Here is a 72089-nt window from a genome sequence, read left to right on the forward strand (position 1 = left end):
ACTTTCACTTTTCACTTTCATGCATTGGAGAAGGAAATGGCAACCCACTCCACTGTTCTTGCATGGATAATCCCAGGGACGGTGAAGCCTGGTGGGCTGCCATCTATGGGGTCGCACAGGGTTGGACACAACTGAAGCGACTTAGCAGTAGCAGCATCTTAAATAGACAAAAGAAGATTTGGTTGGGAGGCAGTTATGCAAGGTTACCAGGAAGACACAATAAACAAGAATAAAGTTGTTATGCAGATTTAAGTCCTTGCTTTCTCCATCGTGAAGAGTTTCTGGAGATTTAGAGTCGTCTTTCGGGTAAAGCATCTGCCTACAATGCCGGAGACCCAGGTTTGATCCCTGGGTTAGGAAGATCCTCTGGAGAAGGAAATGGCAACCCACTCCAGTACTCTTGCCTGGAAAATCTCATGGACGGAGGAGCGTTGTAGGCTACAGTCCATGGGTTCACAAAGAGTTGGACACGACTGAGCGACTTCACTTTCTTTCTTTCTCTTTCTTATACAAAGAGGGAGTGCCAAGTCTGCTAAGTTGCTTCAGTTCAGTTCAGTTCGGTCGCTCAGTCGTGTCTGACTCTTTGCAACCCCATGAATCGCAGCACGCCAGGCCTCCCTGTCCATCACCATCTCCCGGAGTTCACTCAGACTCGTGTCCATCGAGTCAGTGATGCCATCCAGCCATCGCATCCTCATGTCCTCTTTGTGACCCTGTGGACTATTGCCCACCAGTCTTCTTTGTCCATGGGATTCTCCAAGCAAGAATACTGGAGTGGGTTGCATGCCCTCCTCCAGGGGATCTTCCTCACCCAGGGATGGATCCCACCTCACTCTCTTGCATCTGCAGTATTGCAGGTGGATTTTTTTTTTTAACTTCTGAGCCACCAGGGAAACCTACAGAGAGGGAGACATCCTTACAAATGCAGATTTCACTTATAAATATCTATTACAAAAGCTTTCCCTTCATATGCTATTTCATTCATTTAATTATTTACTAAAAGTTCTATTAAAGTATAATTATCTTACTGTATTATTTTAGTTTCAGATGTACAGCATAGTGATTTGATAGTTTTATACATTACAGAATGATTACAATAGTTACTATCTATTATCATAAAATTATTACAGTATTATAGATTATATTCACTGTGCTGACATCACATCCTGAAGACTTATTTATCTATATCTGAAAGTTTGTACCTCTTAATTTCCCTCACCTATTTCACTTATCGCCTCCCCTCTGGCAACTACCTGTTTGTTCTCTATGAGTCTGTTTCTGTTTTGTTTTTTTAGATTCCACATGTAAGTGAAATCATACACTATTTGTTTTTCTCTGTTTGACTTATTTCACTTAGCACAATACTCTGTAGGTCCATCCATTTTATCACACAAAACAAGATTTTTTTTTTAATGGCTGAGTAATATTTCTTTGTGTGTGCACAGAAATATATATATATATATAAATGCTTCAGTGGACATAAGGGTACATATTTCTTTTCTAATTGGTGTTTTTGTTTTTTTAGGGAAAATACCCAAAAGTGTTCCGTTTTTCATTTTTGAGGAAACTCCATATTGTTTTCCATAGTGGCTGCACCAGTTGCAGTCCTACTAACAATGCACAAGTGTTCCCTTTTCTCCATATCCTCCCCAGCACTTGTTATTTGTTGTCTTTTTGATGATAGCCATTATGACAGGTGTGGTGATATCTCATTTTGTTTTGATTTGCATTTCCCTGATGAGTGCTGTTGAGCATCTTTTCATGTGCCTTGTTGGCCATCTGTATGTCTTCTTTGGAAAAATACCTATTCAGGTCCTCTGCCCATTTTTTAGTTGGGTTGTTTGTTTTTCTGATGTTCATTTGTATGTGTTCTTTGTATATTTTCACTATCACCCCTTTATCAGATGTATTGCTTTCAAATATCTTCTCCCATTTAGTCGGCTGCCTTGTTGTTCTGTTAATAGTTTCCTTTACTGTGCAAAAGCTTTTTAGTTTGATGTAGCCTCATCTGCTTGTTTCTGTTTCCCATGCCTGACGTGCCTATATCTGCTGTTTCTTAAAAATAATCAGCCTAGATTAATTCTTGTACCAAAGAGGTGTATTTTGGGGTGGTATATTCCATTCCCCTTCAATTGATCAAGTCATCTCTTATTTTCTTAAACCTACTGACATTCACACTATTTCTAATTCTTCACTGTCTTCCATGGAGTATACTGCCCTACTAGATGAATACTCAGAGCAGTTTTATTATAATGCTTTCTAGGCAAACAGATAAATTGAAAGTAAAGTCAATTCCTAGGTAAAAATATCTTTTATTATGTTTGGTACAGTGCTTGGACCTGAGATACATGATGGTATTCTTGGGACCCCTTTGGTGGTCCAGTGGTTAGGGCTCTGTGCTTCTAATGCAGCGGGCATGGGTTCAATCCCTGGTTGGGGAACTAAGGTCTCACATGCTGCATTGTGTGGCCAAAATAATAAATACAAATAAAAATAAGTAATTTAAAAAAATGATATTCTGTAAGACAAATGTCAGCTGACATTAGCTAAGGTTTGTGAGCTAAGGCCTCCCAGGTGGCGCTAGTGGTAAAGAACCTGTCTACCAATGCAGGAGACTTAAGAGATGTGAGTTTGATCCCTGGGTTGGAAAGATCCCCTGGAGGAGGGCACGGCAATGCACTCCAGTATTCTTGCCTGGATAATCCCATGGACAGAAAAACCTGGAGGGCTACAGTCTATGGGGTCACAAAGAGTTGGACACAACTGAAGCCAATCAGCACGCAAGTTTTGTGAAGTCTCAACATAGTCACGAAAGCCAGGGTTTCTCCACAGAAGTACTATTGATATTTGGGGTTGGCAATTGTTTGTTGTGAGGAGGTTAGGGCTGTAGGATGTTTTGCAGTGTCCCTGGCCTCTACTTGCTACATGCCAGTAGCATATTCCCCACCAACTGTGACAATCAGAAATGTCTCCAGACACTGTCAGATGTCCCCAGGGTGGGGGTGGGGTGAGGACAAAATTGCCCCTGGTTGATACATCCTGGATTAGAGTATTTTGGGCCTGGCCTTTCATTAAAAAGATAGTTACTTTTCAATAGAAACCATATATACAATTATCAATTAATGCCCATTATACTATTTGTACCACCATCCTGACTTTCAGTATGCTTCCTGTATTTGAAGAGTTAAAAATAGCTTCATCTCTTTTCTATAACTGTGACATATGATTATGCAAGTAATTTATAATATCCTTACCCAAACCCCATTTTCAAGCATTTTCTCTTACAAAGCAATAATCTATAATATACCACAAACAGTTCATCTCTGTCGTTTTCTGCATTGGTCTCTGATCAGTGTATTATGCTGACTTGCCATTATTTTTAAAGCAGTGATGCTAAACTATTTTGGATAAATACTTTCATTGCTTTGTAACTTTGCTGGAAAGATTAAAGACACTTTCTTTTAATATTTTGGGGGATTTCTTTTCTACCAAAGATTTTTAGCCGGCATTGCTTTTTAAGATATCATGCTCTGATGATTTATTTGTTAAGTTTACCCTTTCAGCATAACTGCTGCTATAAGCTTGAGATGCATCATACATTTTCAAGACCAGTCAGCCCACTAGAATTTCAATTTTTTCCCCATCACATTTGCAGGAACTTTATACAGACAGATTTCCTATTTAAAGATAACTTTGATTTTGTATAAACCTCACCGTGCCATTTAAGTAATAAATATTGGTTCATGAACTGGTTTAACTTTCTGCTGAGAACTGCTAAAAGCCTTTTAATAGAAAACAATAGGGAATGTCAAACATTGAATCACGATCTCACTGAAGCAATTTTTCTTAGACTTTCATCACACAGAAGTTTCCTCTGTGCTCAAATTTTGCTAGAAATTTTGTCGGTTCAAATCTGTTGTGATGCTTTGTGCCACTTGTCTACCCATATTTTATGCATAAAAAGCATAATTTTAATATGCTGCTCACTTTTAATTTATTTAATTTTTATCTATAGATACAGTTACAGACAAAGTGAGATCATGACTTTATTTTAGGTTAAATATTCACTAGGAGATGTGGCAGAATAGCCACACGTATGTTTAATAGTATATGACTTGTTACTTTGAAGCAAATAAGCTAGAATTCCCCCAAATGAGCTACTTATTTTCACTCTGTCTTCTTGCCAGTCTGTGCCCTCTAACCTAGGCCAGCTGTCTCACAACATAGACCAGGTGAAAGGAATGTAGACTTGGCAGAGTTCACTTGTCATATAGAAAATTTGCTAGAATAGTATAAGCTACTAGGTTTATTTATTTCAGTATTTTTCAGCTACAATACACTTTCTGTGGGTTTTGACTAGATCCTAATTTTTACAACTCATGTAGATCTATTGAGAACAGTTGAGAGGGGAAAATATATAAATGAAAACAAAACAATAACTCAGATTATTCATTCTGGCTTCATGTAAACAGAGTCTGCATGTATGCTATGTGAAAAGTCCTTTTTCCAGCTAGCCACCATTTTGGACTTTTCCTTATCTTTCTCCTTCTTTTCCTTTCTTCCATTTCTTATAGAAATGTTTAGCAGTGATGATCCTTATTAAATGTTTTGCAAACATGTGTTCATTGCTGAAATAGTGGTTTGATTAGACTAGAAAATAAGAATGTTGGACCCTAGAGGAGGTGGGTCTTCAGACACCTAAAAGATGTAAGTCATGATTGAAAGTGAAGTTGCTCGGTTGTGTTCGACTCTTTGCAACCCCATGGATTGTAGCCCATGGAATTTTCCAGGGAAAAGTACTGGAGTGGGTTGCATTTCCTTCTCCAGGGGATCTTCCTGACCCAGTGATCAAACCCAGGTCTCCTGCATTGCAGGCAGAGGCTTTACCTCTGAGCCACCAGTGAAGCCACTAAGTCATGGTTAGGTTGTATTTTATATTCCCTCATTGTGGACTTCCATCCAGTTTAATGCCTCGCATATGAAAGGTACTTTTTTCCCCTTTGATCAGCATATCCTTACATTAGAAATGAAAAATGATCCTATTTTCTTTTCCATTTACTTTCCTCAGTGACCACAGTTAACTCCTCTTCCCAGATGAGGCTAGGAAAAAGTTTTATACAGCTTACAATACAATATGTTAAGTATGCTCGATTCCATGGCACTTGAGGTATATTGGAATTTTATCTTTTGTTGCATGGAAGTACATGACCTGTTTAACTTGTGTGTCATATATTCCAGTGTGGTTGGAGCATAAGTTGCATTGGGACAGTTTAAAGGATATGATACTAGAAAGATAGGACCTTAAATGCCAGTTAATGAATTTGGACTTTATTCTGTATGCATAGTCATGGGAAGTGTTTTAAAGGATTCTGGCATAATCTGGTTTCCATTTTGCTGAGAGAATTTTGGTAGTAGTATTAAAGATGAATTAAAGGGAAAGGATGTGGGATGTAAACAGTTCAGTTAAGAGTTCACTACAGTTATTCAGATGAGAGATAACGAGTATATGAAATTAGTTCATGGGCAGTGTAAATGGAAAGGAACAAATATTTTGTAAATATGATAGACAGAAATTAGTGACTAATTACATATAGGGCATCAGGAGCAATAAAGAAGAATGACCCAAAAACTTCAGCTATGACCTAGGGGAATACAGGAGGAGGACAAGGAGGAGCAGGTTTGATTTGGAAAGGTGAGGTTGCATGTGTTTCTTATGAGATTACTGTAGAACACTAGGCATTCAGAACATTCAGAACAATGAAACTAGAGTTCAGGAGAGAATTCAGAGTAAGAGATACAGATCTGACAGCCATCAGCATATATGGAATAGTTTAAACTATGACCTGAGCAACATTGCTCAGCGAGAGCATATAGAATTGAGAAGAGAACAGGGAAGAGGACATAATGCAGGGGAAAGATGGGTTTTAAGAAGCTGGTAAAGAAAAGAAGCAGATAAAGGGACCATGTAGTTGGGCTATGGATGTCCTGATCAGACTAAAGGAAAATTAGGATATAATGCTGCTGAGGAACTGAAAAAAGAGAATGCGAAGAAACAAAAGGAATGAGAAGAGAGAAATTAAGAAAGATTGAGAGAGAAATTGAGAGACTTAAGAGTGACTGAGAAACAGATTGCTAGGGAGATCAAGAGAATGAGCAAGAGAGGAATATATGTATGTGTAAATACAGAGTTAGAGACAGAACTTTGAGAGGAAATAAAACTGAGAGAGCAGATTTTCAGAAGAGACCATGCAGGGGAGATGGAGTTAAAAGCATAGATGAGGGAAGATTCTTAGAAAATTAGGAGGACATTTCTTCCTCTGGTGCAGAAGAGAGTAAGAATAGAGAAAATACTTTTTGAAGGATATATAGGTAAGGGAAGTTGAGAGTTCGGATCCGATGATCTTGATTTCTGTAAGAATAAGGGGAAAAGTCCCCCATGACCGAGAGAGTATGCTGGCCTGAGTGAAGCAGGGCTGAGTAAAAGCATCAATGTTAGATTCTTAAAGACTAAGAGTTGTTTAAAAAAATTATAACTCTACAGTGGAACCAATTAGCAAGAATGTGTGGGTTTTCTGTTGCTTTCAGCTGCCTGTGAGTTTGAAGAGTTAAATAAAAAAATAAGGGATGGTTGTAGGGTTATGAATTGGCAGATCCAATGTGGTAACAGGTCGGAGGCCTTTTAGGCCTGTGATTACTGATGAGGGTCAGGGTAGTCAGGAAGTGGCTAATCAAGTCGGATGTGATTGGAGGTTTCATTGAGGTTGAAAAGCAGATTTAGTGGGAGTGAAAAAGTATATTTTAAAGCCTAATTATAAGGTTAGAGTCTTGCAGATTTAAAGAGAGAGTCTATTATGGCTTAACTAATTTTTATAACTAAAAAGTAATGTTGAGTAAAACATGAAAAGAATCCTTAAATGCCCATGAAGTGTGTGTGCCCATGAAGAGTTGCAAAATCTTGTAAGGACTTTTAAGGAGTAAAATCAGAAAAACTGAAGCTGAAATGAAATGTTCTTTCTCTCTCGTGTATGTATGTATATGCATGTGTGTGCATGTTAGTCTCTCAATCATGTCCAACTCTTTGTGACCCATTGGACTGTAGCCCGCCAGGCTCCTCTGTCCATGGAATTCTCCAGGCAAGAATACTGGAGTAGGTTGCCATTCCCTTCTCCAGTATGTATGTATGTATATGTATATGTGTGTGTGTATATAGTGTTTATATATGTACAAACTTATATACATATTGTTATATATATTAATGGGCTTCCCAGGTGGTGCTAGTGGTAAGGAAGACATAAGGGATGTGGATTTGATCCCTGATTCAAGAAGATCCCCTGGAGGAGGGCATGGCAACCCACTGCAGTATTCTTGCCTGGACAGTCCCATGGACAGAGGAGCTACAGTCTATAGGGTTACAAAGAGTCGGACATGACTGAAATGACTTAGCATACATGCATATATTAATATTTATTATATGTGGTATATATTATATATTTTTCTTTCAGCCTATTTGAAACAAGAAAAGCTTGAAAAAAATGGATGAATCCATGTTTAACTGCAAAGGAAAACCATGTTTAACTGCAAAGCAAAAGATTGAATGAGGAAGGTCTGGCTTGCTAATCTTGAACCCTTTAACTTTTTTATACCTCACTAAATGCTGCATTCAGAGAAGGTGATGGCACCCTACTCCAGTACTCTTGCCTGGAAAATCCCATGGATGGAGGAGCCTGGTAGGCTGCAATCCATGGGGTCGCGAAGAGTTGGATATGACTGATCGACTTCCCTTTCACTTTTCACTTTCATGCATTAGAGAAGGAAATAGCAACCCACTCCAGTGTTCTTGCCTGGAGAATCCCAGGGACAGGGGAGCCTGGTGGGCTGCCGTCTATGGGGTCACACAGATTCGGACACGACTGAAGTGACTTAGCAGCAGTATCAAATGCTGCATTAACTTAAAATGTGAATAAATTTTCCTTATCAATATGAAAAACCTGCCATTAACTCTACCATTTATTCTATTTACTGTTAACTCTCTATCTCTCATCCTCTATCCAGCCCCTAATTTTGACTGGTTCTACATCAGAAATATCTTCTTGAATTGATCTTTATACCTCTCTGTTGACATGTTGACTTCATGTTCACATAAAATTCACATATGTTGCCTTGTGAATTTTGCTGATCTTTTCTGCATATTAAAAGGTATAAAAGCTCTCTGTGAAAAGGGATAGTGTTATAGTTAGTATTGCTATCGTAGTTTCCATAATTCAGAAAGTTAGAAAGCATGTTGTAAAGAGTTAACTTTGTCCTATGCCAGTGAACCCAACTTTGATCAAACTAAACTAGAGTCCTCAGCTCTGAGAGGGCATTTGTTCTCAGTGTTTTCTGCTTGATTTCCCTCAGTTGAAATGAAATGGATGAATAATTTTAATTTGTCTTTTTTGCATTCAAATATAAAAAGTCATTGAGTGTTAGTTGAAAATTTATGAAGTGACAGTCTTGTTAATAAAGATAAATGAGGTGGCTTGTTTTATTAATATTAATGTTGCACAAAATATAGCTTTGCTAAATAAATATAGGGTTACATTTTGCAAATTTTGCAAACAAAAAATAATCTATAGCAATTGTAGAGCTTAAGGCCAAGTTGTAATCTTCAGGTGCATTTTATTTGTGGGTAAATTAAAAAAATTGGAGAATCACTTGAATTTATTTTAAATGTTTCTAAGAAAATCTGGCTACAGATTTAGTGATTTCCAGTATTGGTAGTGATGTCTCAATCATCATACTTAAACAATGAGGACTAATGTAAAACATATAGATGTCTGGTAAATGAAAGGCAGAATCCTCCATGCTCTAATATGTCAGTCCCATCATTATGAACTCCATAGGGGAGTCACATGTTCTGGCTATGGTGAAATGCTTATAACCTCAAAGAAAAAGTCAGGCCCAGATTTTCTGTGAAAGATGGGGATTGAATTAATAGTTAGGGGAAAATGGGAAAGGAAAAAGTCATGGGAATGTTTTCATTTCAATCATTTATTCTTTAAATATTTGTGAGTGCCTATTATGAGATGGTTGGTCCATTACCAACTCAATGGACATGAATTTGAGCAAACTCTGGGACACACTGAAGGACAAGAAAGCCTGGCGTGCTACAGTCCATGGTGTTGCAAAGAGTTGGACACGACTTAACGACTGAGCAGCAACAACAACAAAAATTATGTACCAGGTCTATGATGGGTCCTGTGAATGAGATAATTCTTGCCCTCATGGCTATTCATCCCTTTACTTCTCAGATGGGGTGCTCATGTGCTTCAATGGTATTTTTGCTTGTCTTGGAATTTGGCTGAATCCTTCTGGTCAAAGACATAACTTAGTAAAGATGATTAAGATGTTGAGGTAGAGAGAAGGGAGGCAAGTTATTGCTGAACAAAATTGATGTGAAGAGCTTAGGTATTTTCTCCTTAACCTATTTCCCTTTTGACTGCATGCCTAAGCTTTCACAATGGATTAGCAAATGGAATGTGTGATGTAGGCAACACAGGACTCGATTTCAAGTTTTTTCATGATTATTTTGGAAAGTGATAGAAATTAGAAGCCCAGTTTGCCTACACCAGAGGTAGTTCAGTTCAGTTCAGTTGCTCAGTCATGTCTGACTCTTTCCAACCCCATGAATTGCAGCATGCCAGGCCTCCCTGTCCATCACCAACTCCCAGAGTTCACCCAAACTCATGTCCATAGCGTCAGTGATGCCATCCAACCATCTCATCCTCTGTCGTCCCCTTCTCCTCCTGCCCCCAATCCCTCCCAGCATCAGGGTCTTTTCCAATGAGTCAACTCTTCACATGAGGTGGCCAAAATATTGGAGTTCCAGCTTTAGCATCAGTCCTTCCAATGAACACCTGATCTCCTTTAGGATGGACTGGTTGGATTTCCTTGCAGTCCAAGGGACTCTCAAGAGTCTTCTCCAACCATAGCCTTGACTAGACGGACCTTTGTTGGCAAAGTAATGTCTCTGCTTTTGAATATGCTGTCTAGGTTGGTCATAACTTTCCTCCCAAAGAGTAAGTGTCTTTTAATTTCATGGCTGCCATTACCATCTGCAGTGATTTTGGAGCCCCCCAAAATAAAGTCTGACACTGTTTCCCCATCTATTTCCCATGGAGTGATGGGACCGGATGCCATGATCTTCGTTTTCTGAATGTTGAGCTTTAAGCCAACTTTTTCACTCTCCTCTTTCACTATCATCAAGAGACTTTTTAGTTCCTCTTCACTTTCTGCCATAAGGGTGGTGTCATCTGCATATCTGAGGTTATTGATATTTCTCCCGGCCATCTTGATTCCAGCTTGTGTTTCTTCCAGCCCAGCGTTTCTCGTGATGTACTCTGAATATAAGTTAAATAAGCAGGGTGACAATATACAGCCTTGATGTACTCTTTTTCCTATTTGGAACCAGTCTGTTGTTCCATGTCCAGTTCTAACTGTTGCTTCCTGACCTGCATACAGGTGTCTCAACAGGCAGGTCAGGTGGTCTGGTATTCCCATCTCTTTCAGAATTTTCCACAGTTTATTGTGATCCACACAGTCAAAGGCTTTGGCATAGTCAATAAAGCAGAAATAGATGTTTTTCTGGAACTCTCTTGGTTTTTTCCATGATCCAGCAGATGTTGGCAATTTGATCTCTGGTTCCTCTACCTTTTCTAAAACCAGCTTGACACCCGAGGTAGAGGTGACATTTATTCCAGACTATTTTTTTTTCTCATTTTAGTTTTATGGTGTAAGCTGTGATTATGAATGTAACTGTATTATTCAGTGTTTACACTTTACATATCAAAACAAGTATTAATGTATTGAATATAAGAGGGGGAAATGTAAAAATTGAGCTACATCTTTAGGTTTATTGGAAGGTTAGTTTTCCTAACTTTGATTCAGGATAACTAACAATGCTAATGACTTTGACCAAAAGTTATCATCTGAATGATCCTCAGACATCATGTACATTTGGATTTAGTATCATACTTTTCTGTACTTCAATAGGGATCAAAAATATTTCAAAATCATTCTGTTTTGAGAAATTTAGTTATTTCTTGCTCTTTTAAATGAAAGGATTTGCATTATGACTCAGAATTACTTGGTGTCAATAAGACATCAGAAATGTCTCTGACGAGCTTATGGTTACAAGCAGGGAAGGTTGAGGGGGAAGGATAGATTGGGAGATGGGGCTTGACATATACACGCTGCTGCTGCTGCTGCTGCTAAGTCACTTCAGTCACGTCCGACTTTGTGTGACCCCATAGATGGCAGCCCACCAGGCTCCCCCGTCCCTGGGATTCTCCAGGCAAGAACACTGAAGTGGGTTGCCATTTCCTTCTCCAATGAAAAAAGTGAAAAGTGAGAGTGAAGTTGCTCAGTTGTGTCTGAGTCTTAGTGACCCCATGGACTGCAGCCCACCAGGCTCCTCCGTCCATGGGATTTTCCAGGCAAGAGTACTGGAGTAGGGTGCCATTGAAGGACCTACTGGATAGCGTGGGGAACTCTACTCATTATTCTGTAATAACCTAAATGTTAAAAGAATCTGAAAAAGAATAGATACATATATATGTATAACAAAATCATTTTGCTGGACACCAGGAACTAACATAACATTGTTAATCAGCTATGCTTCAATATAAAATTAAAAAAAAATAAAGATCTCTGAAAAATAAAAATAAATGTTATCCATATGTTTTTTTGAGACATCTAGGTGTTTAATTTCATGGTCTAGGAAAATTATCCTCTAGATTGACTATTTTTCCCAAATCTGCAATTGATATTTTAGATAATGTAAAGGGAGAAGATGTAAATGATATTTTAGTCTCTTTTCCAAGAAGATTTATGCCTTTGTTTCTTGTTGTTTTTCTTCATGGAATTAATCATCACCGTATTAGAAGAATTCTTATTTAACAATGTTACATGCCTTTGCTTTGTGTGGAGAATAGTTAATTTCTCTTTGACAGAATTTCAGATTTCTAATATGCCTATGTTAGCATGTAGGTATTTTGGTGATAGGTACTTTAAAGAAAGTTACAAATGGTTGCACTACATTTACCTAGTAGCTAACATTATTTTCCATGGCAGAAGATATATAAGCTGTTTTCAGTCCTGACAATATAGAAATAAGATCAGCTTTGTTCAAGAAAATTTTCATTTACGTTAATAATATTAGAGTAAAATCCCAGCTGAGTCTATATCAGGAAATCTTTCATGCTCTGATATCATTATACATTCAGAAATAACAACCTTTCCTTTAAATAAAATGAGAGAGAATCTGTTTGAGACTGAATAAAAAAAATATATTGGAATACTGTGTACAGTGGAGATACGTACTCTTGCTCTGTTGGGAATCCATTTATCTCTGACTCTGAAACTAATCATATTATTAATAGTCATACATACTCTGGGAAACTTGAAGAACAATCAGTTTGTTCAGTTCCAGAAGGACCCTCTGAGATAGCTTCTCTTGCCTGAAAAACCCCATTTGACTCTCTTTCTGAGATTATTATTTTCTACATTTTTTGCATGTGTATGTATCCCAGGATGGTGCTTCATACTTGAACTATCTTCAGTATTCATATTCTTTTATCTAATTTTTTTTTTCTCCTTTGGTAGACCTGTCAAGTATTATTGATCCTTAGCAGATATTTCCTTGGTGAGCCAGTTTGGGGACCTACATATTATTTCCAAAGGGCTCTAGCATACCGTTGGTCTGGAGAATCCAAACTGCTACTGCTATTTCCTTTATATAAGTTTGTTCATGACTTGTGTTTGGGCACCATACACTTATACCAGTATACTTAAAAGAGGTTAGATTTTCAGATAGCACTTCTGACCCATGTTAGAGTGACCTGAAGCCTTATGGTTATAGCTATACCAAATGAGGTGGCTGCTGCTGCTGCTGCTGCTAAGTCACTTCAGTCGTGTCTGACTCTGTGTGACCCCATAGACGGCAGCCCACCAGGCTCCCCCGTCCCAGGGATTCTCCAGGCAAGAACACTGGAGTGGGTTGCCATTTCCTTCTCCAATGCGTGAAAGTGAAGTCGCTCAGTCGTGTCCGACTGTTCGCAACCCTGTGGACTGCAGCCTACCAGGCCGTCCATGGGATTTTCCAGGCAAGAAGACTGGAGTGGGCTGCCATTGCCTTCTCCAATGAGGTGGCTAGAAATGTGGACAAGTCTCACTCAAGTAGAACTGCAGACCAGGCTTGACTGTCCATGCCAAGGGAAAGAGGCCATGTTGTATAGGAGTGGGGTTTTACAGTGGTTTTTTTTCTTGAAGAAGTGCAACCATCTTTTTAACTAAAATCCTATGTGGAACTCTAATATCTAAAATAATTAAGAAAATGCACTTGCCCAGATTAGAGTAGTCTTTCATCTACTCTGTCTTCTGCCTGGCTTCCTCCTCATCATCCCATACCTCTCTGGAGTCCTATGTGCTCTGAGGAATGAGACTGAAATCCACTGGAACAATAATAACTTTTAAAAATATTTATTTTTATTTATTTGGTTGTATCAGGCCCTAGTTATGGCATGCAGACCCTTAGTTGTGGCATATGAGATCTAGTTTCTTGACCAGGGACCAAACCTGGGCCCCCTGCATTGGAAGCATGGAGTCTTAACAACTGGACCACCAGGGAAGTCCCAATAAAATTTTTTTGAAATGCATTGATCATTGACTTTTGAATATTTATTATTATTATTATTATTATTATTTTTTTTTTTACATTTTAAAATTAGAGAGTTGACCATTTAGGGATGTCATATTAAGTCACATAAGAATTATAGTCCTACTATACAAATTGGCCCCACAGACCTGAAGAGGAACTAAAAAACCTCTTGATAAAAGTGAAAGAGGAGAGTGAAAAAGTTGGCTTAAAGCTCAACATTCAGAAAACGAAGATCATGGCATCCGGTCCCATCACTCCATGGGAAATAGATGGGGAAACAGCGGAAACAGTGTCAGACTTTATTTTGGAGGGCTCCAAAGTCACTGCAGATGGTGGTTGCAGCCATGAAATTAAGAGATGTTTACTCCTTGGAAGGAAAGTTATGACCAACCTAGATAGCATATTCAAAAGCAGAGACATTACTTTGCCAAAAAAAGTTCCATCTAGTCAAGGCTATGGTTTTTCCAGGGTCATGTATGGATGTGAGAGTTGGACTGTGAAGAAAGCTGAGCACCAGAGAATTGATGCTTTTGAACTGTGGTGTTGGAGAAGACTCTTGAGAGTCCCCTGGACTGCAAGGAGATCCAACCAGTCCATTCTAAAGGAGCTCGGTCCTGGGTGTTCATTGGAAGGACTGATGCTAAAGCTGAAATTCCAGTACTTTGGCCACCTCATGCAAAGAGTTGAGTCATTGGAAAAGACTCTGATGCTGGGAGGGATTGGGGGCAGGAGGAGAAGGGGACGACAGAGGATGAGATGGCTGGATGGCATCAGTGACTCAATGGACATGAGTCTGAGTGAACTCCGGGAGATGGTGATGGACAGGGAGGCCTGGCGTGCTGTGATTCATGGGGTTGCAAAGAGTCGGACATGACTGAGCAACTGAACTGATACAAATTGGAATCAGGAAGAATTGCAAATCTGTCCATCTTTACCATCTTAACAAAAGACTAAGTAAATATATGATATATAATGACATTTCATGTAATTTGAAAGCTGAATTCCATACCTACCTCCATATCCATCCACTGACAGGAGGGAAACTAATTTGTTGAGTATCTCCTGTCTGGCAGGTACCCTGCCATGTGTATGGTATTCTCTAATTTAATTCTCACAACAACTCTAGGAGATAGCAATTATTCCTATTTTACAAATAATGAAAATTTGGCTTGTAGAGATAAAGAAACTATCTAAGGTTGCACAGCTAGGAAGAGAAGAAACTGAATTCTGAACCCTAAACTGGCTGGCTTACACCACGCCCGTACCATTTCCCCAATGTTATCTTACCTTCCCAATTAATACAATAAGTGGAGGCAGTGATATCATGAGAGGTAAATTCAAGAGAGTTAGGAAAATCTGCATAAAGATGCCTCTGACCACAAATGTGGTCTTTTTCATTTACTACTTGTATTTTACTATGTTAGTACCTCTTCCTTTCATTCGCAATATATTTAGTATCTTCTTCCACCTACACCCATCTTGTTCTCCCATGCCTCTCTCCTCCTTTCTCTTTTACCTTCTGTCTGTAGAGAGAGAATTGCACAGTCTTAAGAGGGCCAGGTCCTCCTTTCCTCTAATCAAGGTTCCTTTTGGTTACAAAAAGATGGAAATTCACTTAAGATAGTAAAATTGGGAGGTTATTGAGAAAACATACAGATAGCTCACAGAATGCAACAGCAAGACATGACTACTATTATCAGAAACTTAGGTGTCTATTTCTACCTCTCTGTGAGTGTATAGTTGTTCTTATGCCTGCTTCTTTCTCTTGGATTCCAACTAAATATCTGCTTTTTCCCCCTTCATACCTATACTCCCCTTAATTGGCTACCTCTTCTTAGTTATCTGAAGTGTTGGTCACTCTGGATGTCCAGACTCTAACTTGGACTTTTCATCCACATGTCTAAGTTTAACCTCCTGATGGCTTATGATTAGCTTGGCCCAGCTCAGGAAAAATCTCTTTCTAGCATTAGGCATTCATCAGTGGTCCAATCAGCTATATTGGTGTAGCAGCCCACAGGTTCAGATATAGTCCCTTCAGTAGAGGTTCTAAGAAGGGCCTGAACCCCAAGACTTGTCAAGTATACTTTCCTCTGTATTTTACTTTGCTCCCAGATGTCCTCTCCTCCCTTGTAGCCTCTGGCCTAGCAAAGAGGGACCCTGGTAGTTAGCCAGACTTTTTCCTACAAAGGAGATTAGATTGTTCCACCCAGGACTTGTAGTGGGAGACGTGTTTAGTTCAGCTGGACTTGGGCATCCCAGAGTGTGGCAAAGGGCTCAGAGACCTTTGTAGGAAAATAAATGAAAAAATGTTCTTGGGTATTTATTTTTGCATGGAGCAAATCCTTACAAAATGACTTTTTGAATTAGAATGAACAATGTAAAAAGCCTTTACCATGTGGAAGAGTTGGTATACACATGGGTAAGAAACGTGAATGCAGTCTACCTTGCCTGAGGTTTTCCTACCTGTGTAAATAGTAGAAAACATATTTCTATATATACATTGTACTGGATGCTTTGTTTCTCATAGGTTCACCCATACTTGAAAGAGGAGTATATATGATGTTGCTGCCATTTAAGGCCCAGGACTTCAAAGAGCATCATCAAACTACACTGCAACCCTTTTATACTCGTGTGTGTGTGTGTGTGTATCTGTGTTGAGAATGGAGAATTATAGTGTGAGGTGGGAGTAATGCTTACAATATAGGCTAATAAGGTTATAGGAAAGTTTGGCCTTTAGGAGTTATGATTTGAGTAGATGATAACAGTTGTGATATATAAGGACTTGGTTAAGAGAATTCTAGGGCCATGAGTCTAGTCTTGATGTATCATATTGTGAGGTTGCAACTCTGATTTTCTAAAAAGACTAACAAAGGTTTCCTTGGTACTCCTCAGGCATCTTTCATTATGAATATTTAACTGGGAAGGTAAAAAAGGAGGTCATAATCAACAACTCCTCAAACTTGGCTGCATATCACTTTCAGATTTGAGAGTTTTTCCTGGAAGTGCTTTGCTTCTACCACTTGCCTCTCCCCAGTGTCAGCAGGTTTAGCAGCAGCTTAGGGAGGGCTCCCCTGGTGGCTCAGACAGTAAAGCATCTGTCTACAATGCAGGAGACCTGGGTTTGATCCCTGGGTGGGGAAGACTCCCTAGAAAAGGAAATGGCAACCCACTCCAGTACTCTTGCCTGGAAAATCCCATGGACAGAGGAGCTGGGTGCAGGCCACTATCCATGGGGTCGCAAAGAGTCAGGCACAACTGAGCAACTTCACTTTCAGGGAGGGCTCACCACTCTGTGGTTGCTCAAGCTTTTCTTCCTCAGGGCCTTTGCATATGATGAGTCTCCTAAACTTCATGGATAATGATGACCTGTCACTTCAGGGAGGCCCTCCCCAACTATCCTGTCTAAAACATCCCTCCTATTATCTCACTTAACACTCTTATTTTCTGCATTTTACTAATCACAACCTACACTTATTTTGTTTAATCATTTTATGCTTTACTGAATGTTTCCCATCAGACTGTATCTATGTCAGTCACCATTGGTATCCCCAGTGCTTTACACAGCATTTTGCACATAAAAGGTGTTCAGTAAGTATTTGATGGATGAATAAATGAAGAAAGCAGTGGAACATTATCACCCATGATTACAAAGGAGCCACATAAGCCATTGTTTCACTTTAGAAAACATGTAAGAAATGTATTGCCACACTGGCTGTGTCTCTAATATTCACTTGGTTAGCATTAGTATCATCAATGCAGAAAGGGATGAGGGATTTGAGCAAATCATATATATGGAAAGTCCTCACATCTGCCTTTTAAAAATGGTATTTATCAAAGTTTATTATAAATATAGAAAAGCTCTCTTACTATAACTGTGCAGGCCAATGATTTTTCATACATCGAACATACCCATGTAGTCAATGCACAGATCAAGAAACTGAATACCCCTAATAGCCTGGAAGCTCCCTTCATGCCTTCTTCCAGTTACCATCCCTTCAAGGTTAACCACCATCTTGTCTTCTAACATACATTAGTTTTATCATAGTTTGTACTCTTTCAATATTGTGTTTGTGAGATTCATCCATCAGCCATATTCTTGCATGTCCACAGTTAACCTTTTTAAATGAGTAGAGATGAATCCCAAGACACAATGAGAAGCCAAGGTAATGAGAGAAGGAGGTTACTCATATAGAGTGAAGATTGGAGATTCATGTGCTAACGTGAGCCATGTTCCAGTCAATTCATTTTGCCTTCTTTGCTTCCTCTAGCCTTGCTTCCCAAATCTTAAACATGTAGCTTACAGATATTTTCCCTTGGGAAAAACACTTACTGATCCACTGAAATCCATCTCTGCTACTGCAAAATAAAGAAATAAAAAATCTTTTGAGCCCATGCTTTCTCCCTGAGGTGTGTCCATAGTGCCATTTTTTATATCAGGGGCAGCATTTAATTATTGATTCTTAATGCATATGTCTTGAAGGTGTTTATTAAATTGAGTTTAGGAGCATTGTTCTTTCCATCTCAATGCATGAGATTATGAGAAGATCTACTGGAGGGGGGGCAATGAAAAAAACTGATTGAGTTTCTGGACTTTAACACAGAGACAGATAAAAATAGGATACTATGTGTGATTTAAAATTGGCAAGGACAGGCTTTCAGCGTGAAGAAGTCTCTTTGAGCTATTAATCATGAGTTATATGTTTTTGTGACAGTGAAAGGTAGAAGAAGCTTTAATTAAACACACCTTAATAACCTTCTCTTAGAAAATGTCTTTAAAAAAATAAATGTGGCATCAAATAATCTATGGAAGGTGGGGAGTAACTCTTCTAGAGTCCAATATAATGAGGAAGCACTCCCTGACAGAGAAGGTTGCCAAACACTTGCACAAATTACTAAAGAAAGCTGGGGAATCAGTGGCCATCTGTTCAGCGTGATTCTCAGGCAAATGTGCCTAGAGGCAGGGGGCTGGTTGACATGATCTTAGAAGGGAAAGGCCTTTTGCTTTACATTTGATGATTATCGAAGATTTTTCAAGCCTTAAAAATGCCTTAAAACTTAAGGAATGAAATAAGATGTGCCTTTGGCTCATGTGGTATATGTGTCTCCCTCTCGAACATTTTTAGACTTTATGCCAGAGACTACTTGGAGGCAAAAGACACCATTTATTTTCCTTTTTCTACTCTTAGTACCACACATTAAAAAAAGTTATTGTGCTGTTGCTTGGGTAAAGAGCTATTATTTACTGGGCCTCATTTTGAAATGTTTTTATTGCTTTTTAAAGTGGTCAAAATGACACTTTTAAAACCCACAATTTTGTGTGACCTGCGTGTTGAACCAGCCCAGACACCACTTGAAAGGTCTTTGCAGGCCACTATGGCTCCATACACAACAATAATCAATACCACTTAGACTACTTATTGGGTGTATACTAGGTGCCAGGAACTGGTAGGCACTTTACATATGTTATCTCATTTAATTCTCTCAATGATCTGGCAAGGCAGGTATCATTATTACTTCACTTATAATGAGGGAAATATGTCTTGGCCAAGTCAGATAACTAGCCCTCAGTCACATAGCTAGTTGTTCTAAACACTGAATTATGAACTCAGGTCTCTTTGACTCCAAAGCCCACAGTTCTTTTCTGTATTACACTTTCCTAATACTTTGAGAACCCTGGTGTATTTAAAATAAGTCTCTGAAACAAATACAACTTCTGATTTGGACATATTTCTAGGTTCAACTGATTTGTTTCCTAGTCGTTTTTGACATATTGGTAAGATTGAGTTTCAGAATTGGAGAGTCCTAGGTTTGATGTTTGAAGTCTTCCTCTTCTACCCATCACCTATGTGACCTGTAGCAAGTTAATTAACCTCTCTGAACTTCAGGTACCTCTTCTGTGAAGTAAATCAAATTAAAGAACCAACCTCACAGAGCTATTTTAAGGATTAAATGAAGTGGTATAAGTTAAAGTACATATCAAAATAATAAAGAGCAGGTAGTGAATTTTCTAGAAATATTAATAACAATGACGCAAGAATGGATTTTGAACTTATGGGACCTTGACAGTCTCTCTTCCCCTGCTCAGTAGTTAACTTGATTACCTCCCTCAGAAGGTTTTCCAGTTCTAACAGGGCAAGAAAATGTTGCCTACCATTGAGAATTTAGGTTTATCAATTGAACGGAGGCTGTCATAACAAAAGAATCTTGTTTCTCAAACTTAGTTCGCAGCAGCCTATCTTCCCATTCTTAAGGTCTGAAGAATAACTACAAAAATATAAACTAACCTCAATCAAATTAAATCATAGTTTTCTAGCACCATAAACCTTTAAAATGTTTTATGAGTAGAATTCATGCCTATTTACCTGACCTTTTCCCTGGTGGCTCAGTGGTAAAGAATCTGCCTGCCAATGCAGGAGACGCAGGTTTGACCCCTGGGTCAGGAAGATGCCCTGGAGAAGGAAGTGGTAACCTACTCTAGTATTCTTACAAGGGAAATCCCATGGACATAGGAGCCTGGTGGGCTATAGTCCATGGGGTCACAAAAAAGAGTTGGACATGACTGAGCGACTAAACAACAACAACATGAGTCTCATATATTGCAAAATAAAGATTGGGACACATGGCCTAAGCAAGAATTTTTTTTTTCTGATTTGTAGTCTTATTTATAGGCTAAGATTTATGGAGACATACAAATTAAACTGCATTTTTGCATTTTATGCATCACTTTTATGGGGAAAAGTATAGGAATTCCAGAGAGTTGAACTCTCCCCAAAATCAGGTGCTGCTCCACCTCCCTCTTTGGGGTGAAAGCTCATCAATGATCTTTTGAATCTCCTTGAAAAGTAGAAGGTGATTAACATCTATTACAATATTAATAACTTCATTCTAGAGTTTCCTTGGGTTTCTCATATATACCTTCACTTGTAGAACTCTTATTAATGCAATGCTCAGTTTACAGAAACAAATGTTTTCCCTAATTTTGAGTGTTGGTAAAAGTAATGCATATTCAGGGAAGGAAAAAAGATAATTAGCCCAGGGTTAGATAGACATTATTTAGTAGTTATCCAGGTAATCTAAAATCCTGCATATAATCAATTAATTAGCAGTATAATGAGAACTTTAATTTTTAAACTTCCTATCCAGTGTCTTTCGATCCTTGCTGCGAAACATTTGAGAGCCAACAACGCAGAAGTTGCTTTATAGGCCTGTGTTAGAAATGGTCAGAGCTCCAGTAACCTAAAACAAATCACACACGTAGAATGATCTTTTTACTCTGAGCAGTATATAATTTAGGCTTTGAAAAAATTGTATTAAGGAGTAAATCTAGCAAATTTCAGTGATTGAAAAAAAAAAAACAATTATTACAAAAACAATTTGCAATCCTGTTCATAGAATACTCACCCAATGCCATGTTTTCTCCTGAGTTTTCCAAGGAAATTGTACTAACAAGTGAATCTAGATAAAGGATGTTGAAGGCCGTGGGGGTTAGTAAGAGTCTTGTTTGTTTTCTGTAGGTCTCTATGTGGCTTTTGCTATTTAGGGTCTTCTCTGCTTCTCCTCCCTCATCCTCTTTCCTCTTCTACCTTGTTCTTAAAGAGATTGCCCTATTAGCTGAGGGTGATTCATTTCTACTAGTGGTGAAAAGGCATTTTCTTCCACCACTCTGAAGCAGTATTAATCTGTTAGGCCTTCATAAATTTCATTGTGAAGGGACTTAATTTGTTTCCATTATGAGAACTTTTGAGCACATTCAGTTATCATAATCAAAAAGCACTTAACTGCATGTGTGCTACGCCAAGGGAATTACAGAGACACATTTTCTGCCCTCTGAGTGTTCAAGTTTAAAAGTAAGTGCCAGGTTTTGTGGATCACTGTACAGAAGGACAAGATGATGCCTGATCTTGTTGAGCAAACTTCAGGTCAGAGTGTCTGTCCAGACCAGAGGACCTGTCTCACAACTGGGAATTTCAGGGTAGCTGGGAGGCGATATAAGAAGTCCAGCCATGATAAGGACACAAATGGAAGCATAGTTAGTTTGTGTAGATGGGAGAAAGAACTGTATCCAGCAAATCAAGCACAGCCAAAGGGTATAGGCAGGAGTGGAATCCAAGCATATTCATGTCAGACAAGAAAAAACAGGTGATAGAGCTTTGGCCCAGACTCAAAACAGATAGGCCTGTCTACTTAATAACACAGCCATAGTGGGAATCTATTTTCCTTCCTTTGCCTTAATTTTAAACAACTTTTCTGATATATTTGGTTTAAGAATACTGGTTTGGGCTACTTCCTCAGGTGAAGCAGTTAACTATTGATGCTAGAATTGCAACACAGACTGGAATCCTGGAGTGAGCTCTTATTATTTTCCCTTTGAGGGCATATAAATATGAATAATCATTCATTTGAAGATCAGATGATATCTAGTGTCTCTGAGCTTCAGTGTATCTGGACCTTTTCTTAGAATTCCTTCTTTCTTAGCAATGAAATACAGAATATAGACTGACTTCCATCAAAACAGCTTTTAACATTTAAAACAGAGGAAAACAACTGGTGTCTGAATAGAACTTTTTCTCCATTTCTTAGTCCCTAAGGACAGTAGATTTCCCAGAAAGGGATCTTAGATTATGGTAAATTCCAGTGAATCTGGTAAATACAATGTTAAGTACCAAATTAGTCCCTGTTTGCAACTTTTTTTAAAAAAAAATTTTATTTATTTTAAAATATTTACCTTGTACCTCTAGTCGTCATTTAGTCTGATGCACATTGACTACTACGTTGGTTTCAGCTCAGGCAGTGGTATTCTTTCTTTATAGTGTCGACTGTGATTTGGTAAACAGATACTAGTGCCCTTTCTGGAATAAAGGCAAACATAAGCCCTTGGGCGGGTGAGAGAGGAAGGAGTCAAGGTCCTAAAGGGATTCTTGACAAGCTGCTAATTACTTTCGTTAGCATTATGCCATTGTACTGAACGACTGAGCAACAAATGCCACTGTACATGCATTAAGGATTATCTTGATGTGGATCAGTGAACCAGAGAGTATCACTTGGAACCCTGACGGCAGGAGTAAGGGGTTGAAAAAACTGTCCTAAAGAATTCTGGAGCAGTAAGTCCAAGAAAGAAGAGGGCTCTGTTTAAGTCTGACAAAAAGAAGTTCTCATAATTCTTGGCTCTATAATGAAAGCTCCATGGGGGCAAGGACTTTGTTTTTTCCACTATTGCATCCCCACCACCCAGAATAGTGACTGGTACATATGGATGCTCAACATATGTTTACTGAATGAATGGATCAATGACCATAAACAAATGAATATAGTCACTCTTAAAACTTGAATTTGAATGACCTTTTTAGAGAAATATTTCAATTAAGTATGATCAAGGTAAATATTTTATAGTATACATGTTCTATTTTAATTTTCCAGAATAATAAAAATACATAATACTATCTCACCTAAGGAGAATGATCTTCATGTTGACACTTGATGGTATCTAAAGTAATTAATTTTAAAGTAGTTATGCCAAATTTGTTAGCTTATTCCTGTATCATTAATGAAGATAATGAACCTTGTCATTGATGACACTACAGTTTACTAGCATTTTGTTATTTGATTTCAGTTTTTCTGTTTTGAGCAGTTGTGTAATATTTTCTGGTGTCTCTGCTTATAATGACATCAGTTGTATTGAATCAGGACCCAGCCTTATGACCTTATTTAACCTTAATTATTTCCTTATCTCTAAATATAGCTAAATGTAACTAGGATTAGGGCTTCAACATAAGAATCTAGGGGGACACAAACATTGAGTCTAACACACTCCAAGAGCATCACCACAATAATGCTTAGAATAACTAACATTTTTTAAAATTTATTTTAATTGAAGGATAATTGCTTTTCAGTATTGTGTTGGTTTCTACCAGATATAAACATGAGTCAGCCATAGGTTTACCCATGTCCCCTTCTACTTGTACATCTCTCCCACTCCCTCCCCATCCCATCCCTCTAGGTTGTTACCGAGCCCTGGTTTGAGCTCCCTAAGTCATGGAGTCATGCAGCAAATTCCCATTGGCTATCTGTTTTACATATGGTAATGTATGTTTCCATGTTACTCTCTCCATACATCCCACCCTCTCCTTCCTCCCCACTAGCCGTGTCCATAAATCTGTTCTCTATGACTGTGTTTCCATTGGTATTCTGCAAATAGGTTCATCAGTAGCAACTAAGATTTATTAAGCACTCTTTTAGATATACCAGGCACTGTAATAGACACTTTAAATGAATTATCTCATTTTAGTCATCAAATATTTTGGTGTCTTCTCACAATATTTATTTGGCATTCACGTCATAATTCCATGAGGGTCAGTGAAAGGAACTCTTTTTCCATGTAATTATTCAAAATACAGACTCTCTCCATCTTGTGGCTCTCATTTCCTCTGAGTCCTAGGAGTCTAGCCAGTAGATGATTAAAAAGAGTGAAGGTTGCAAAAGGGAGCTTTTTAGGGCCTATGCATGAAAGTGGTACTTCACCACATTTCAGTATCATGAACCTAATCACATGGCTATACCTAACAGTTGAGAAATAGAGTCTACCTGTGTTTTGAGGAAGAGGACAACAAAGAAATATAGATCTTGGTGAGCTTCAGCAGTCTCTAGCACACTCATTTGATTTTCCTGGTAACCCACTGAGGTCAGTATCATCATTGTCCTTATTTTACCAATAAAGAAAGGAGAAGTAATTTGCTCAGAGTAACACAACTAGTAATTTGGAGTTGAACTCAGTCCAACTTCAGTGGTTTGCTTTTAAACACTATGCTGTTCTTTCTGAACTAGAAATAAAAGTATTATTTCATTTCTATAGTGAATGTTTAAAATGTTTAAACCATCTATCAAAAATGTTTTAGCAAATCGCTATGTTTGCATAATAGATCAGTTTATTTAGTGTTAATTTGTTTTGCTAAGGAAGGAAAGATGGAAAAAAAAGGAATGAAGGCAGGAAATAAAGGAAGGAGAGAGAGAAAGAACAAATAAGAATAACAAGCGTTTGGTGAAGATCTTGGATGCTGTTTGTTGTATTCAGTGTGTATTTATTAACAGGAGTTTATTCACTATCAGGGTCTCTTCTTCATTGGCATAAATTTTAGAGTTACTTTGAATGTGTTTAGGGTGTGATTGTGATAACAAAGTGTATGGAGTCTTTTGTCTGCTCTCCCCTCGTAACTACCTCTTCAACAAAGGAGGTTGTACTGTCCAGAAAGACAATGCAAACTCATCTCAGAATTTAAATCCATTTGTCTACATTGACCGTGAATTGAAAGGTCAAGGACTAGGATCCTGCTTCCCATTGAACTAAGTGGTTCCTGAAGTGATCCAAGACAGGCAGGATAGAGATTCCCCCTTCCCTTTTATCTAAGTGAATACAGTACTGAATATAAATGACAATAGGCTGTCACTTATCTTCTGTATCTGGAGTGACTAGTAGCCACTTGGATTGGACTTCCTTTCCTTTGTACCACATTAAATGGTGCATTGGTTAATTTGTGCTGTGCTGTGTGCTGTGCTCAGTCAGGTCCGATTCTTTGTGACCCCACCAGGCTCCTCTGTCCATGGAATTTTCCATGTAAGAATACTGAAGTGGGTTGCCATTTCCTACTCCAGGGGATCTTCCCGACCCAGGGTCAAACCCACATCTCCTGTGTCTCTTTCACTGGCAGGCAGATTCTTTACCACTGTGACACAATTTGTAATATTCAACAAACATCCATTTTTTTTTCTATTCTTATATTATAGTTGAGAGTTTTAAAATGTTTTATTGAAATATAGTTGATTTGCAGCATTATGTTAGTTTCACTTGTCTATTTTAATTTCAGTTGTACAACATAGTGATTCAAAACTTTTATAAAGTATTCTCCATTTAAAGTTATTATAAAATATTATCTGTATTCCCTGTGCTATACAATATATTCTTGTGGCTTATTTACTTCATACATAGTAATTTATACCTGTTAATCCCCTACTCTATCTTGTCTCTCCCCACTTCCCTCTTCTCACTTGTAACAATTAATTTGTTCTCTATATCTGTGAGTCTATTTCTGTTTTTAAAATTCATTCATTTCCTTTTTTAGATTTCAAACATAAGTGAAAACACAGTATTTGTCTTTCTCTATCTTATTTCACTAAGCATAATACCCTCCAAGTCCATCCATGTTGTTGCAAATGGCAAAATTTCATTCTTTTTGAATAATGAATAGTTTTCCACTTTATATTTATCTGCTAATGTACTTTATCAATTCATCTGTTCATGGACACTTGGATTGCTTCCATATGTTGGCTATTGTAAATAATACTGCTGTGAACATTTGGGTGCATCTATCTTTTTGAATAAGTGTTTTCCTTTTTACCAGATATATACCCAGGAGTGGAATTGCTGGATTGTATAGTAGTTCTATTTTTAGTTTTTTGAGGGACTTCCATACTGTTTTCCGTAGTGGCTAGACAAATTTACATTTCTGTCTACAGTGTATGAGGGCTCCCTTTTTTCCACATCTTTGCCAGTATTTGTTATTTGTAGTCTTCTTAATGATAACCATTCTGACAGGTATGAGGTGCTATCTTATTGTGGTTTTGATATACATTTCCCTGATAACTATCAATTTTGAGCATCTTTTCATGAGCCTGTTGGTCATCTGTATGTCTTCTTTGGAAAAATACCTATTCAGATATTCTGCCTATTTTTTAATCACATTGTTTATTTTTTATATCGAGTTGCATACAGTGTTAATAAATTTTGAATATCAATCCCTATCAGTCATATTATTTGCAAATGTTTTCTCCCATTCAATTGGTTGTCTTTTCATTTTGTTGATGGTTTCCTTTTCTGTGCAAAAGCTTCTAAGTTTAATTAGATCTCATTTATTCTTGCTTTTATTTCTTTTGCCGTAGGAAACAGATTCAAAAATATATTGCTGTAATTCATGTCAAAGAATGTTCTGACTATGTTCTCTTCTGGAAGTTTTATGGTTTCATTTAGGTCTGTAATCCATTTTGAGTTTATTTTTGTACATGGTGTAAGAAAACGCTCTAATTTCATTCTTTTACATGTAGCTGTCCAATTTTCCCAACACCGCTTATTAAAGAGAGTGTCTTTTCCTCCATTGTATATTCTTATCTCCTTTATTATAGATTAAGTCACCATAACCCACCCATAAAGTATGTGGGTTTATTCTTGGCTCTCTATTCTATTCCACTGACATATGTGTCTGTTTTTGTGCCAGTACTAAAGTGATTTGATTACTGTAGTTTTGCAATATAGTCTGAGGTCAGGAAGCATGATACCTACAGCTCTTTTCTTCTTTCTCAAGATTGCTGTTTTCATAAAAGTTTTAGAATTATTGGTTCTAGTTCTGTGAAAAAATGCCATTGGTGTTTTGATAGGGATTGAACTGGATCCAAATAGGAAAAGGAGTACGTCAAGGTTTATATTGTCACCCTGCTTATTTAACTTATATGCAGAGTACATCACGAGAAAAGCTGGGCTGGAAGAAGCACAAGCTGGAATCAAGATTGCTGGGAGAAAAATAACCTCAGATATGGAGATGAAACCACCCTTATGGCAGAAAGTGAAGAGGAACTAAAAAGCCTCTTGATAAAAGTGAAAGAGGAGAGTGAAAAAGTTGGCTTAAAGATCAACACTCAGAAAACGAAGATCATGGCATCTGGTCCCATCACTTCATGGGAAATAGATGGGGAAACAGCAGAAACAGTGTCAGACTTTATTTTGGGGGGGCTCCAAAATTACTGCAGATGGTGATTGCAGCCATGAAATTAAAAGACGCTTACTCCTTGGAAGGAAAGTTATGACCAACCTAGATAGCATATTCAAAAGCTGAGACATTACTTTGCCAACAAAGGTCCATCTAGTCAAGGCTATGGTTTTTCCAGTGGTCATGTATGGATGTGAGATTTGGACTGTGAAGAAGGCTGAGCGCCGAAGAATTGATGCTTTTCAATTGTGGTGTTGGAGAAGACCCTTGAGAGTCCCTTGGACTGCAAGGAGATCCAACCAGTCCATCCTAAAGGAGATCAGTCCTGGGTGTTCATTGGGAAGACTGATGCTAAAGCTGAAACTCCAATATTTTGGCCACCTCATGCGAAGAGTTGACTCATTGGAAAAGACTCTGATGCTGGGAGGGATTGGGGATAGGAGGAGAAGGGGATGACAGAGGATGAGATGGCTGGATGGCATCACTGACTTGATGTGCATGAGTTTGGGTGAACTCTGGGAGTTGGTGATGAACAGGGAGGCCTGGCATTCTGCGATTCACAGGGTCACAAAGAGTCAGACACGACTGAGTGACTGAACTGAACTGAACTGAATTGGTTATGTAGATTGCCTTGGGTAGTATGGTCATTTTCACAATATTAATTCTTTCATTCTACATTGAGGGTTCATTTTCTTTTGATAGATGGTACAATACTGTCCTAATTCTAGCTAAGTTGCACTAACAAAGTACAGAATATGAAATTCTAAGCTTCTAAAAGTTATTTTCCTACCATTCAGATGGTATGTTTCTTAAAATGCCAACATATCTCAAACATCTTATTTCAGCCTTCTTGAAGCACAAGAAGGAAGTATTTCTCTAGCAAAGCTGTTCTCCTACCATATTAAGTGAAATTTATCCAATACTATAATAGTTCTGGTAGCTTTTGAAGGTGGAGGAAGATAAACTGTTTAGACAGTGTGTGAAAGAGCTTAAATGTTTCCTTCCTATATTAAGGAGAGTAGCTCACTGGGATAGTTTCATCTTAAAATAAATTTATGTTCTCTGGTTGTTGGTAAAGAGATAAGGAAGTACACTGGACTGACCTGTTCTGTTATTAAAAGCTACGTCCAGATTGTTGCCTGTGCATATATATGTGGTCAAATGAGGGTTCATAGACAATGACATTACAACATTAGGCTTTCATCTGGTGCTGTTGATAGTGACAATAATATGGATTAGGCCTGTCTTACCAATTCTGAAGCACTCTATACTCTGAGAAGACATTGAAGTCAGACTTGTAGAACTGAATTAGAGATGTGTGGGTATTAAAATACTCCATCCACCCCATTTCCACATGTACCATCTGTTGTTTCCAGATGTACTGCTTCCTAGAGGTGGTATTCATGGGCATGGTATTATAACAACAACAAATCGGCATTCCTAGTTCTGAGAACTAATTCCCAGAAATACAAGTTTTCATTGGCTGCACTTCAGGGAATTAGACTCCTCTGTGGCTAGGGACATGCCATTACAACCATGGTAATGGAAATAGACCAATTCAGAGCTTATAAGGCATTAGGGAGCCTTCAAGTTGGGAGCAGTACAAAGTTTCTCTTATGTGTCTGTAACTCAAGGTAAGTTGAGCAACACTTATTAATGCTCCCCCCCACCCTTGGTGATTAGATATGCCTAGCTCATTGTAGATAATGTGTCAGAAGTATCTCTTCTATGTTAATTTTGATAAGGAAAGTTATAAAACACTCCAAAGGTTCTAGAGTTTATGCTTAAAGCCTCGTATATTGTCCAGCACCTTAATCTGGTGCTGTCTGTAAAGCAATGGGCTGTCACCTCCCTCAAGACCACTGCTTGCCTCATTAACACCACTGGAACAAATTATCACTTCACAGCCCAGAAATCTTCTATAGCAGTTGTGGTGATTGATGTAACAAGGCTAAAAAATAATGATGAAATGCATGTTCCAGAAGACAGATTCAAATGGCAGGAGCTTCAAAGGCAATTAAATGTGACACAGAAGGAGTCTTCCTGGAATAAAGTATTTTCAAATAAATGGTAAGATAAGTGTGATAATCTCCTAGACTCACATTACACATAAATTAGTTTTCAATGAATAATTATTTCTGAAGGCTTAGTATGCAATAAAATAGAAGTTTAGAAACAACCAGTTTGAACTATTTAAAAAATGTATTTGGGGGTTTAAAATGGGAAAAAAGCAATGCTTTGGGACTGGCATATAGGCTCATAGTCTCATAAAGGGATTCATTTATTTGTAGCCATAATATTTGAATGACACCTTTTGATATGCTTTAAAGATTGCTGTTGGTTGGAAAGTAATCGTGACTACAGATGTCAGGTTTAACTGCCTTCCTCCAAAGTGAGTCAAACGATCCTTATGATGTATTGATTCTATACCACTAAGTTACTAACTATGCTGTGAGAGGAACCTGCCTACTCAAGAGAGTGTACCTGTGCATTAGACAGGCACATCAAGGTCACCATGAAGGGGAAATTTAAGACATGTGGAAGTAATTGAAACAGCTGGGCAATGTTAAAGCACTCTGGCATCTAAAGTCTTGGATAAGGTAAACCTCAAACTGCCTTTTTGGCCCTGTAAGTGCCCTTGTTTTCTTGAAATTTGGGCATAGGACAGATAAGATGAGCACTGGCTCAGATGTAGCAAGAGAGGTTATTTTTATAGGAATTCTCCACTAAAAAGTTAATCAGAGGACTGTACTTCCAAAGAGACTTTTTAAATAACTTCTAAATAGTAATTTTAAAAAATCATGTTTTTGAGTTTGGTGTAAAATTATCAGGGGTTGTATTGGATACTTGTTTAAAGTTATTTCTTCACTAGTCTATTATTAGCCAAACCTGATGAGGTCATTTTGTTGATTTCTTGGCATAATCAAAGGAACATATTTATTTAAGGTAGATTATGTGTCTCTCTTACTCAGAATTATTGAGATATAAGTCAATGCAAGTAAAAAATCATTCATTGCACTTCAATAATCAGTTTGACATTTTTTTTTACAATATCTCAACCATCCTTTTTAATAACATGATTGAATTATTCTGAAATGTTTTATAATTGTACAGGTCATCATTAACAGTGTTATTTGCCCTGAGTGGGAGTTTGAAGTGTCCTTTTGAAAGAAAAATTAAAGATTATTTTGACCTAGTTCTTTAAAATAAGTAATATTTTATGTCAAGACACTGGTTAATATGTAGAACACAGACAGAAATATTCACCAACTGTCAAAAGAGGCTGAGGAATTATTTCCACTTTAAGATGTCTACAATTCACTAGGTTAGACTAAGAGACATAAATATGAATCAAGTGACTTTTTATTACTTAAATGAACTTTAAAAAATTGCATTAGCCTCTTAAAAACTTTGAGTTTGGACTTAGAAAATTCTGCCTTTTTCTTTCCTGGCCTGTTAATTGGTTGGAAATACTGAAAATACACAGTTATGTATCATGGATGGCAGAAAACACATATGACTAAAATGACAGCTGCTTAAAATAGAAAAAGCAATAAAATGACTGTACTTTTATGACACATTTATAGGCTGGTAATAAAGCTCCTTCCTAATCTCATTCTCTCATCACAGCACCCAAGTGATTTGTGTAATAATTGTTTATCTATCTTTTTAAACCATGGAAAAGCCAGAAGATGGACCTAATGACCCAGCATTCCTTTTTTTATTGTTACCATCCTTCAACTGCCTGCACATTCATAGTCATTTTGAAGAAAACCTGGGGTGTTTTAGTCCAATCCCCAAAGCATGTCACTAAATTCTTGTGACAATTGACAAAGAATAGCTAACATGTGTTTTTTTCACTAACTGCTTTTAAACAATGTTGAGAACTGGTTGCTTATATAGCATAGTTAAATTAAAACACAGATGGTACGAGGAGGGAGGAGGGAGGGGGGTTCAGGATGGGGAACACCTGTATACCTGTGGCGGATACATGTTGATGTATGGCAAAACCAATACAATATTGTAAAGTAATTAACCTCCAATTAAAATAAATAAATTTTTTAAAAAAGAAATAAGCCATTTTAAATGAATACTTGGAACCACCCCACTCCTAATTAGTCATGTAATATTTTGAGAAAGAAAGTATACTTATATCCACTGAGTGCCTGCTCTGGGCCAAACACTGTCGTGTATGTAAACCTATTTAACAGCAATTTCACAACAACATTGTGCGGTAGTTATTTTTATCCCTATTTTTATAGAGGAAGAAACTCAACCTTAGAGATGTTAAGGAGCTTCTCCAGTGACATAACAGCTACTCCATGGCAGAGCCAATATTCAAATGTCCATCTGCCTTGTTCTAACTGTTACATTGCATAGCTTTGAAATAAATGTGGAGAATATGTTTGATAATAATGGTTATATTGTAATACATTGGAGTAGATCTGTGTAACACTATTCATCAAGATAAAGTATGTGTTTAGTTTGTTAAATTGCTTGATTTAACATGCTGGAATAAATTAAATGCATGAGCAATATCAGAATGTACAGAATTGTGTTGATTATATTAATGCTATTTTATAAATTATAGTAATGATTTTCATATAGGGACAATCTATACAAGTATTTAATGGAAAAAAATAAAGTTATTTGCACCCACACATTCATAAAATTATGGGTTTTAAAGCTACAATTTCTGTTTTCCATAACCTCATATATAAAATAATTCAACTACCAAAATTGAAAAATGATATTGCTTCACATTTGAACTATCTGTTGCTAGGTGTAGGGACTGGTAAAGATATTCAGGTGCAAATTACGCTTTAAAAAGAGGACTTAAATATATTTAATTGTATAATACACTTTTAGCTTTAGGTTGTAATACAATCAGTTACTTCACTGTGATTTAATATTGACATATTTCTGCTGAAAAAAAAAGGCCAGTGACTATGGAAAGCAATTGTATCATTCTACATGTGTAGAAATCTTGCAATATAATTATATCCCTGTTATGTTCCTACTAATCGTTTATGAATGTTTAAGGCTTTTTATTTTTTTTCACTTTCAATTTAAATGATACTTTTTTTTGCAGTATTACAGAAAGAATAGGCTAAACCTAGAAATGGATTTATAAGATATAGTGACTATATGAGAAAGTACATCAAAATAAGTTCCTTTTTTTTTACAAGGTGAATCAGCACTATGTACCTATGATAGCCCTTTAATTCCATATAACCTTGTAGTTCAGGGCTTCCCAGGTGGTGCTGTGCACTGTGCTTAATCTCTCAGTTGTGTCCGACTCTTTCTGACCCCATGGACTGTAGCCCACCAGTCTGCTGTCTGGTCTGTCCACGGGGAGTCTCCAGGCAAGAACACTGGAGTGGGTTGCCATGCCCTCCTCCAGGGGATCTTTCCAACCAATGGGTCGAACCAAGTCTTCCACATTGCAGGCAGATTGTTTACCATCTGAGCCACCAGGGAAGCCCACCCCCCACCCCCTCAGGTGGCATTAGTGGTAAAGAACCTGTTTGCCAATACAGGAGACATAAGAGATGGGATTCTATCCCTGGGTCAGGAAGATCCTCTGGAGGAGGGCATGGCAATCCATTTGAGTATTCTTGCCTGGAGAATCCCATGGACAGAGTAGCCTGGCAGTCCATAGTGTCACAAAGAGTCAGGCACAACTAAAGTGACTTAGCATGCATGCATGACCTTGTAATTCTGTAACCTCTCTGAGCCCATAGTTTTCCTTTATTAACTGTGAAATGGGATAGTAACTACTACTCTGGGCTCCTATGATAATTGCATGATGTAATATACATAAAGAGTAATGAACAGTGTCTAGCAATGAGTAGTTATCAGTTTGTTATAAAATCAATTAATATTTTTGCATATAATTCAATATTTTGAAATAAGATTTATGAATGTTTTAAAATCTGATGCCAAATTTGATTTTTAAAATGAATGAAATCTCAATTACATTGCAGCTGCTTATCATATCCTTTTGCTAGCTTCACCAACATTGATCAAAATGACATAGACCTCTCAAGAACATGCCTCCTTTACCATGTCTTACCCAGACTTTCCCTCTTGTGTTTCACTAGTTTCCATCTCAAAGCAGAATGTTTTGATATGACTGCCTGACATGACTATTTTGATGGAAGCATATTGACATAACCATATCCAAATAATCCCTTCAAATATAAAATCACTGTTTTTTCCTTCCATGGGTTGTATATCAGATTTTTTTTAAACTATGGCTCTTTATTTTCATATGGACAGTTCAAAGGAAATATCAATAGCTTTTTTTAATGTAAAAGAAAAAGAAAGAAAAAAAGCACCACCCCTACACAAACACCTTCCTTGAGAACTTAACATCTGTTATTAGAAGCCTGGGTAAAGGATTCCGTAGTTTAGAAGGGAAATACAGTGCAGATTTCTCTAGAGAGTAGTTATTAAAGAAGTTTGGGGGTAAGAAGTTTAAAGCTAGCTTTGTGGGCTAGCTTGGAGGGTGGGCTTATTTCCCAGGCTCAATGTGATTTGGGAGAGGTGTCATAGGGCTGGGTATAGGGTATTGGGACAGTGGTCACTGCCCAGAGCCTTGGAACAGATTTTGCTGTCACACAATTCAGGCAACAGAGACTGAGATAACTAAAAATAATCAAGGCACCAACCAACGTTTTAGGATCGTGCATTCATCAGAGGTCCAAAAGGTGTAGGCGTAGGCCATGTCGGGGTAGAGGTGCCGGAAACTGTCATTGAGTGGCACAGCCTGCAGCAGTTTCCCGAAGCCTTGCTGCTTGTGGAGTGAAGCCAGCATTCTTTCTATTTCCCTTTGGGTTGTGAAGGGCAATTTCTTCATGAGCCATGTTGAGGTCCCCACAGAGTACAAGGGGCTTGCGGGATGCCAAACCCTTCAGGAATTTGCAAAAGGCTTCATCCCAGTGCTGACGGTACTTCAGGTGTACCAGACCTCCTCCTGCATTAGGCACATAGGCTGTCATGAGCACAAATGCATCATATTCAGCCACAATCACTCGGCCTTCCTGATCATGTTCTTTCTCACCAATGCCATAGGAGATTTTGAGTGGGCACTGACAGGAGAGGAGGCCTGCACCACTGTACCCTTCCTTGTCTGAAGGAGCTGACCAGTACTGATGGGATAACCCAGACAGCTCTTGAAGTTCAACTGGTAGTTTGTTCTCTGAACATTTGGTCTCTTGGAGGCACAGGATATCTGGGGCTTCTTCCTTTACCCAATCTAAACATTTCTTCTTAATCCAGGTTTGAAGCCCATCCACATTCCACGAGCAGAACTTGAGTGTGGCTGATTTGCCACTGGGTGAGGTTTTCTGATCTGGGGGGTCTTCATACAGAACTGCGCCCTCTCCTGCCGCCTCTTTTTCGCTCCTGCCTTACCCTTCTTGGCCTCTGGCTCGGTCTTGGGCTCTTCCCTGTTTTCGACCACCACTCCCTTTGTTCTATGTTTCAGGCATCACTGTAACGAACGCCCTTCTGTACCAGTTCCACGTCGCCCGCTGAAGCAGTATTTTGATTGCACTGGTTGCTTCAGTCCCTGTCTGGCTCCTCCTTAACCCAGCACAAAGAATCCATATCAGATATTCTTGAACCTAGTTGTCTCTCTACCACCCAGACTGCATGGTTCTTTCTCTCCCAGTTTTACTCATATTTAAATTGTTTGATTTTTTTTTTCATTGAAATGCATTACTTTTATAGTCATAAAAAAGAGAACTATTTTTAAAATGCATACAATTGAGTTAGCCTCCGAGGGGACGGGTGATTTTTGTCTTCCAAAATCATCATTATAAGAGTGCATAATGTATGTATATCACTGTGGAAACTGTTAGAAGAATTATTCTCATCCATCATCCCCAGTATCTTATGGGGTTAGCAAAATCAAGAAACCTACCAAAAACAAATAGCCATTTAAAAACCATTTTCTACTGGAAAACAGGACAAATTCTATGATAACAAGGCTAAGTCTGTATATCACTAGAGATTAAGTATGACCATTGTAACTGTAAGAGATCATATAATTTGAAATGGTGGCCAGCAAACAAAATGAATTATGACTGATACTCCTTTGTGAGAAAAGCATGTGTGATAACCATGTGGCTCCTAGTTTTATGTCATGTGGATGCCAGATGGTGCCTAAGGCCAACCTCATCTTTTACTCCATTTCCAAGCTTCTTGTCATCTCATACACCTGGGATATAGATCAGGGGTGGGGTGAGGCTCAAAGATAGGCTGAGGATGACTGCTTTACATAACCCGAATATTTAATAATTTTGTTGCTTAGTCCTTGTCACATTATTAAAGTATAATGTACCCTCTTCCTTTCTTTTTAGTATACTTGTCTCCTCTCTCTACCAAAATATCAAGTGTTAGATAGTTGTGCTATAGATTGGGATTTTGTCTGTATGTGTGTATGTTCGTGAGTAGGGATAGAGTAGAGAATGATGTATGCAGTTAGTATAAGATGCTGAGAATCATTTTCCTTGATTTTTTAGAAATTTTGATTTCCTGTTTCTGTGAAATAATAAAGAATATTAAAATGTGCTTTCAAACTAAAAATTAATCTCTATTCAAAGAGAATTTCTTAGAAAATGCAGTGGAAAGGCCAGAACATTGGGAAGAGATACAGCGATTCGGAGAGATATTTGTGTTTAAAAAAGAAAAAAAACAGGCCCTTTTTTTGCAAGCAGCCTGCCTGGCTTTAGTTATATAGTAATAGACAAAGATTTGAGTGAATAGAATGACAATAGGAAATATTAATATGTATATATATATATATTATATATAACTGAATCACTCTGCTGTACACCTGATACTAACACAACATTGTAAATCAGTACTTAAATACTTTAATAAAAAGAAAAGAAAATACCAATATGGAACAGGCTCTACTTTATAAGGCCACATTGGTCTGGCCTATCCCATACAACAGGCAGATGTTCAGATAGTGTCAGTAATTAAGCACTTGATGAGGATCTATGAGCAGTGTGTTTTTATAATATAATCGATGCAGGCATTTTGATTCCTGTCTTTGATGGCTTTCAATCTAGAGGGAACCATAAGACATGCTGACATACAACTTATTGTAAAGAAGAAAAAAATTCTAATATTGCTTAGACTGATATTTAAATAGTGTTAGTGCATAGAACTCATATTATCTGGATCAGTCCAAAAAAGTTCTCTGAACCAAATGAACCTTAAGATGAAATTTCTAGGAAAGAGTTTTGTTACTCTTACTTTTGAACCAGACTGATTAAGACTGCTCAAGGAACTCTGCAATCTGTATTATCTTCTAAGCCCAGAGAGGAAGATTGCTGTCATAAGAAAAAGTTCATGAAGAGAGACTGTTGGAGGCTTTGGTTGGGTTTAGTACATGCTGATTTTATGGCAGCAGTATTTCATCAACTGGTACTATAAAGACTATTACACACTACTCACACGATTAGAAGATAACAACCATTCATTTCCATTTTGATCATCTTCATTATTTCTAGGATATTTGTAACTTATAGGATAATGTGATTAAATTTAGTCCCTTGAATCAAAAGGAATTCTAGATTATTTCCTTTTTAATTCTGGGAGAATTTAAGCCATCTGTTGCCTTGAAGCAGAGAGATTTAGCAATCAGGCACAGCAGTAAGAAGATATTTGTCTAGGGATGCTATTAATTAACAAACTTGGAAAGCATTCTGCATTTCTTACCTTAAAGTCAAAGCACCCTAACAAGTACATTGGACACTTAGATGATTAAACTTGTCTTGGATCAGATGCTCTTTATGTTCTGCTTTGGATATACAGAATAAAATGTGAATAGAATGTATTAGATCCATTACCATAAAAAGAAAAAGGTACTAAATGATAAAATTGTTGATTCTGAGATACCAAATAAGTGTGCATTTATAAAACCTGAATATTTCTAAATAAATATGATGATATTTTCACATAATCCTTTTTCTCTTAAAAGTAACTCTCCTGGCATTTCTTCTAATGAACTACTAAATTTAAATTTGAAAATTTGTGCAACAAATTTTGAGGGAACTGAAAGACATTTTTTTGTTTCTTCTTAAATCAACTTTATTTAGGTATAATTACATACAATAAAATTCACCCATTTTAAGTACATGCATTAGTGACTTTTCACAAATACATAACCCGTAAAAATCACCACCACTATTCAAGACTGAGGATGTTTCCATAACCCCTTAAGATAGATTTTTTTTTTTTTTTTTTGCCCATTCCTGGTCAATTCTGTCCTATCCCCAATCTCATTGATCTGGAAATCATTGATCTGCTTTCTGTCACCATAGATTAAATTTACCTTTTGTAGAATTTCATGTTAGTGAAATTGTATAGTATTTCAGTTCAGTTCAGTAGCCCAGTCGTGTCTGACTCTTGGTGACCCCATGGACTGCAGCATACCAGGCTTCCTTGTCCATCACCAACTCCTGGAGCTTGCTCAAACTCATGTCCATCGAGTCGGTGATGTCATCCAACCATCTCATCCTCTGTCATCCCTTTCTCTTCCTGCCTTCAATCTTTCCCAGCATCAGGGTCTTTTCCAGTGAGTCAGTTCTTCGCATCAGGTGGCCAAAGGATTGGAGTTTCAGCTTCAGCATCAGTCCTTTCAATGCATACTCAGTACTGATTTCCTTTAGGATTGTCTGGTTGGATCACCTTTCAGTCCAAGGGACTCTCAAGAGTCTTCTCCAATACCACAGTTCAAAAGCATCATTTACTCTTCTGTATATGACTTCTTTCACTTAGAATGAGGTTTTTGGAGAGTTTGCTTTGAGGGATAATTGACAAATTAAAAATTCTATATATTTAAGGTGTACACGTTGATGTTTTGATATATGCCTGCACTGTGAAATACCACAGTCAAGTTATTTAACATACTTACCACCTCACAAAGCTGCCATTTTCCCTGTCATTCCTTCCTTTGTTCCTTCCTCCCTCCCTCTCACTTTCCCTCCCTCCCTCCCTTTCCTTCATTCCTTTCTGTGAGAATACTTAAGATCTTCCCTTTAAGCAAATTTCAAATATTCAATAGAATAGCTATGCACTTCCCAGGTGGCTCAGATGGTAAAGAATCTGCCTGTAATGCGGGAGACCCAGGTTCGATCCCTGGGTTGGGAAGATCCCCTGGAGAACGGAATGGCAACCCACTTCACTATTCTTGCCTGGAGTATCCCCATGGACAGAGGTGCCTACAGTCCATGGGGTCGCAGAGTCAGACACCTCTGAGTGATTTAAGCACAGCACAGAACAGGAGTGTAGACATCTCTTTGAGATCTGGATTTCTCTTCTTTGGATTTATACCCAGAAGTAGGATTGCCAGATCATAAAGTAGTTCTATTTTAATATTTTGAGGAACCTTCATACTATCTTCAAAAATGGTTGTGCCAATTTACATTCCTAGCAACAGAGTACCAGGGTTCTGTTAGTTCTCTCTGTATCCTCATCAGTACTTATCCCTTGCCGGTTTTGCTAATAGTCTTCCTAAGAAGTATGAGGTGGTATCTTAATGTGATTTAGCTTCAGATTTCCCTGATGTTTAGTGACACTGAGAACTTTTTCATGTAACTGTCAGCCATTTGTATGTCTTCTTTGAAGAAGTGTTTATACTCAGATTTTTTTTTCAGTCAGACACTTTTTGCTATTCAATTGCATGAGTTATATATATATATATATATATATATATATATAATTTTATGTTAGATATAAATTTTATATATTTACATATATAGGTCTTCCCTGGTGGCCAAGTCAGTAAAGAGTCTGCCTGCAATGTGGGAGACCTGGGTTCAATCCCTGGATTAGGAAGACCCCCTGGAGAAGGGAATGGCAACCAACTCCAATATTCTTGCCTGGAGAATTCTGTGGACACAGGAGCCTGGTGGGCTACAGTCCATGGGATCGCAAAGAGTTGGACAAGACTTAGTGACTAATGCTTTCACTTTTCATATATATATATAATTTGTATGTTAAATATAAATTTTATATATTTACATATAAATATATGTAGGATACTAACCCCTTATCAAATAGATGGTTTGAAAATACCTTCTCCCATTCAATAGGTTGTCTTTTAATTTTGTTGAATTTCTGTCCTCAAGTGATTCCAGGGTACATAAATAAGTTAAGAATATCCAGTCTAGACTTTAACATCAAGCAGACTAGAATTGGAGTCCCAGCTCTTCTATTTACCACCTTTTTACTTTTGCAAGTTCTTTTACCACCCTAAACCATTACTTCCTCAATTTAGAATTAGTGATAGTACTTTATGGTGGATTTATTATTATTGCTAGGATTGAATAAGATTTTATATATATGTGTATATATATACATATATATATGAAGTGCTTTTACAATAATGACTGCCACATAGATATTTCCCTCAAATGTTGGTCCCTTTCTTCTCTTCTGTCCCTCTAAGAATTGACTTTATTCTTTAATACACTTCTGTACATCCCATCCATGAAAGTGAAAGTGAAGTCGCTCAGTCATGTCCGACTCTTTGCAACCCCGTGGACTGTAGCCTACCAGGCTTCTCTGTCCATGAGATTTTCCAGGCAAGAATACTGGAGGGGGTTGCCATTTCCTTCTCCAGGAAATCTTCCCAACTCAGGGATTGAACCCAGGTCTCCCACATTGTAGGCAGATGCTTTACCATTTAAGCAACCAGGGAAGTCCAGGGAAGATCCCATCCATGGGAATCTCCTAAAAATACCTTTTGGACCATGGTATACCCTGCCACACAGCATCCAATGGTGCCTTATTATCTACTGGGTGAAGTCCAAACTTCAAATTCAAAATTCAAGGTCCTCTACAATCTGAACCCAGCTGTTTCCTTCCTACCACTACATGAATATTTCACTCAAGTTCAGTTAGTGGACACCAGGGTTTCTTCAGTCTGTCAGAGGGCTTGTTGTTTAAGAGTAGAGAGGTTTGGTCTTGTAGGGGTGGATGGTAGTGTGATGATGGAAGTTCTGATAGCATTTCAGAGAGGAGATGACAGGATTGAGAAAAAAATTGTCTTTTTCATTCTGCTCCCTTTTCTCATTAAAATATCCTTCAGTGAAGTGTGCCCAGGTTATCTCAGCTAGGAAATATTTCTTTAAAAGACCAGTTACTGCACATCAACTCTGTGTAAGATATTACCTTAGCAATGAGGACCAAAGTGACCTGAGAGTTCATCACAAATAGGAAACAGACTTGAAAACAGATAATTTAAAAAAATTGTAATATGATATAGTACTGATCATGGCATCCAGTCCCATCACTTCATGGCAAATAGATGGGGAAACAGTGGAAACAGTGGCTGACTATTTTTGGGGGGCACCAAAATCACTGCAGATGGTGATTGCAGCCATGAAATTAAAAGACACTTACTCCTTGGAAGGAAAGTTATGACCAACATAGATAGCATATTAAAAAGCAGAGACATTACTTTGCCAACAAAGGTCCATCTAGTCAAGGCTATGGTTTTTCCAGTGGTCATGTATGGATGTGAGAGTTGGACTGTGAAGAAAGCTGAGCACCAAAGAATTGATGCATTTGAACTGTGGTGTTGGAGAAGACTCTTGAGAGTCCCTTGGACTGCGAGGAGATCCAACCAGTCCTTCCTAAAGGAGACCAGTCCTGGGTGTTCATTGGAAGGACTGGTGTTGAATAAAGGTAAGACACGGAGAACATTTGAGACAGAGGGAACAGAAAATACAGTGGGATAGAGGATGTGAAAGGATTCCATGGGTTCAGGGAATCATACAACGTCTGATGAGGCTTCAGTATAGAACTGGGGCAAAGATGGAGTGGAAAATGAGAAATGAGGCTCTGAAGGTAGATCACAGTCAGTCTGTGGTTCTTATATTACAATAATAATTGCAATAATAATTTATTGAACACCTACTATGTATTAGGTGCTCTGTAAAGTGCTATATATACATTGCTTTTTCCAAAAATTTCTATCAGCCGTGTGACATATAAGGAATATTATTATTCCCATTTTTTCATTGAGGAAACTGAGGCAGAAAGTAAGTAGTTGCCCAAGGTCACCAACTGAAAAGGCAAAGCTAAGACTGAAATCCAGGTGTGAATAAGCACCGAATTCATGAACATGAATGTACGAGGCAGCGATGGTAGCAACATAGATGTAGAGCAGAGGGATTGCATCCTCTGAGGCATCCTATGAGGTAGAAAGATAGTGTTGTTATGGCCTGATGTTGAGGGATAAACCAGAGTGAGGCATAGAGGGTGATTCTAAGGTTTCTGGCTGGGGAGATGTGGTTTTGGGAACATGGTTAACCCATTTGTGGACATGGAGAATTTAGGAAGGAGAAGAGTGAGAGGCGTTAATGAATTTGAATTTGGATGTTTCATAAACTTCAGGATCTTCCAGTAGATTGAAGCTGTTCACTAGAGATTTACAAATACAGATGGCGAGATCTGGACTGGATAGACAGATCTGGAATCAATCACCATGTTGACAATAATAGAAGTTGAGTCATGAATATAATTACCCAGGGAGAATGTATAAAAGGAAAAGAGCAGAGCATCAAGAATAGATTGTCCCTTCCTTGGAAAATTTTTAATATATTCCTTGCTAACTAGCATAAACTTCCTAGTGTTATATAGAGACTTTTTTTTTTAATCTCTCTGATGCCTGTTGGATTATCAACTACTTGAAGACAGAGACTGTCCTGAGTAATTTCTACAACCATTTAGCAGAAAGCCTTGTGCAGAGTGTGAATTCATTACATTGGATTGTCCTGGTACACTGGATGGTTTTAGAGACAGGACTGTGAGAAACCATAATAAGGGGCTTTCGGTGAGAGCTGTGTATTGGGAGCAGTGGAACTGAGGAGAAGGTGTCAATATCTCCATCCATACCAAGAGTTGGGCTATTTCCCTCATTTAAAGTTGGAAATATAGTCATTTCCCAAAGTACAAATTTTGTGCTTTGTTAAGCAAAGATTCTCAGGCTTGGTGTATGATAGAACTAATTAGGGCAGAGAGAAATTTTCCAATTTGAGCTTTCACATTCTGAAGAAAACTTCTGATTGTAATAAATGACAAACAGTTCTTTTTTTAATTGAAGGAGAGTTGATTTATAATATTGTGTTAGTTTCTGATGTATAGCAAATTGATTCAGCTATATACATACAGATATATATTCTTTTAAAATTATTTTTCATTATAGGTTATTACAAGATATTGACAAAACTGAGTTTTTGTTTTAAAATTTAGGAATAATATTTCAACTATGCCTCACACTGCAACTGCTTAAATGAACTATTCACTGATTATTCTGGGATTTGAGAAGACTCAGGGCACTGAATAAAAGCTGACTATTGTTATTTAATTGTTGGTAAAAGACACAATCAATACTTGATTACTCTGAATTGGTACATCCAGCCATGCAAATCTTTAACCTCAGATTAATTAAATGTAGGACCATGACCCAGCCTACAACAGTAATCTTTAGTAATAGAGAATTAACTGATGTAAAGTCCATTTGTAAAGCATGTAGTTGTGCTGATGCCCAAGCTAGTTTTCTACCTATCATTCTGTCTGAACTATCAGCAGAGTTATGGCAAGCAGAGTGTTAACATTGGCATTTCAGAGCTCCTTCCCCTTCTCCCTATTCCTACTACCCGTTTTTACCACAGTTCATAAACGAGATATTTCTACACCCAGTGGTATTTTGCATCTTAGTGAAGATTGTTTCCTTCCTTAAAATCCCAAATATTTTTACAAATTGCCATTTCTCATGTCCGGAAATATTCATTAAATCATTCAAAATGTAACACTTGTGTATTGGGTACCTGCTATGTGTCAGGTACTATACTACTACACTCGGCATTAGGGATGTCGTGGGGAACAAAACTGACAAGTAACCTGACTATACCTCCTGTAATGAGACAAATACATAATAGACAAACAAAGCATAGGTAAATGAGATAATTTTAGATTAGTGTCATGTAGACAATAGAAGTGAAAAGCAAAGGAGAAAAGGAAAGATATATCCATTTGAATGCAGAGTTCCAAAGAATAGCAAGGAGAGATAAGAAAGCCTTCCTCAGTGATAAATGCAAAGAAATAGAGGAAAACAATAGGATGGGAAGGATTGAAGAGATCTTCAAGAAAATTAGAGATACCAAGGGATCTTCATGCAAAGATTGGCTCAATAAAGGACAGAAAAGGTAGGGACCTAAAAGAAGCAGAAGATATTAAGAAGAGGTGGCAAGAATACACAGAAGAACTGTACAAAAAAGATCTTCACGACCCAGATAATCATGATGGTGTGATCACTCACCTAGAACCAGATATCCTGGAATGTGAAGTCAAGTGGCCCTTAGGAAGCATCACTACGAACAAAGCTAGTGGAGGTGATGAAACTCCAGTTGAGCTGTTTCAAATCCTGAAAGATGATGCTGTGAGAGTGCTGCACTCAATATGCCAGCAAATTTGGAAAATTCAGCAATGGCCACAGGACTGGAAGAGGTCAGTTTTCATTCCAATCCCAAAGAAAGGCAATGCCAAAGAATGCTCAGACTACTGCACAATTGCACTCATCTCACATGCTAGTAAAGTAATGCTCAAAATTCTGCAAGCCAGACTTCAGCAATATGTGAACCGTGGACTTCCAGATGTTCCAGCTGGTTTCAGAGAAGGCAGAGGAACCAGAGATCAAATTGCCAACATCTACTGGATCATGGAAAAAGCAAGAGAGTTCCAGAAAAACATCTATTTCTGCTTTATTGACTATGCCAAAGCCTTTGACTGTGTGGATCACCACAAACTGTGGAAAATTCTGAAAGAGATGGGAATACCAGACCACCTGACCTGCCTCTTGAGAAATCTGTATGCAGGTCAGGAAGCAACAGTTAGAACTGGACATGGAACAGCAGACTGGTTCCAAATAGGAAAAGGAGTACGTCAAAGCTGTATATTGTCACCCTCCTTATTTAACTTTTATGCAGAGTACATCATGAGAAATGCCAGGCTGCATGAAGCACAAGCTGGAATCAAGATTGCCAGGAGAAATATCAATAACCTCAGATATGCAGATGACACCACCTTTATGGCAGAAAGTGAAGAAGAATAAAGAGCCTCTTGATGATAGTGAAAGAGGAGAGTGAAAAAGTTGGCTTAAAACTCGACATTCAGAAAACTAAGATCATGGCATCTGGTCCCATCACTTCATGGCAAATAGATGGGGAAGCAATGGAAACAGTGACAGACTTTATTTTGGGGGGCTCCAAAATCACTTCAGATGGTGACTGCAGCCATGAAATTCAAAGACGCTTGTTCCTTGGAAGGGAAAGTTATGACCAATCTAAACAGCATATTAAAAAGCAGAAACATTACTTTGCCAACGAAGTGTTGTGTAGTCAAAGCTATGGATTTTCCAGTAGTCATGTATGGATGTGAGAGTTGGACTATAAAGAAAGCTGAGCACCAAAGAATTAATGCTTTTGAACTGTGGTGTTGGAGAAGACTCTTGAGAGTCCCTTGGACTGCCAGAAGATCCAACCAGTCTATCCTAAAGGAAATCAGTCCTGAATATTCATTGGAAGGGCTGATGCTGAAGCTGAAGCTCCAATCATTTGGCTACCTCTTGCGAAGAACTGACTCATTTGAAAAGACCCTGATGTTGGGAAAGATTGAAGGCAGGAGGAGAAGGGGACAACAGAGGATGAGATGGTTGGGTGGCATCACTGACTCAATGGACCTGAGTTTGGGTAAACTCTGGAAGTTTTTGATAGACAGGGAGGCTTGGCGTGCTGCGTCCATGGGGTTGCAAAGACTCCGACATGACTGAGTGACTGAACTGAACTGAACGTAGACAATAGAAGATGACAGGATAGAGTGATTTCGTGGTGGTAGTATTGGAGAGTTGTGAAACATCAACTAAGATTGTCACCTCCCTGAGGTGACATTTGGGCTGAAACCTGAGTGGTAGCCAGGCAAAGATACAGGAGAAGAGGGTCCCAGATGGGAGGAAGAGCAAGTGCACAGACTCCAGGCTGGGAACAAGTTAGCAAATCTAAAAAACGTAAAGAAGGTCACTGTGGGCCGAGCTAGTGATGGGGTGGGGGTGGTGAGTGTATGAGGTGACCCTGGAGAAGCAGGTGGACTGGGTCACTCAGGGCCTCATGGGCCAGGATTTGCAGCTTGTATTGTGTTCCAAGAACAGTGGCAAGTCCCTGCTGGCTTTACCAGTTGGCTTCTGCCGTTTGCCTTTGGGGCCCCTGTGTCCCTCATCCTGCTTCTTTCTAGAGTAAATGACGGCCAGTTTTCCCTGTCCCAGGGGAATGCTTGGATCTCGGGTGGTCTAGAACCATCCATTCTGTGCTGTCACTGCCCCTCCCCAGTTTCACCTCCCTCTGCCCCGTCTCTGAGTGAGAAATCCTCATCACTCTTAACAGAGGGGCACAGCTGGAACTGGGGGGGGGGGGTCAGATCAGAAAAAGACACCCCTTCCAAGATGGAAAACAACAAGAGTCTTCCTGGAGTGGATCATTGCCATCTCTTGTAGCAGCATCTCAAGACAGAGACAGACCTTCGTACAACCATGGGTGCGGGTGTGTCCAGTGCCAGGTAGCGCAGTGTCCCCAGGACGGTGTCCACCTCGGAGGGAATTCACAGCACAGACTCTGCAGACAGCATCCATCATTTCAGCCTGTGCTTCACGAGGAGACAGCAGGATGATGGAAGCTTTGGGTGTCTAAGAAGGAGTTTTGTAAAAGGTGCTAGAGACTGAGACTTCTCCATGTGTCCAAGGCACAGAGACTACGTGTGGGGCTCTGAGCCCTTAGAAAAGCTGTCTGGTGCAGTAAGGATTTGTCTTCCTTTCCACCAGAGTGGGGATCATATTGCCTACAGAACTCTCCAATTCTCCTTTCCTAGACACTATGGGCACCAAACTGCCTTCTTCTTGTTAAAAGTAACTCCTTCTATTTGTACTGTGCTCACAAATGTTGCCATCTATGCAATCTAGTTTAGTCATCAAACCAACCCTACAAGGTAGGGCTTATTCTATGTCAAAGATTATCAAATTAAAGCTCATAGAAAGTGCCCCCAGGAAAATATAACTCTGTATATAAACTGTAGGGAAATGAACATCAAATGTGGTAAATATCTTGGAAATAGAGCCAAGAGGATTTTCTTTTTAAGGATTCGATGTGGAAGATGAATAATATAGTTTCTTTGTCATTGTTACAGACAGATGAATTCATTAAGGTTAGTCTGTAGTTCTTGCTAGAAAACAGCTATTAATTCTTCCAACACAGTGTTGTGTTTAGGTTTCTGACAACTAAAATAAAAACTTATAGGAAGACTTTTCTCTTTTATTTTTTCTAGTTGTTTCATCCTTGGGATAGTTCTAGATTAGTCACCCAATTAAGTCATCCAATTGTGAGTATACTGTTTGCTTTCCTATTTACCAATGCAAAACCTCTTTTAATATGAAGAAATTGGCTGTTTCCTTTAGTGGGTTGCTGTGGTTGAGATGGAGGAAATTGGACCTTTGAGGTGGGTAAAGAAGTTCTTATTGATGAAGAGCAGACTTCAGCTATCCAGTGACAAATGGGGCAAAAGGAGGTCTGGGATTTTGTGAAGGACATTTGACAACATTTTAAATGAAGGATGGAGTTAGAGATAGATCTTAGTTTCCCTAGACTTCTGTAATCAGTGATGTGCTACATGTAAATCACTCCCCTTTCAGAGTTGTTGGTCATAAGGAAAAGTTTAGGAAGTAACTGGGAAAGAGCAATTGAACTCAGATTTATAGACCTCCTACAACGTGCCAGGAATTGCTGCAAGATTTTTCCAAATATCATCCCATTTCCTTTGCACAAAAACACTGGGAGGAGGAAATATAAAGCCCTCTTTACAGATGAAAGGATGTCACTGACCCTTAAATAGTTTAAGTAACTTAGTCAAGGGACAAAGCTGCTAAGTGGCAGATTCATGATTCGAACCTAGGTGACTCCACCGCTTACCTTCTCTTTACACTTCAGCCCTTGTAAATGAACATGAATGAACTGGCTTAATTAAAATTGCTGGTTTATTTGTATTTTTTAATGTACATCTTAGGCTTCTGGCTGTAAGTCTTAATTTTACAGTAAGCAAGCAAGATTGAGCTCCCTAACTCTGGAAATTCGATGGTTGAATTATGGAAAGATACTTTATGGAACCACTCTATATGATATTTCATTTTGCTCTCAAGTTTAGAAGAGCTATTTCTCTTAAAATCACAGTTTTTTGGCAATTTGATTAGCTTTTTCTTGGGATTGTCAAAAATATCTAGAGGGTTATAATAAAAATGGAGTCCGAAAAATGTGAACAATCAGGTCAGGGGCCAAAGAGAATGTCAAACACTAGTCAGCATGGGAACCAAGATACTTGATTATATACTGAGATATCATTAAGACCTGAGATGTTAGCTCCAAATGAGAACAAAATGGGACTCGTAATGTTCACAGCTTTCATGATGAATTTATAATATTGAAACCAAATTTACTTGGGGTACCATTTTATAAGGTCTGACACTGTTTCTACTGATTCCCCATCTATTTCCCGGGCTCCAAAATCACTGCAGATGGTGACTGCAGCCATGAAATTAAAAGACGCTTAGTCCTTGGAAGAAAAGTTATGACCAATCTAGATAGTATATTCAAAAGCAGAGACATTACTTTGCCGACTAAGGTCTGTCTAGTCAAGGCTATGGTTTTTCCAGTGGTCATGTATGGATGTGACAGTTGGACTGTGAAGAAGGCTGAGCGCTGAAGAATTGATGCTTTTGAACTGTGGTGTTGGAGAAGACTCTTGAGAGTCCCTTGGACTGCAAGGAGATCCAACCAGTCCATTCTGAAGGAGATCAGCCCTGGGATTTCTTTGGAAGGAATGATGCTAAAGCTGAAACTCCAGTACTTTGGCCACCTCATGTGAAGAGTTGACTCATTGGAAAAGACTCTGATACTGGGAGGGATTGGGGGCAGGAGGAGAAGGGGATGACCCAGGATGAGATGGCTGGATGCGTCACGGACTCAATGGACGTGAGTCTGAGTGAACTCTGGGAGATGGTGATGGACAGGGAGGCCTGGCGTGCTGAGATTAATGGGGTCGCAAAGAGTCAGACACGACTGAGCGACTGAACTGAACTGAACTGAACTGACCATTTTATAATATTTCCATCAAAAAGAAAATTACCAGAGCTGGGAGAATCTAAGAAAAGCCCATAAGGACTAAAAAGGAAAATCCTTATAATTGGATTTTTAAAAAATGGGCTTCCCTGGTGGTTCAGCTGGTAAAGAATCTGCCTGCAATGCGGGAGACCTGGGTTCAATCCCTGGGTTGGGAAGATCCCCTGGGGAAGGGAATGCGTACTCACTCCAGTATTCTGGCCTGGAGAATTCCATGAACTGTATAGTGCGTGGGGTCACAAAGAGTTGGACACAACTGAAAGACTTTCACTTTTTTTCAGGTTCAACACACACACAACTTCTGCATTAGAGTTGTAAACAGTTTTGATTACATAGGAAAATATGTGTGCAATGTCAAGTCTGCTGCCTCAACGAGAATAATTTATTGAGAGTCCAAATATGGGATTTAAAAATCACTTCAGATTAGAACTATTTTCACCATGACTATCCTTAATTTGTTTCCTACACTCCAGCAGAAATTTCCTCACTATTTTGGCTTCATTTTCCATCTCCAGGACATAATCTTGCAAGATCACCTCTCACCCTTATCTCTTGGTGACTGGGCACTGAGATGGGACATTATGAACTTGATCTGACAACTTAATAAGGTGTAATAAGACCTGAAATAGGGGCTAAGACCTGAAATAGGGGCAATGCCCTCTCGACTGAGAAGATCTAGACAGGTGTAGAGTCTTTTCAAGGGTATGTCTAACCAAATTCCCTTTAAGACTTCCCTTTAAAACATTAAATGTCTTTTCCTGTTTCAAACTACAATGTGATCAGTTGGAATATTGGCAAAGAACAGGTCATTAGCAAAAACTCCAATGAAGACAATTTGCTTTGGGTTTGATTTTCCTGTTTTTGTGGTTAGCTTAGCACCAGATGGTGCCCTAGTGAGTTCTGTATAAATAATACAATCATAGGGTTGAGTGATTCTCTACCAGTCACAGAATCAAGCAGAAAATAGCACTTGTCTTTCTGCACAAGCCCATGTAGATTATCTTATTGCAGATTTGTTCTCATGCAGCTCAAACTCTCAAATTCTTGTTATGGTTGGTGGTTTTTTTTTCCTATTTCTTTATTGGGCAAGCCAGCAGCCAACTCCTCATTGTGACCCAGAGGGAAGGACTACTGACTTGAGGCTCTTTAGATGATACATCCATCCATTGCAGAGAGGAGAAGAGGTGAAGAAGCAAAAATCTCTGCATTCCCTCTCTTGTTCCTGAAAAGGAAGAGTGGCCCCAACACTCCCTTGACAGTTGGTGCACATTAGGGGGTGAGGGAACTGGCTTTGCCCACAGAAGCCCTGTGGCAACCCCTTACAGGCTTTCAAGGTCCAGCTCAAGTGCCAACTCCAGCCCATGATGCTCAGTGATCTTTCCTCTTTCTCCGGGTTCAGATGACAGTTACAGTTTGTTCCTTAAGATCTAGCTCTTCATTAGGTTCTCTTTGATATTATAGTTTCCCCACACGTCTCCCTTTGGATGTAAGTCTTATCTCACCCATGGGATTCTAAGTTGCTCAAATCTATTTTCTTAACAACCTAAATGACTTAGCACAGAATCGGGCATTCAATAACTGCTGTTGAATTGATAACACATATGTGGGTCACAGCTCCCACACACTGGAGCACAGATTTAATGGTCAGTACCCCATTCAATGAGCAGAGTTTGTCTATGGTGACACAAAGGATTCTCATTTCTTGAGAGTGATGGAGAAAGAATGAAAAACTTCCCCCGCTTTTCTGCTTTCATTTTACTGTCCTGAAGATGACCCATATAGTAGCAAACCACAGAAAAGGTGATGTAGCCCATTGAAGGAAAATAGGTGGAATCACTGAGAACCTTTCTTCTTTTGAAAGCTGCCTGTATTTTTACTCTGGAAGCACAGATGACCATACGCTATGTCCAGCATTCACATAGACCTATAATAAAATTGAGCCACTCAAGTATTTTTCTGAGCTTGGGTCTCTGTTTACAAGTCTTTGCTTTAATAGTTCCTATGTATTAGATGTTTTGGGGTGACCTCAAAAAGGCACTTAGGAATTTAGATCAGACTATTTAAACCAGTAATTTACTAATTATAAAGAACTAATTTCTAAATAATTTATTTCACGTATTTCCCAAAACATCTTATGGTCTGTGACAGAGTTCTCAAAGTGTGTCCTATAGAATATTAGTATTTCATGACATATGAATAGATGCTTCCTGGAAAAATAATTGGTTGCTTGGTTGTTGGGAGAAATGTTACGTATCCTGTTTGCTTCTTGGAGCATCACATAGTATATTAAAGGCTCCAAAGTGTCTTATAGCAAAAAGGTCTGTTTAACTTGTTTATCTTGGCATTTAGCAAACATATTTGATCTCAGGAAGAGAATAATATTTAGTGAGTATTCTGTGCCAGGTATATATTAGCTTATCAAATTTTCACAATAAAATTCTAAAATTCCCTTGTGGCTCAGATGATAAAGAAGCTGCCCGCAATGCAAGAGACCCAGGTTCAATCCCTGGATCAGGAAGATCCCCTGGAGAAGGGAATAGCAACCCACTCCAGTATTCTTGCCTGGAGAATTGCATGGACAGAGGAGCCTAACAGGCTATATATATATAGTCCATGGTGTCAAAAAGAGTCGGACACGTCTGAGCGACTAACACTTTTCACTTTCACCCATATTTAAAGATAGGGAACTGAGCTTCTGCTGTATTAAATGATTTGTTCCATGTCAAACAGTGGCAGAGTCTTATATAGTGAATTTTCATGTGGACTCTGCCACCAAGTAGCTATGTACAACTGGTTTGGACAAATAAGTCAATCTTAATTTCCTTATCTTTAAGTCACATGAAAATAATAATGGTGTAAAGATGAAAGGAGTTGAATTTATATTACCATGTTTTGACAGAAAAGTGCCATACAGGTAGCATTTGTACTTTTCAAAAATAGGAGGAGGAAGGGGGGAGGAAGAGGTCAACAACTAGTTCTAGGAAACATGTTCACTCAAAACATACAAGGTTAAGTGCTAAACTTGTAAGAAAGTGAAAGTGTTAGTCTCTCAGTGTCCAACTCTTTGCAACCCCATGGACTGGAACCCACCAGGCTCCTCTGTCCCTGGGATTTCCCAGGCAAGAATATTGGAGTGGGTTGCCATTTCCTCTTCCAGGGGATCTTCCCAACCTAGGGATCGAACCTGTGTCTCCTGCATTGCAGGCAGATTCTTTACTGCCTGAGCCACCAGGGTAGCACTGCTGCTAAGTCACTTAAGTTGTGTCCGACTCTGTGCGCCCCCATAGACAGCAGCCCACCAGGCTCCCGTCCCTAGGATTCTCCAGGCAAGAACACTGGAGTGGATTGCCATTTCCTTCTCCAATGCATGAAAGTGAAAAGTGAAAGTGAAGTCATTCAGTCGTGTCTGACCCTCAGTGACCCCATGGACTGCAGCCTTCCAGGCTCCTCCATCCATGGGATTTTCCAGGCAAGAGTACTGGAGTGGGGTGTCATTGCCTTCTCCACCAGGGTAGCACATGTAAGAGCAAATGTAAAAAAAAAAAAAAAAAGTTACAGCTACCCTGAATGTTCACCAGAACACATATTTTCATTTCATAACTGCTTTGTATTTTTGGTATAGTTAGATTCTCAGATTCATAGATTGATCAAATTGGGCAGTACAGCATTAAAGCACTCAGTGGTACTGTTTTGAAATGTTAAGACTAGAAATACATTATCACTAGATATTGGAACTTTGACTCTTAACAGCAACTTTCTTTGCTTCTATGGCTTTAAGCCAGAAGCTAAGCTTCTTTCTGTTTATTTTTGTATCATTCATTAAGTAGGCATTGCAAAGAGCTAATGGTCTTAGAGAGTGGCTCTGCCTCACTCTACCAATTCTAAGGTATGGTACTTGATTCTTAGGACTCTATCATCTCTCTCAATTTGTCAAGTTTACCATATGAGCTAACCCATTTTTACTTGGCCCCTTGCAAGCTTGAGTGAGTTGGATGTAGATACATTTTCCCCCTAAATTTTGAGAGTCTTTGTAAATTTGTTCTACCTGTAAATTTAACAGATAAATAACACAGTGTATAATATAACACTCTGGAAATTATTCCACATACTGACCTGAATGTGGTGATGGGTGTATGACAAAGGGGAAGAAGACTGCTAATTAGACATCTACTTTGCCAAACTGGAAACTGATTTCCTTGTTACCTAAGTTGAACTGAATTCCATTTCCAGTCTCGAAGTCATTATGAAGGCAGTGCACAACTGAACTGAGACAGACTACATTTTGCATTCTGTATCCCTGAACTATCGTTAGCTGATATCATAAATATTGATAGATAGTACAATACTCCACCAAGTTTATTAAAAGAATAATTTAGAAGCCCATGGTGGTTTTATCATCTGGGGTTCTACCATTCTCTAAAGTGTGATGACTGTTTCTGTGGTTTTCCTAGATTTGGTATTTATGAGTTGTTTATGGGTCTGACATTATTTTATGCTAGAATTCATTAACCTTTAAAATGTTTCTGATATGGTTACTCACTATTGTCACCTCTGGTTTCTAGACACACAGAATGCATCCTAAAAAGAGGAGATGAAACTGAAAGCATTCAGATTCACCAGAAGTTGCTTTCTTTGGCTACTTGGTTTCTGAGGTGTAGTCCCAGCTGTTCTGGAGAGAGCAGAACTGCCCTTAATGTGATGACATTCCAGTTCCTTTGATAGAGCCTCAAATTACAAACTTCACTGTCTGATAACTGTGATTTCTTAAAAGACGTGCATCTATATCTTTGTTGTAAAGAATAGAAGAGAAATAATGGCACTATTTAAAGGATAGTTTCAATATATAAAAAAGGGTAATTGCTGTGAAATCTGTGCATAGCCTAAACGAGCTTATACTCTGATAAAAGCATTTCTCTAAAGGCAACTGCCTGGGTAGATTAATGTTAATGCTGCCGTCTGGGTTCTGCTCAATAGAGCTTATGGGACTGAATGGGATGGACAGTAAAAACAGACAGACATAAAACCCCAAACTTCTTTCACTCTTTTCTAAACCCTTTGGTCTTTATGTAGCTCAAAAGATGAAGCAAGTATCAGAAGTACTTCTTAACACGCATTAAATACTGAGCCTTCTGCTGCTAAGAAGTGACTTAGCAAGGATTGAAGCTGAAGTAAGATATATTCTAATATTGATTCTGGCCTGAAATAAATGCGTATGTCCTTGAAATAATTTTCTGGTAGCTGTTTATTTATTATTTTTTAATATATATTAAATAAAAAGTCCTTTGTTCTCCTTCAAGTTCTGGATGGGCTAATTAGCCATTTTGTAAACCAACATAGTACAGTATTTCATCTGGATAAATTAATTTATAGTCTTGCATTGAAATGTAATTAAAATGTTGTTGCAACTAGTTTTTAGTCCCTAACCAGCAATTGCTGTTACTCTTTACATGAATTGGATGGTAGATTTCATTAGCTTGTTTTCCTGGGCAAAAGATAGTGTCTAATTGCAGTCTCTGATCCACAGAGCTACAGAACAAACCCCCTTAGCTTCAGCTTGCTAAGCAAAAGTTTTCCATGCCCTGTAAAGATATAGAGATGAAGATGCTCCTTTTGCTTTGATAACATGTTTTTCATTTCCTTGAAGCTGTCTTTCGGGTTGCTAATCCCAATCTATAAACTTGCTAATCCCAATTTATGAACTTGAAGTGAGGCTATTTTTGGCTACAGTTTAAGCCAAAATTTGCTTATTTTGTTCTTCCTACATAAATGTCAAGTATATTTACAATCAATCCATCAGTTTGTCTGCCAATGGTATTTAAAAGTAAATTTCAACACTGAAACATGTACGTTCATTCATTTATTCTGTCACTCAACAAATATTTATGTCTGACTATGTTGTTCAAGGCATTGTGCTAAATATACCCTATGATGCTTTTTGTGAACATAGCAGGACAATTTCTTAAGTTTAAAATTTGAAGTTGAAAAAATTAAAAATTTTGAATATCAGATTTTTAGTAGAACCAGGCCAAATTGGTGGCATTATCTATCAGTAAGCATGGTGTATTTTCACAACTTTAATACTTAGTAACTGTGTAAAGAGAAACATATTTGCTGAATTAGCGACTTTTTTGGAAATTTAAATTGTTTGACTGGTAGTCTTTTAAGAAAACACTGACAGATTTTTCTGTAATGGTCTGTGTAATCATGTGATTTACATTGCTAAGCTTTTTTCCTGGGAAGGCACATTGCTGAAGGATTAAAATAAAAATACTGTACTATGTTTGTGTCACAGACCTCAGTTTTTAACACATTTAGTAAATTAAATTGAGGAAATTAAAAATCAGTGAGGCTTTTGGGTTGTGAGAAGGTTATTTGGAATTTGGGGTAACAGCTCATTGCACCTTAGGTGAGATTTTTAAAAATGCTTAATGTTGCTTTACAGCATCGCTTTAATTTGTAGAAATGGGGCTTTATGGTTGTTTCTACACACACACCCACCCACACACCCACACACCCACCCACACCCACCCACACCCACACACACCCACACCCACACCCACCCACACCCACACCCCCACACACCCACACCCCCCCACACACACACCCACACACACACACACACCCACACACACACACACACACCCTCGTTGAGAACCCAGTTGAGGAAAGAAGATTGGATCTAGTCAAAACTAGTAGATACAACATAGTAAATGAATTTGCTTGTTTAATTCAAGGTATACTTCCTGATTGATTACAGTATAGGCCAGCAAAATATTCTGGTATTTGAGCTAGTTTACATTATCCTTAAAGGGGTAAAGAAAGAACAGGAAATACCTTCTCATCTCAGCTTGTCCTCAGGCATCAGGTCACAACTACCACTCAGTACCAGAAACCCAGTCTTCAGGAGGAGGTCCCGACGGGAAGCCAGCTTTCTAACATGAAGGTTGCGTAGTAATGGTTGGTGAATGTGGAGATTGACACCCTGGAGCACAGAGCAACACTCTGATGGAGGCTGAGCACACCACACAAGGTGCCACTCTTTGACTAGCTTTTCTGTGTCCTACCAGGCTCTTGTTTTCACACTGCTAGCTCATCTTTTCACCAATCTTTCTTTTAATGTTTTACCATTATGATAGTTGAAAAGAGAGCCTTTCTGAAGCAAGTGCTTGTTGAAGAAACTTTTTCCCATCACTCTTCTGCTGTGGTAGTTCTCCAGAGAAGTTTCCTCACTAGATATCTGATCCAGGTATCATAGGGAATTAGTGGTATTTGTCAAGTCTAGTTGGGCTTCCCAGGTGGCTCAATGGTAAAGAATCCACCTGCCACTGCAGGAGATGTAGGAGAGTTGAGTTTGATCCCTGGGTTGGGAAGATCCCCTGGAGGAGAAAATGGCAGCCCACTCCAGTATTCTTGCCTAGGAAATCTCATGGACAGAGGAGACTGTAGTCCATGGGGTCCCAAAGAGTTGGACATAATCGGGGAACTGAGCACTCACACACACACACCTTATGTCTGGTTAATCACGTATCACAGACTTCCAGGGTAGGGGGAAACCTTCTGTTCATTTAGGCCGACATTCAGCTGATGTTTGGGTCTGTTGCTTTTAAAAAGAATCTCACAAGGAACTCATTGCCTCCCGAGACAGCCCTTATTCAGTATTTCCCCAAGGGTATCCTCTTTAATGGCAGTCCCACAAGGTACTTTACAAAAAGAAGTGTTCCACGGTCAAGTAAGTTTGAGAAGTAATAGTCAACATTTAAGCTCTGAGTATTCCTACAGAAAGTAGACTTGTTTAACCTGCAGCTTCCCTTAACTAATTTGTTCATGAAAACTCTTTCTCCCATATAACACATTTTAATATTCATTCTACAGAAAATATTTCAGTATATTTTTTTTCCAGATAATACATGTTTGTTAAAGCAACTTAAAATTGCATTGACTTTTTGGATGCGTATCAAGGTGACCTTTTGACTCCTTGAGTCTCATTCTCTAGTACTACTTGCTGTTTAGTCACATCTTCCTGTTTTGCTGTGGTTGGCTTTTTGGATTCAAGTATTGGTCTTCTTTTTCACGTTTCATCTTATTGGATCTAGTCCACCTCTTCAGCTTGCCTTTTTGGATCCTGACTGTGTCATCCTGAACATTCATTAGCAGTCTGAGATCTGTGCTACTTATTGATGTCATGAGCATGCCATCTAATATCTTTATTCAATTTGTTGATTAGAAGTGATGAATAGGACCGGGCAAGGTTGGTATTGAAGAGGAAAAGTTAAAATTAGGCCTAACCTCCTGCTCATTCTGCCTCTGTAACTCCGCTTGCTTCTTGCAATATCTGGATCACGTAGGTCACGTAGTCTCAGAAAGTGGGGACTTAAAATACTAGGAACTGGAGCTTATCTCATTCACCCTTGTCCTGCTCTTTGCAACTGCCCAGCCTTGCAATCCTGCTTAATCATGCCTGTCCATGTAGAGGTCAGGCATCCCCCTCCCAGTCTTGACCACTATTCCGCCATGCATGAAACCCCTTAGTTTAAACCAGCCTATTAGCAGCTAGTGTTGCCCACTATAGTCTGTCTATAAAAACTCTGTAACCCCTTTGTTCTGGGCTCAGAGCTTGGAGAGTTTACTCCTCTGGGCCCGCTGGGGTAATAAACCTGAGTTCTCTAACTTTCCCAGTGTGGTGCTTGGTTTCTCGATTATTGGTTTCTGCAACAGTATCGTTCCATAAGCCATCGCCCTTTGGTTCCAGTTGCTAATCTCTCTAGTTAGTAACAAATCCTTCAGAAGAGAGTTTCCATTTCCCTGGCCTCTAGCCTCTAGTCTTTGTAGTTTGCAAACCTATTTTTTTTAAGAGGCAAATCATCTTTTCCTATTATTAGCTCTTCCAATTTTTCCAAAGCAAAACGTAATAATTTTGTTTCTAAATATAGTGGCTCATCAACTCTTCATAAATCTAATGCCACATCTTCTCAGAAAGTAATGCTGGTCAAAATCCTGCTATATTTTTGCAGAAAATATTTTGGGGAGATGTCTTAAAACACCAGGGTGTCTTTCTGTGCCTAGATAATTTAGTTGGCGTGGTTTCAGTATATTTGTATTGTAATTTTCTATCTGGAGGGATAGTCTTTTGAAATTGTATACACTAATTAGTGTAGTTTGCAAAATAATAGATATTTTTGTATGTGTGGGAGGTAAGGCTTTCAAATGCAGCATTTAAACATAATTGCTCTTTAAACATCATTTCACTCAAAAGACATGTATTAATTTTTCTTATAACTGCAGGTTTGAGGTGGCCTATTAATTAATCTCCACATCAAGCAAAAAAAAAAAAAAAAATCCAATGATTTCCCAAATGTGTCCCAAATATCCTATTTATCTGAAAGTCTGAAGGTAATCCTGTCCAACATTGTGACACCATGGACTGTAGCCTACCAGGCTCCTCTGTCCGTGGAATTTTCCAGGCAAGAGCACTGGAGTGGGTTGCCATTTCCTTCTCCAGGGTATCTTCCCCACCCAGGGATCGAACCTGGGTCTCTTGCATTTCAGGCAGACGCTTTACCATCTGAGTCACCAGGGAATAGTTTATTTATAATTGTGCCAGTATATTTGCCAAAGTTTAGCCCCAATTATTTATTTACACCAAAATGAATCCTAGAGAAGAATTTTTGCTTTGTTTGCAAATCCCTAGAATAATTTTATTGAGATTTTGAATCTACTTTTCAGTATCAGAGCATCTTTACATTTTTATTTTGAAAGTTGACTTAGAAGTATGTCAGAAGTTATAGAAAGTCAAGTTCTGAGACTGAAACACATGAGTTCATAATAGGCACCATGCCTTTTTTTAGCTGAGGTACCTGGGATAAGGGCTTCCCTCTTAGCTCAGCCAGTAAAGAATCTGCCTGCAATGCAGGAGAACTGGGTTTGATCTCTGGGTTGGGAAAATCCCCTGGAGGAGGGCATGGCAACCCACTGCAGTTTCTTGCCTGGAGAATCCCATGGACAGAGGAGCCTGACAGGCTATAGTCCCTGGGGTCACAAGAGTTGGACACGACTTAGTCACTATATCCCACCCCCACCTGGAATAAGGTTATTCAATGTGTCTGAACCTCAGTTTTTCATCTGTAAGATGTGAGATAAGGATGATGATGGATACTTATCTCTTAGGATTCCTTTAAAGATTACATGAGGAGTATTTAAATAAAGCATGTTCCACATTGCTTTATACACATTGAGAATTGGATAAGCGATAATCAGTCTGTTAAGATTCATCTATAAGCAAAACCCTTAACATGTCCAGAAAAATTTGGCATGTTATATCAAACTTTTATTTCTACAGTGTTCTCCTAATCAAAATGGTTACATTTTTCCAAAGTCTTCAGTTTTCATGACTGTGGATTTATATTATTTGACTCACAGTCATAAAACATGGCAGCATAGTTAAAATTCAGACTGTTCCAGAAAGTCTATTTCACATAGCTACCATCCAGTAGTATCTAAAACGTTTCTCAATCACAGCACTTACCACAGTGCCTGATTCAGTCTGTAGGAAAAACAAAACAAAGCAAAACAATAGGCCCTTTCCATAGGGCATCTGACTATTCTGAATTTTGCAAAGTTTGGGCTTTTTAAGTTGAGTTTAGGACATAATTCTGGATATTTTGTGTCAGACGAGTGTAATCTCTTCGGTTCTGTCTTGTCTCAACAAAAATTTGAAGTGAGGGACATTAGAGGCCTCGGTGTGTCACAGCTCACAGACAGAGCGTGTTATAGCTCTTAGACAGATCAGTGTTACAGCTCTGTGTCACAGCTCAACTTTATTTAGAAAATAGCAGGAAAATACATCCTCAGGTTGTGAGGGTATGCTGACCCAAAGATGTAAAGAGAAGAGAAGAGAGCCCCGGCTCTTTGTCTCCTCTTTTTACGTGTTTTTTCCCTTCCCACTGGGCCTGCCCTATGTAAATTGGGCTAACAAGGAGTGCTGTTTGTCCTACCTGAGGTCCTCACTCCAGTCCTCAGACCTTCCTTTGACCTTCCTTGGTTCCATTTTTGTGGGCTTTTCCCTTTCTTGTCTTTTAGCCACTGTCATTTTGGACTCCTGTTGCTTCTCTAACTACCTAACATTTTGTTTCCCTATCAAAGTCAGATAGTTTGATTAATTTTTATTCTGGGTATTTTTCATTTTTTTGGAACACCACCCTTATGGCAGAAAGTGAAGAGGAACTCAAAAGCCTCTTGATGAAACTGAAAGAGGAGAGTGAAAAAGTTGGCTTAAAGCTCAACATTCAGAAAACGAAGATCATGGCATCTGGTCCCATCACTTCATGGGAAATAGATGGGGAAACAGTGGAAACAGTGTCAGACTTTATTTTTGGGGGCTCCAAAATCACTGCAGATGGTGATTGCAGCCATGAAATTAAAAGATGCTTACTCCTTGGAAGGAAAGTTATGACCAACCTAGATAGCATATTCAAAAGCAGAGACATTACTTTGCCGACTAAGGTCCGTCTAGTCAAGGCTATGGTTTTTCCAGTGGTTATGTATGGATGTGAGAGTTGGACTGTGAAGAAGGCTTAGCGCCGAAGAATTGATGCTTTTGAACTGTGGTGTTGGAGAAGTCTCTTGAGAGTCCCTTGGACTGCAAGGAGATCCAACCAGTCCATTCTGAAGGAGATCAGCCCTGGGATTTCTTTGGAAGGAATGATGCTAAAGCTGAAACTCCAGTACTTTGGCCACCTCATGTGAAGAGTTGACTCATTGGGAAAGACTCTGATGCTGGGAGGGATTGGGGGCAGGAGGAGAAGGGGGTAACAGAGGATGAGATGGCTGGATGGCATCATGGACTCGATGGATGTGAGTCTGAGTGAACTCTGGGAGTTGGTGATGGACAGGGAGGCCTGGCATGCTGCGATTCATGGGGTCGCAAAGAGTCGAATGTGACTGAGTGAACTGAGAACTGAGAAGTTACAAAAAGAAGGTTGTATCATGGGCAAGAGTAAAATGTCTTTGCATAGGGTATACACCTATTTAATATTAAAAGGACAATGAAGTTTCTTGACTGAAAAAAATGCACAACCTAAAAATTGAGAATTATGTTTTATTTGGGGTATTACTGAGGACTGTGAGCCTGGGATATAGCCATGTAGATAGCTCTGAGAAACTGTTCAAAGAGGTAAAAGAGGAACTAGGATTTGTAGTTTTTGCTGAGGGAAAACAAAGCAAAACGTGTATTCAGACATCAAGAGGTTATTCCTAATCACAAAAAAACAGACATCTCAAGTTAATAATTTTAGTGCTTTTTTACAAGGTGAGAAGAGTCAGGAGTCTGGGTTCATTGAAATTATTCCTTTGAAATAACTATCTAGGGCCAGTATCCTGTTGTGTTTTTTTCATCCTGAATTCCCCTTAGGGGGCATGGAGAAGAGTACAGTGGCTGATGGCTTGATGGCTACATCCTTTGTTTACTGAAATGGCTGGCAGTATTCTTTGTCTACATGTTTATTCATGACTAGTCCTGTGAGGACCTAGGTGAAGACATCAGCCAGCAGCCCAAGTCCTCTGGAGTGACAGCTCCAGAGAATAAATCCAATAGATGATTTTAGGCAGTCAGCCAGAGCATACAGATTCTTGTGCAACTTGTTTTCTATACAAGGATGCCTTACAGTGAAAGTGAAAGTGAAGTGAAAGTAAAGTCGCTCAGTCGTGTCCAACTCTTTGCGACCCGTGGACTGTAGCCCACCAAGCTCCTCCATCCATGGGATTCTCCAGGCAAGAATACTGGAGTGGGTTGCCATTTCCTTCTCCAGGAGATCTTCCCGACCCAGGGATTGAACCCAGGTCTCCCATATTGCAGGCAGATGCTTTAACCTCTGCACCACCAGGGAAGCCCTTAAACACAAGAATACAGTCTCTCAGAAAACCTCCTATAGAGACACAGAACTTCAGATCCAAATACTAACATCAAAGATTTCAAGGGAGAAAAGGAAGCCAGGTTGAAAGAAGAAGGGGGAGGAGGTGGGGGGTGGGTAAAAGGAGTGGCCTTACAGACGTCTCCTGCCACCTACAGATACCCAGGCGTTATGGGACTTTTCCCTGGGCCTCCAGAGAAGGAAGGACTGGAATTCGGCCCTACCAGAAATCAGACCAGACCAGAACCAGAATTCAAGTTCTCTGCTAAGAGGAGGTGATCAGTCTCCAATCCTCAGCTCAGGCTGAGGCCCCTTCGACCAGATTCCTGCATCCAGGACTGGGGGACTAGAAAAACAGGGAAGGATAGGAAGAGTTAAGGAGAGGAAAGAGAGAGGGAAGGGGAGAGAGGTCAATACTCTTGTTCCTTACTGGTCGGGGCACTCTGGCCAGTTGTCCGCGTCAGGTGACCAGGGACAAAAGGGTCCCAGTTGTGGCCGCTGGGTCTGGTCCATTGGCAGGCAAGCTGGCCCTTGAGTACCCCGAGTAGTCAAGATGTCAGTCTCGGTGAAGAAGAGTCCCGCCAGAGTCACCATTTGTTGCAGGAAGGCGGACCCCTTCCAGGGGACATGCCTTACAGAGGGGACATGAATTTGGGTTGAAATTTAGTCTGCATTATACTCAATGTAGGCTTCCCTGGTGGCTCAGTAGTAAAGAATACAGGAGATGCAGGTTCAATCCCTGGGTGGGGAAGATACCCTCAAGAAGGAACTGGCAACCCACTCTAGTATTCTTGCTTGGAGAATCCCATGGACAGAGGAGCCTGGCAGTCTACAGTCCACAGGGTTGCAGAGTCTGACACCACTGAGCACACACAGGCAGGGGCTGAGAAGGCATAACCCAGCCCCTCTAGAACCATGCTCTTGGTTTCTGTGATATTGTCATTTATAAGAAAAATATATATTTGGTCATAGTTACTATTCAGTCGAGAGGTGGACTATAAAGAAAACTGGACACTGAAGAATTGATGCTTTTGAACTGTGGTGTTGCAGAAGACTCTTGAGAGTCCCTTGGACTGCAAGGTGATCCAACCAGTCCATCCTAAAGGAAATCAGTTCTGAATAAGCATTGGAAGGACTGGTGCTGAAGCTGAGACTCCAATACTTTGGCCACCTGATGTGAAGAACTGACTCATTAGAAAAGACCCTGATGCTGGGAAAGATTGAAGGCAGGAGGAGAAGGGGACAACAGAGGATGAGATGGTTGGATGGTATCACCGACTCAATGGACATGAGTTTCAGCAAGCTCTGGGAGTTGGTGATGGACAGGGAGGCCTGGTGTGCTGCAGTCCGTGGGGTCACAAAGAGTCAAACAACTGAGCAACTGAACTGAACTAAAGGGAGTCTGGTTCTCAGCTCTCCAAACCCTTGGAATTTCAAATATATAGAGAGATTAAGGTATGTTTTGTTTTGTTAACGAATGTCCTTAGGAAAGAGCCTAAGGGTGGGGCCTGGTTGCTAATAGAGCCTATCTAGCTAGCCCTAGAACTTTGGAACTTTGGGTTGCAACTTTCATTTCCACCCCACCCCCAAACTCCAGGGAGGGGAGGGGACCTTGAGTTTTAAATAATGGACAATAGCCAATGATTTAATTGAACATTACTATGTAATGAAGCCTCCATAAAACCCCCAAAGAAAGAGTGATCGTCTGGTTTGGTGAACTTGTGGAGATTTGGGGAGAATGGCACTCCTGGAGGGCAGGGGAATGTTCTCGCCCTTTCCTCATACCTTCTCTTGCATCTGGCTATTCCTGAGTTATATCCTTTTATAATGAAGCAGTGATCTAGTAAGTAAAATATGTCTCTGAATTCTGTGAATGGTTCTAGCAAATTAAGCAAACCTGAGGAGGTGGTCATGGGAATCTCTTATGGATAACTGACCAATCAGGCAGAAGTATATGATAACCTGAACTAGCAACTGCCTTTTGAGTTGGGGGAGGGAGTGGAAGGGCAGACAGTCTTATGGGACTGAGGCTTTTATTTATATGTGAGGAATCTGATTCTCTCTCCAGGTGGATAGTATCAGAATTGAGTTAAATTATAGGACACCCAGCTGGTGTTCTCCTCTCCCCATTGGAAACTGAGTTTCAGAATACCAAAAGAATTCCATAATGTTTCTAGAAATCATTCAATGATCACATTAGTGATACCATAGAAAGAACTAAAAGGCAGAGGAACCAGAGATCAAATTGCCAACATCCGCTGGATCATGGAAAAAGCAAGAGATTTCCAGAAAAACATCTATTCCTGCTTTATTGACTATGCCAAAGGCTTTGACTGTGTGGATCACAATAAACTGTGGAAAATTCTGAAAGAAATGGGAATACCAGACCACCTAACCTGCCTCTTGAGAAATCTGTATGCAGATCAGGAAGCAACAGTTAGAACTGGACATAGAACAACAGACTGTTTCCAAATAGGAAAAGGAGTACGTGAAGGCTGTATATTGTCACCCTGCTTATTTAACTTATATGCAGAGTACATCATGAGAAACGCTGGACTGGAAAAAAACACAAGGTGGAATCAAGATGGCCGGGAGAAATATCAGTAACCTCAGATATGCAGATGACACCACCCTTATGGTAGAAAGTGAAGAGGAGCTAAAATGCCTCTTGATGAAAGTGAAAGAGGAGAGTGAAAAAGTTGGCTTAAAGCTCAACATTCAGAAAACAAAGATCATGGCATCTGGTCCTATCACTTCATGGGAAATAGATGGGGAAACAGTGTCAGACTTTATTTTTGGGGGCTCCAAAATCACTGCAGATGGTGATGGCAGCCATGAAATTAAAAGCTGCTTACTCCTTGGAAGAAAAGTTATGAGCAACCTAGACAGCATATTCAAGAGCAGAGACATTATTTTGCCAACTAAGGTCCGTCTAGTCAAGGCTATGGTTTTTCCTGTGGTCATGTATGGATGTGAGAGTTGGACTGTGAAGAAGGCTGAGCGCCGAAGAATTGATGCTTTTGAACTGTGGTGTTGGAGAAGACTCTTGAGAGTCCCTTGGACTGCAAGGAGATCCAACCAGTCCATTCTGAAGGAGATCAGCCCTGAGATTTCTTTGGAGGGAATGATGCTAAAGCTGAAACTCCAGTACTTTGGCCACCTCATGTGAAGAGTTGACTCATTGGAAAAGACTCTGATGCTGGGAGGGATTGGGGGCAGGAGGAAAAGGGGACAGAGGATGAGATGGCTGGATGGCATCACGGAATCGATGGATATGAATCTGAGTGAACTCCGGGAGTTGGTGATGGACAGGGAGGCCTGGCATGCTGCGATTCATGGGGTTGCAAAGAGTCGGACACGACTGAGCGACTGAACTGAACTGAACTGAGGGTTTGTAGTCAGAAAGCCCAGGATTTTAATCCTAATTTCAACAGTTACTGCTTCATGACCTTGGTCAAGTTAATGAAAAATTTGGGCTGTTCATCATCTCTTATATACTGTCTGCCTCGGGTTTAGAGGGAGTGACTCCCCATGCTGTTATCTGGCCCACTGAGGTTTGAACATTTTAAATGATCATATATGCTGTGAGTTGTATTACATTTTGGTGAAATTTGGTACAGAACTAGAAAGAAATGACTTGAGACAAAGAAATGACTGTGAAAGTATGAAATTGAAAGACGCTCAGTTGTGTCCAACTCTTTTCGACCCCATGGACTATACATCCCGTGGAATTCTCCAGACCAAAATAGTAGAGTGGGTAGCCTTTCCTTCGCCAGGGGGTCTTTGCAACCCAGGGATCGAACTCAGGTCTTCTGCATTGCAGGCAGATTCTTTACCAGCTGAGCCACGAGGGAAGCCCAAGAAATGACTAAGTTGCTATTTTAAAGCCAACTAGTCATCCTGTCTACAGTATTTACCATAGGTAAAAATCGCTTCTGGTTCACATTGACTGATAGAATATATGTATGGAATTTACAATTGTGTGAATTCTAGAATTCAGAGAACCATCTCTTATATAATATCTGCCTCTAGGATTTAGAGGGAGTGACTCCCTATGCTGTTATCTGGCCCACTGAGGTTTGAACTGCAGAGGGGTGATACCCCATACCACTACATTTTGAATAGCTTGGATTTAAGAGCAGCAAGCCAGGTCACAGAACAGTCACCACAACATCCAGTGTGCCTTTCTTAGAAGTATATTTCAGAAATTGATAGGTGGCCTACAGAAATCCTGTTCTCTTAAGAAAGTTTAAATTCTTTTTTCTTTAATTTCCCAACTAAAAATAGTTCTTTGGGAAGAGCCCATTGCATAGAGAATACACTTAGCAGCAACAAGGGCTTCCCTAGTGGCTCAGTGGTAAAGAATCCTCCTGCCAATGCAGAAGACTGCACATTTGATCCCTGAGTCAGGAAGATCCCCTAGAGAAGGGAATGGCTACCCACTCTAGTATTCTTGCCTGGAGAATCCCGTGGACAGGGGAGCCTGGTGGGCTATAGTCCAAGGCGTCACAAAAGAGTCGGGCACAACTGAGTGACGTTAGTAATCTCCTGGACTGTAGCCCACCAGTCTCCTCTGGCCATGGGATTCTCCAGGCAAGAATACTGGAGTGAGCAGCCATTCCTTTCTCCAGGGAATATTTCCATCCAGGGATTGAACCTGGGTCTCCTGCATTGCAGGCAGATTCTTTACCATCTGAGCCACCAGAGAAGTCCCAGAAAACAACAAGCAACAAGAATATTCCAAGGTTCTTATTTATACAGGGATGGGAAAAACCAATAGAAGGTTCTAGGTAGCTTTCATCATTATAATATGCAGTATATATAGATTCTACATATGTTAGTCAGACACAAGATATTCTGCAGGAATCCCGAGGTGTAACCTAATACACAACTACAAAATCAAACTCCAGTAACATCCCTATAATTCTTACTAGCTCTAGGAAAATGGGAAGAAGCCCTCCAGAAAATTATTTCCTTTCATGTAAATTCTTTTAGTGAACAACACTGAATCATAAAGAATGTTCTGCCTTTTGTTTGCTAGTTGTTTTTATAATTTGATCTGTGATTCACATATTTAATTCTGTTCCATACATGTAGTTCCTTATTATTTTCTCGTGGTGCTTTAGTCAGAACCCATATTAACTTGTGGTTTCCTTGGTTCACAAATTACTACTTCTCTGGGGCACTTTACCCCCATATTACATCATAGAATTACACTTTACCCCAAAATTGGTTTTTGTAGCACCTACATTCTTTGAAATCACACCTACTATTGGGTTTTACTTTCCTGAAGAATATTTCCTTTCTTATGACTAGTTTTGTTGCAGAAACCAGTAATCAAGAAACCATGCACCACACTTGGAGAGTTGGAGAACTCAGGTTTATTACACTGGCAGGCCCAGAGGAGTTAACACTCTGAGTTCTGAGTGCCAAACAAAGGGGTTATAGAGTTTTTATAGACAGACTATGGTGGGCAACTCTAGCTGTTAATAGGCTGGTTTAAACTAAGGGATTTTACATGCACAGGAATAGCAGTCAAGATGGGGAGGGGGGTACCTGACCTTTATAAGGACAGGCATGATTAAGCAGGTTTGCAGGGGCTGGGCAGTTGCAAGAGCAGGACAAGGGTGAGTGAGATAAGCTCCCGTTCCTAGTATCGTAAGTCCCCACTTTCTGAGACCACATGACCTGTGTGATCCAACTTTGCAAGGTGTAAGCTGAGTTATAGAGGCAGAACAAGCAGGAGGTTAGGTAAAATTTTAACTTTTCCTCTTCATTTCCTCTCTTGACGCTTCTATCACTCATTGTGGAAAGCATCATCTCATGTTTTGGTAGGACATTCAGAGCTCCCCATTGTTTAGGAGGCTATATTGAGCTATTACCATTTGTAACTTTATGGATTCAATCTAAGAGGTTATGAACTGGGTAATTGCATTGAGTATACAAGGGCCAAACAAGAGCACTGCAAAGAGCATGAAGAGAGGTCCCGTTAAAGGGAAAAGCCGTGATATTCAGCTCCAGATAATGTTACAGTTACCTCAGGAATTAGCTAGTTTCTCTCTCCTTTTTATGATTTGTTCCCGTAGCTGCTGGGCCATTTCCCTGACTATTTCTGATTGGTTTACATAAAAGCAGCCTTCTTCATTCAAGAAAAGGCATAGTTCTTCAGCTGTCAGTAGGTCTGCTGCTGCTGCTGCTGCTAAGTCGCTTCAGTTGTGTCCGACTCTGTGCAACCCCAGAGAGGGCAGCCCACCAGGCTCCCCCGTCAGTAGGCCTAGCCCTCCCCTATTCTGTAAAACCATCTCAGCCAGCGAGTCTGTTTGGTCCTATAATGAAGAGCACAGCAATATCGATTAGGAATAGAGGCCAGGGTTGACAATAAAAATCTGTCAATATTTTGATAGCTGGTTCTCAAGCTCCTGCTGTGCATTGATCAGCCAGCTGCCAGAGTTTGGCTGGGGCAAGGCTGAAGAATCCTTAGGTTTCTTCTGTGCATTGACTAGTCACCTTCCAGAGTGACCAGAGCAGGACCCAGCATCCTTTGTAGGTGAGGGCCTTGTCTTTGGAACCAGACCTTGAGGATATTTTTGGGTTCCCGAACTGCTTTCCAGGCGTTCTCATCACAGGAAGTCACTGCCTTCTTGACTCTGGTGTGGTGGATCCAAGGGATGACACCTATAATTCTAACAGCAGAAGGGGTTGCCAGGATGACCGTGTGAGGGCCTGTCCAAACTGACTGAAGTGTTTTTTTTTTTTTTCCTAATCTTTAACCCGTACCTCATCTCCTGGTTGATAGGGATGAACCCAATTGCCCAAAGGAATTGGTGTCCTTTCTAAGGCTATATGGCTGAAGACTTTTCCCAGAGCTTGGAGGTGTTGGGACATCTCCAGGTCAACTAGTTGTTGATGGTTTCCCTTGAGCTTTTCTATCACTGGAGGTGGTCTCTGTGTAAGATCTCAAAGGGAGAATAGCCTGAGGACCTCAGAGTGCATTTACAGAGGGAGGTGAGAGTCCTCAGAATGATAAGGCAGCTTATACTAGCATTGTCTTGGTGTTGGCTGGGGGATATTTTTGTTGTACTGCTGCTGCTAAGCCGCTTCAGTCGTGTCCAACTCTGTGACCCCATAGACAGCTGCCCACCAGGCTCCCTCGTCCCTGGGGTTCTCCAGGCAAGAACACTGGAGTGGGTTGCCATTTCCTTCTCCAACGCATGAAAGTGAAAAGTGAAAGTGAAGTTGCTCAGTCGTGTCTGACTCTTCGCAACCCATGGACTGCAGCCTTCCAGGCTCCTCCATCCATGGGATTTTCCAGGCAAGAGTACTGGAATGGGGTGACATTGCCTTCTCTGCTTGTTGTACTACTACTTGGATAAACAAACTTAACAAGAAAGTTAAAGATATATGGCCCAAAGATTAACGGAGGAAAGCTGCTGAGGGGCTAGCCAGGAGAACGAGGTCCAGACATTGATTTGTGACATGAGTGTTTCCTAGGTATGAGAAGATGGAAGAATTTGGACTCATAAAAATATTTACGTGAAAACATCTATCTGAAGGCCTGTTTTTTTGTTTTTGTTTTTCCCAGAGCACAGAGTGCTTTATTTCTTGTCTCCACCCTGAACTCCTTTCAAGGGGGTGTTGAAGGTCAGCATGTTGTAGTGCTCATGATTTAATCTTTGTAGAGGCAGCTGGCAAGGGCCAACTTCCAGTCAGCAGGGCCCCTTCACAGTCACATATTTGACCATGTTTTGGCGGCATTTCATGGTACTTGTGTCCCATAGTGCTGGGAAGGCTCATTCCCAGGTCTAACAAAGATTTCATTGACAGTCCACTCAGTGTGTTTTCACTAGACCAGGCCTTGTAAATAGCAAAAGTCTTTGGACCATACCTGTCTTACTAGCCTCTTGGTCCAGGAAAATATTTCCTCTTGTTGCTTCTTCCCATATCTAGATTTACATTATTACAATTATTGATCTCATATGGGACTTTATATCAGCATTTTATCACAGGCTCAGTTACACATTCGGTAATGTAAGAAATAATCTTCTGAACAAGCTGCATAGAAAATTATATACCTAGCAGTTATTAGTAAGGTCACAAGCAAGAATTTAAGTCAAGAACTTTCATTGGGTATAGCCTGGTATACCCCAGGTCATCTGACTCAGTTAAATGATTATAGCCAATTGTTCATCTCCTGGTTGTACATCATGGAACATCTGAGCTTTATCTAAAGATTGGTTACTGAGATAAGCTTTAGAAACAATCTTAGAGTATCCTTTTTATAACTTAATTAAAGCTTTTAGCAATATAACATAACAAGGAACTATCTCAGAAGTGAGTCTTAGTAAGCACAGACCTTAATTAACAAAACTAGAATTTAATATTTAGTGAAGCATAATTTTTTGGGGGGTGGGGGAATTCATTGTGAGGGCATTGACATAGCCAGGGAAGCCTTTAACCCATCAAATGAAAATGAGGTCTGTCAGGGAGCCAGGAAAAGCCAAGCAGCCGTCTTGGATTTCCCATAGCCTTGGCTCTTTGATTTTTAGCTGCTGTTTATCCATTTTTAATTTCCTGAGTCAGGAGCAGACTATTGCCATGTTTTAAGGACATCAGGATAGCAAAAGTCTTACCGTGAGGGGTTATTTTGTGTAGAAGCAGAATGAGCTTTGTCTACATGTGCCATGTACCATAATCTTAAATAATGATTATTTACTTTACCAAAGTAACAAAAAGACTTTAAAAACAAATATAAATCACTTAAAGGCAAAGAAACTCATAATCTGTTACTGAAAGCTAGGTTGGTCATAACTTTCCTTCCAAGGAATAAGTGTGTTTTAATTTCTTGGCTGCAATCACCATCTGCAGTGATTTTGGAGCCCAGAAAAATAAAATCAGCCACTGTTTCCACTGTTTCCCCATATATTTGCCATGAAGTGATGGGACCAGATGCCATGATCTTAGTTTTCTGAATGTTGAGTTTTAAGCCAACTTCTTCATTCTCCTCTTTCACTTTCATCAAGAGGCTCTTTAGTTCTTCACTTTCTGCCATAAGGGTGGTGTCATCTGCATACCTGAGGTTATTGATATTTCTCATGGCAATCTTGATTCCACTTTGTGCTTTCTCCAGCCCAGTGTTTCTCATGATGTACTCTGCATATAAGTTAAATAATCAGGGTGACAATATACAGCCTTGACGTACTCGTGGTCTTGTTTTTGTTGACTGTATAGAGCTTCTCCATCTGTGGCTGCATAGAATATAATCAATCTAATTTCGGTGTTGACCATCTGGTGATGTCTTCTCTTGTGTTGTTGGAAGAGGGTGTTTGCTATGACCAGTGCGTTCTCTTGGCAGAACTGTATTAGCCTTTGTCCTGCTTCATTCTGTACTCCAAGGCCGAATTTGCCTGTTACTCCAGGTGTTTCTTGACTTCCTACTTTTGCATTCCAGTCCCCTATAATGAAAAGGACATCTTTTTTGAGTGTTAGTTCTAAAAGGTCTTGTAGGTCTTCATAGAACTGTTCAACTTCAGCTTCTTCAGCATTACTGTTTGGGGCATAGACTTGGATTACCATGATATGGAATGGTTTGCCTTGGAAACGAACAGAGATCATTCTGTCATTTTGAGATTGCATCCAAGTACTGCATTCGGACTCTTTTGTTGACTATAATGGCTACTCCATTTCTTCTAAGGGATTCCTTCCCACAGTAGTAGATATAATGGTCATCTGAGTTAAATTCACCCATTCCAGTCCATCTTAGTTCGCCGATTCCTAGAATGTCGATGTTCAGTCTTGCCATCTCCTGTTTGACCACTTTCAATTTGCCTTGATTCATGGACCTAACATTCCAGGATCTTCTGCAATATTGCTCTTTACAGCATCAGACCTTGCTTCTATCACCAGTCCCATCCACAGCTCGGTGTTGTTTTTGCTTTGGCTCCATCCCTTCATTCTTTCTGGAGTTATTTCTCCACTGATCTCCAGTAGCATATTAGGCACCTACTGACCTGGGGAGTTCATCTTTCCGTGTCCTATCTTTTTGCCTTTTCATACTGTTCATGGAGTTCTCAAGGCAAGAATACTGAAGTGGCTTGCCATTCCCTTCTCCAGTGGACCACATTCTGTGAGACCTCTCTACCACAAACCATCGGTCTTGGGTGGCCCCACATGGCATGGCTTATTTTCATTGAGACAAGACAGTAGGATCATATAAGTTACTGTGAAATAATATTTCCTTAGCCAAAGTTAACAAAAAATTTCAAAGGTAAATATAGAACAGATCAATTAAGAGGTAAAGAAACTTTATTATTAAAAGCAGTTCAACATCTGAGGAAAGTATGTCTTCTTAACAGAGAGAAAGGCTGAATTAAAGTTTTTCACTAGCTTACTTGAAACTCATTTACGTAAACTTAATTAAATTTATTTTAAACTTAGTCAGTCCTAACCATCCACAAAACTTTTTTCAGGGTTACTTTCCACAAACCTTCTAATC

At 39.4% G+C, this 72089-nt stretch overlaps 1 pseudogene; it reads right to left on the reverse strand.

Moving 5' to 3' along the window:
* Positions 1–33999: 33999 nt before the first annotated feature.
* LOC138071626 (DNA repair nuclease/redox regulator APEX1-like) lies at positions 34000–57425 on the reverse strand (annotated as a pseudogene).
* Between the last annotated feature and the right edge of the window lie 14664 nt (positions 57426–72089).

The sequence above is a fragment of the Capricornis sumatraensis genome, chromosome X (assembly GCF_032405125.1).
Source record: "Capricornis sumatraensis isolate serow.1 chromosome X, serow.2, whole genome shotgun sequence".
NCBI classification, from domain to species: Eukaryota; Metazoa; Chordata; class Mammalia; order Artiodactyla; family Bovidae; genus Capricornis; species Capricornis sumatraensis.